Below are 72089 nucleotides of genomic sequence, written 5' to 3'. Positions count from 1 at the left end.
TGAGTTATTACAAACTTGATCATCATGAAATAAAATGTACTTTTTATTGTTTACTTTTAGATTTTTTTTTTTTTTATATATATTGTATAATCAGATCTGTGCTTTATCACAGTTATATCCCTCACTTGTTTTGAATGCTTTTCATTTTGGTTTGTTCAGTGGGAATTGAAGGTGAGGTATTCATGCACTACTTATGAAACGTGTGACTGCAAGCATTAAAATGAACCCTCTATGCAAAATTACATGTAATTTAACCTATTTTTGTTACAGAGAACGGATCAAACAGGTTTGTTTTCATCGATTTTCCCAGAACCTGGAAGGACGCTCAGATCTACTGCAGACGGTATTACACAGACCTGGTCATCATTCGGAATCGAACTGAGAATGAACAGCTGACTGCGATGCAACCAACTGCAAGTGCTTGGATTGGTCTGTTCAGAGACGGGTGGAAATGGTCAGATGCAACAAATGTCTCCACTTCCTCTATTAACTGGCAGACAGGACAGCTTGACATAATTGGGTTTGACAGACCTTGTGGTGTTTCAGATCCTTCTGGTCTGATCAGTGATCAGCTCTGCTCAAATGTCCTTCCTTTCCTCTGCATGGACCGCAGTAAGATTCATGTCTAATCTTTAACTAGCCATACATTAAAGTAAGAACATTAGAAATGCACTAGGTCAGAAAGTGTCTTTACTGTATATGTGAAAGGCCTTTTGTCATCACACTTCTTTTGGTCAGTCAGTCGCTTGTAACACATAAAGAACATTATACGTTCATGTATTCCAGTTCCTAATATTCTCACTGAACTGTGTAGCGAATCAGCTCAAATGAGGGGAATATATATATATTAATAATTAATCATGGTTATGATCAAGTATTGCAGACATATTTTAAATTGCCCAAAAGGGGAATACGTAGCCAACGTATTTGTATCTGTATGGATAATTAACCACAGATAGGCTAGAATAGATACATTTTCAGAATAACCCTTAACGGAATTAATTTTTCACCAACGTCACGTTCTGGGCGGTAACCCGGATGCGCGGCCATTATGGAGGTACTCGGATGTAAACAACATGGCTTGCACTGTGTATGTACTACTGAACACATTGTTGCATTAATAAACCACAGAAAAAAGCACGTGGAAGCTGCAAAATCATATAGAGAAGGACTTAGTAAGCAGGAAAGAGAGCGCGAAATTTTGGCAAACTAAAGTTAATATGTGGTAAAGATCCGAACGAGCTAGCTTCTCTAGCCCTTACTACAATTCTTCCTTCTATTTCTTATCCCGACATAGGCTACGTTCAGATTGTCAGTCCAAAAAAGCACATGAAATCCGTTTCAAGCTACATCCATATGTGGTTTGAAATCCTATTCAAATCCCATATCCGAGGGTTGTTCCATAAAACAAGATTAGAATACAAGCCAGGCTTATTTTGGTTAGTCAGACTTATTGTCGGTTGATTCTGTGTCATAAAGCAAACTTAAAATAGTTCAAACTCAGTTACCCTGGCAACTTATGCTGGGAAACTAGCCTGGTCCAGGGCAGGCTAACTGTCAGACTGAGCCTCTGTTGTTACACAGATCCTCTAACACTGACCAATAGGAACACAATGACTGACAATCTCTCATATCATTATTTGACTTTATTAACCACTATCAGTCCAAAAATAAATATACAGTAAAGAAAATCAACTTAAATAAGGCTACAATGATAAATTAGACAATATAGACTTACAAACATATGTCGGGGTCTATATACATATATCCTACAGGTTTTCTTTTCTTACTGGCTGAATGTTTTGTGATTTAATTAGATATTTTTAAAGATGTATGAATACATTTCTCTCTTGTTTTATTTGGAAATTTGTATGGTTATTAGAAGAACATTAGATCATTACAATCTAAAAAAAAAAAAAAGCTTAATAAATAATTACAAAAGCACAGTATACATTTAAACTGGTAAGATGAATCTGGGCTTAGTAATTGGCTATTAGCTTACATTTGATTTACCCCATTACAATAGTCCCTTTACAGTTATTATCATAAAAATGCACTAAATTGTAGGTTTCAAATTCTAAATAAGGCACATCTAAATAACACAATTATACAAATGGACAGTTCCTTTAAAGACATAATATTTTCCCCCAGTAAATCTTATTTTTCCTTCTACTTTTTTTCTTTTGTGATAATACCCACCAACATATAGCCTAAAAAACACATAATTAGAACAATAACCAATAAGTACATAGTTAGACACTTTTACATATAAAAAGGGGAAAAATTAATCATTCACATATTTATATCAAACTCTTATAATGACACATAATTCCTAATATTTGATATTTAAATATCAAATATTCAATAGCCTATTAAATAAGTAAATAAATAAAATAACAAATAACTAGAATTAAAAGGGAGAGAAGGTTATTTAGTTAATGTAGGCTAATATGTATTCCTTTATTTTATGGAATATTCTTTGATTTTAGAGTTGCACATATCTTTTCAAAATGTATACTTTTGCTCTTACATCCTTCCCTCACTCGTGAACAAGACCCCAAGATATTTGAACTCCTCCACTTGAGGCAGGGATTCTCCACCAACCTGAAGTGAGCAGGCCACTCTTTTCCGACTGAGGACCATGGCCTCGGATTTGGAGGTGCTGATTCTCATCCCAGCCGCTTCACACTCGGCTGCAAACCGTCCCAGTGCATGCTGAAGAAAACCGCTTTAGCCCCAACTTATTTGTTAGGTTTATTCAAGTCGGGTTTTTGAGTTTAATCTCCGCTTTTTTTAGTGTCTTTTATGGAACAACCCTCAGGACATCAGCTTCAGTCTGAACGCTCTGATCGGATTTCACGTGGTATGTGACTCACGCCACGTAAAATGTAAACGCCAGACGTTGTTATAGGAAACATGCTGAAAGTAGCTGCCGAAACAATGCTGTGTTGTTGCAAAGTGCCGGACGAGCAGAAAATGATTATTTTTGAAACCGAAAGCGCCGAATTTCGAGCGCCGAAAAAAGCTGTAACGTTACATAACAGCCTCCTACAGTTCTGCCGCTCAAGACGCAGTACTCCAGCGCGGCGGCTACACATTTCCATGTTGTAAAATTTAAATAAGACAACATCTTTATTGCAAATGCAAACCCCTCCATCAACGCAACATCATTGCCAAAGAGCTGCATGGACACACAAATCGGATCTGAACAGTTGCGATATACAGCGTGGACATAATTTTAGATCAGATTCCAATCGGATACAAAGATAATCGGATTTGGACTGACAGTGTGAATGTAGCCATAGTTAATTACTTCAACATTTTAGCCATAGTCAACGCTTCACTTACAATGATGCTGTACCTCTCTCAACCACAAACGCCTTCTTTCATAAGTTTGTTGCACTCTTCTCTTTAACTTTTGACAGTCTATAGAACTCAAAATGTTTTTTCCCGGTGAGACCGATTAGTACAGACCAAAACTCGACCATTTTTCAGCAGCAATAATCAGCCAAATTTGCGAGTCCGTTCAGTTCAGTGGCATTGTTTACATTCAGTGCCTCCAAAATGGCCGACTTCCGGATTGATGACGTGTAGTGAAAACCCTCTATTTAACATCGAATAATCTGTTCGTCCACCGAACTGACCGTACGATCTTCTTCAACTCTCAAGAAGGGTTATCGTTATAGACTCTCAAGAAAGGCTATTATTCTGGCCATGAAAAATAACTTTTCTGTTCTATAAGATTACTACCTAATGCAACAAATATAAAGCTTGTAGCTTCGGATCGAACATTAAAGGGACGTATGTATACGACGAATGTTATTTCTCGTGCCATTTATACGCCAAAAATAGTTTTTGCGTGCATATGATACGCAGTTTTCGCACTTTATAGCGTGTAATATGCACGCACCCCTAATCCTACCCAAGGGTTTTCAGTGCGTAGCATATGTACGCAAAAAAACAAAAACATTTTTGCCGTATAAATGGTACGAGAAATAACATTCGTGGTATGGATACGCACTTTCATGAGATCGTGTTGGACTTTGTTAGGTGAGCAGAAGACAGACACAACCAAGCGTATAATGGATTTTAATAAATGAAACTATAAAAACATACGATTACATTTAAACAAAGGATACATATAACAGAATAATGACAGTAAATAACGAAAGAGAATAAAGAGAGAGAATAAAGAAAGAGAGCAATACATTTCACCCGGAGGATAGGACTTATCAGAAACACGAAAAAGCAAAAGAGCTAGAACATAAAGAAAATAATAAGATTTGTCCAGAAGACAAAGACTAAGCTAAGAACTAAGATGTAAGAACAGAAAACGAAAGACTAAGCAAGAGACGAAAGACTAAGCACAAACGAAAAAGACTAAGCAAGAGACTAAGCACCGATGAGCCCTGGTCAAGGTAAACTGAGTCCACACCTATTTGGGGTGAACTGACCAATAAAACACAGAAACTTTGAGCGGGAAGAGATTTTCTTTGTCTTCTTCTGACAGCCTAATTTGCATGGTTTAGCCTATGCTGATGTCACAAGGTGACGGGACAACGGAACTATCATCCGGGGAATTGTTTCCGGGTGGGAGCGGTTATAGTGTGACACCAGACCGGTCCCCCAATGTTTTGGGTCCGGCGGAGCCGCTAAATGAAGAGACGAGCGTCAGCTGTGCGAGAGGAGGAGAATTAACAGTGATTGGGACACACATCCACATTGAGGATTATAAAAAGGGCATTCTGGCGTGAAGAGGCAGTGATATGGAGCGGTAAAGATTAACGCGGCGAAAAGGCGGAACTTTATTCTTGGCGTCCTGGGAGACTGGATGAAAGGATCTATGAAGTGAAAGTGACGAGGATTGGAGAGTGGCTGAGCATCCACATTGGTATACGGTACACACTAATTGCAGCGTTGGATATTCAGACCTATTAGTGTGAGAGGACGTCGGCTGGGATCGCGAGTGGGGGCCTTACTCACTGTGAGTTTGTTGTGGACTGCAGTGCTTAGTGTGAAGTGAACACGTGTGACTCTTTGAAGTGATTTCCTGCATGCACAAGTGTGGGTGTATAGTTCTGCTTCTACTCGTTGGTCCAGTGGGCAGAGCCGTGAGAAGATCCCTTACCATTGTCTGTTATGTGTTATATCATCTGCTGTCTATTCTGAAGAGCAGCCGCTGTGAGAAAAATCCCTTACTACCGCCTGTACCCTCGTCTGTTGCTGTCTGCCCGGGAGAGAAGTGGCTGTGAGTAAATCTATCGCCATTATTTGTTTCTGTGTGAAAGCCTCCTCACAATTGTCCCCTTATTATCTGCTGTTTGCTCTGGAGATGAGCCGCTGTATGAACACCTCTTACCACGGTCTGTCATCATCTGTTGCTGCCCGTCTTGGAGAGGAACCGCTAGGAGCCGCTGTGTGAAAGCCTCTTGTCACAGCCTGTTCCATCGTCTGCCGCTGTCTATTCTGGAGAGAAGCCGCTGTGTGGAAGCCTCCCATTACAGCCTGCCCCATTGCCTGCTGCCATCTATTCAGGAGAGAAGTTGCTGTGAGTAGATCCTACTGCCATTCTCTGCCTTATTATCTGCTGTCTGCTCCGCAGAGGAGCCGCTGTGTGAAAGCCTCTCATTACAGCCTGTTCCATTGTCTGTCGCTGGCTATTCTGGAGAGAAGTTGCTGTGAGTAGATCCTACTGCCATTCTCTGCCTTATTATCTGCTGTCTGCTCCGCGAAGAAGCCACTGCGTGAAAGCCTCTCATCACAGCCTGTTCCATTGTCTGTCGCTGGCTATTCTGGAGAGAAGTTGCTGTGAGTAGATCCTACTGCCATTCTCTGCCTCATTATCTGCTGTCTGCTCCGCAGAGGAGCCGCTGTGTGAAAGCCTCTCATTACAGCCTTTTCCATTGTCTGTCGCTGGCTATTCTGGAGAGAAGTTGCTGTGAGTAGATCCTACTGCCATTCTCTGCCTTATTATCTGCTGTCTGCTCCGCAGAGGAGCCGCTGTGTGAAAGCCTCTCATTACAGCATGTTCCATTGTCTATCGCTGGCTATTCTGGAGAGAAGTTGCTGTGAGTAGATCCTACTGCCATTCTCTGCCCTATTATCTGCTGTCTGTTCCGCGAAGAAGCCACTGCGTGAAAGCCTCTCATCACCGCCTGTCCCATTGCCTGCCGCTGTCTATTCTGGAGATAAACCGCTACCCAAGAGTTCCTCATCACAGTTGTTCCATTGTCTGCCGCTGTCGGCTCTGAAGAGGAGCCACTGGGCGAAGATCCGTCTGAAGACGCACCGTCGTGTGCTCGACCCTTATCGTTGTCTGCAATTGTCGCCCAAAACGGCTACTCACTGGTTCCGCCAAAGAGGAACGAACGAGTCGACCTTCTGCTGGACCGAGGAGAGCAGAGTTGGAACTCTTCTACTATGTGTTTTAACAAATAGGATTTTAATTCAATAAATTGACTTTTATTACTCCTCCTGTTGTCCGTCTGTGGTGTCGCTGGGTAACTCCTCAAGGTGGTATCAAAGGGGCTCGTCTCGGCCCGTGACACTAGTGTCAGGATTCCTCATTCCTACTCCAAAGGATGGTAAATGTATTATAATACATTTTATCATAACCTACTACCGGCATATATATTTAGCTAAGGCAAACCGAGAGGTTTAATTCGGTACCCAGAAAGATATGTTTGGAAGATATAAAAGTAGAGATACATTCTTAGGCTTGAATATAGGCGTTTAGAGTTCAACTAACACAACTAGAAAGTCATAACTAGGCTAATATGAGCTAGGAAACATACATGCATGGAAATAATGTTTGTGTGTGTGTGTATTGGGCGTCTCTGAGAGGTCCATCCATGCCACCTGGCCTTCTTGAGATCTTTTTGAAGCTCACGAGTTTGGGGGGTGTTTCTGCTTACACTCTCACATGCCCCTAAAGGTGTCAATGGAGCAATGTGATGCAGACTCTTTGGCGCTTGACCTGTGATTTACATGAAATAAGTCCATAGGTTAAAACCTTTCTGAATCTTAGAATGAATGAGTCATCCTGATTTCGTCCAGATGCTACACTGCATTACAATGTTGAGAAGAGCCATGCGTACGGTTTATCAAAAGAGCAAAGATAAGATTTACATCTGCAAAATATACAATAATTGGGGCTGCCAAGTTAATTTATTTATTTTATGCTAGCGTTCCTTGATAGTTAAAGCAGCATTGTCTCTTATTGGACTGGTCCAAAAGTTATTGGTTTGGTTTTGAAAAATAAAACCTAATCAAACTTGGTTATTAAATTTACGGTGGACAATAATAAATAATCCTTGTAATTTTCAAACAGGAACAAAACAGATTGTGAGAGTGAAGGTGAAATCTAGTCAAAATCCAAATGACCCTGAGGTGATGGAGGTCATCTTAGAGGGGGTGAGTATAAACTATTTGTGTTGAAACGGCTAATTGATTAACTATAGTTGGTACATTACACAAATACAGTACACTTTGTTGTCCCATTACATTTTTATATATATATATATATATATATATATATATATATATATATATATATATCAAAAATTCAATTCAACAACAAAAAATGTGGTCCTCACTGACAATTTTTAATAATAGATAAAAAAACACACTTTTTTTGAGAACACTATTAGATGTGTTTGATAAACTATTATCCATCATAAAATTAACCTTCCAGCATTAAATTATCCTATAATAAAAAAATCTAGTTTAAACATCAAAAGTCTGCATCTCCTCTTATAATCATAATGTATTGATGAACGTTGACAGATCATTCATTTCTTGACTGTGTCCAACAATCCGAGAACCTCAAGTATTATTTTTTCCACATAATTTATTTCATTGATGTTCATATTTTGTGGTCAATGCTGTTATTGCTTGAGTTTCCCCCCATTCCTTCTTATTATGACGCCCAAAAATAACACCATATTGGAGCCTTACAACTTGACTAATATATAATCTCATTCAAATTTCTACATTTTTAAACAAAATTGTAGTGTTATCGACAGAGCCCCACACATGACATGCAGACAAATAATAAATATAGTGGCCAAAAATGAAGAATTCATCCTCACAATTTGTATGGTTTTAGGCCACTGTGGCTATGTTGAACTCATTTGTTCCCTCGTTTTAATTTAACAAAAACAAGGGAATGAATTACCACAAAGTGGCCATAGTTTAGTATATCTAGGAAACAAATTATTTTATTGCGCATCCGGATCATTTCTATTATGACGAATGCATTCTACCAAGAGCAGCGCAAATTAGCGCCTGGTTTAAGACATACTTTTTTTGCAGGTGGTAAATAATGGTAAATACCAATAAATCTATTATTCTGATCTATTCTTCACACTGCTTATGAAGGGACATAGGGATGCTGGAGTCTACAAGTGTCTTGACATACTTTTGGTAAAGGACCAACACTCTCACCAACAATTTGTTGAAAAAGAAAAAATAATATGTAAATGTTTCCGGCTTTATTATGTGAAATATGCCAGTTACTCTTAACACAGGCTGAGAGAGTGTACATATCAGTAGAACTTGGTAATAACGGATTGCATCTATTCCTTAGATAAAGCAGAAGCTGAAGGAACAGGGGGTAGAAATGGACACAAGAGTGGCGTGGAACGTTCAACCGGATGGAAATGTTTTTCACAAGATTGAAAACCAACCATGAGTTATACTTTTGTGATGTGATTTATCAAATTGTCAAAACTTTGATCTTTTTCTTCTTTAATTAATTTAGTCAAATTATATTATTTCATACCATTCATACCATAGTGTGCACAGAGTTTTGAGGGGAACCAATGACATTCCAGTCTCCCTTTGAATGACAGAAGTATCTACAGTACAATGTTTCAGAGGATAAAAATGTAATTCTGTGATGGTTGTGAAATGTAAATTCGATAGTACATGTAAATGCCTTAGTATATATTATATACACAGTAGTCAACATTTGAAGTGGATCAAAAAAGTTAATAGAGACAAGAATGGGTATTGTTCAAAATTCATGTATAACTTTGATGAAAGGTTTTGATCCACTTCAAATGTTGACTACTGTATTCTATTTATATATATATTTTAATTTTTAGCAATATCTTACACTTTCAGCAATATCATAATACCAATTCAGAGATGAATTACTGTAACCATAAAATTAAATGTTCCAATAAAATGAGTAGTAATGTACTTGTAACATAGAAAACTGCTAATACATTCTTTTAGTTAGTATAAAACAAAGTGTGACACCCTAAAAAGCAGCATAGTTGTGCCAGATCCGGGCACAACATGGAACATGTGGATTCCATGTGTACCAGATGTGGGCGACACTATGTTGCTGTCTGGGATATAAGTGAGTTCATGAGTGTGAAAATGAAGTGCAGGGCATACTTGATGTAAAATACATTTTAAAAAAGCACAATAAGCCATGAAAATGTTGAATCTTGCACTCCTCCCCGCAGCCCTGTCCCATCTCCGCCTCAATATGCGGAGGATCAGGAGGCTTTCGCTAGGCACTGAAAGGTGGCAGCAATAGGTGGCGTGTTACTGAAAGGGAACGTCTCGATTATGTATGTAACCCTCGTTCCCTGAAGGGACCATACCGTCGCCACCATTGCTGCACCGCTGACCCCGGGCTTCCGCTCGGCTCCTCAGCGAAAAACAAATGGTGCTTGCTTCCGCTTCCGTATTTATACCCGCTCTGCGGGGCAGAGCACAAAATGCAAATCTTGCACGCCAATGTGCATTGGCTCGTTCTGTTAACACTTGAAGATGACAGGGTCCCTAAGCGTGATCCCAAACATTCGGCACGTCCGTAATCAAAGACTAGAGGTAAACAGTAACTAGATACAGACTGCAAACTAAAAGTCCACAAGGAACACATAACACAACAGGGAGATGCCTCGGGTGACTCTGGACAGTGTTATGTGTTTTAAGTTTAATGCCTCGACTTTCAGCGAACTCAGTTAAAATGCTTATGCGATTTGTGGGCCAGTGTAACCCCTCCACCCAGGTCCTTCTCACCCCGCTCCGTGCGGGTTTCGAACCCGGATTTCCGGCATGAGAGTCAGGCGCTCTAACAAGGAGGCTAAAGACTGCAGCTTCTAGCGTCTGTCGCTAGAGCGCCTATTGAGATCAGAGGAGTGAGGTTTACTCGCACAGCAACTACTAGCTGGCCTCCGTTACACTCACCCCCCTAAACCTCACTCCCATCCGGGTCACGGCACCAATGTAACCCCTCCACCCGGGTCCTTCTCACCCCGCTCCGTGCTTCGAACCCGGGTCTCCGGCATGAGAGTCAGGCGCTCTAACAAGGAGGCTAAAGACTGCAGCCCCTAGCGTCTGTCGCTAGAGCGCCTATTGAGATCAGAGGAGTGAGGTATACTCGCACAGCAACTACTAGCTGGCCTCCGTTACACCAGGCATAAGTCACATGTAGCACAAGAGCAGAGCTCTAGGTTCAGCTATTTCAACTTCTTTTACATGACAGCTCATAGGGAATACTGGCCCAGGGAGAACTACCACTGTAGCGTCTGGACCAATCAGACACGCACAAATTGTTCATTATATTGAATGAATAATCCAGCAAACAAAGGTCTATGAAACTTCCCCCAAAACTAACATCCCAAATGAAGCTAAAACACTGGCAGAACCCGGTGTCCTGTTACAGGACACAGTAAGACTGATAAGAAGACTTTTACGACCCCAAAAGGAATTTCCAGAGAGTTGTGACTCTCACTTAATTCTAGCTGAGGAGGAGAAATAAACCCTGTTATCCTATATATTCTATATATAACCACTTAAAATATATGAACATGTATCTAATTTTCCCATCTCATGATTTTCCTTTTATGTGGTTTGGCCTATGTATTCTTGCAAACTCTATTGGGTTAATGTTTCAGACTTTGCACACTATGTTAACCAAAATCATATGTGTGGGCATGTTTGGTCTCTATAAACTCCAATCTTCGTCCCACATTTGTTAATTTACAAATGCATTCACTTTGTGATGCATTAGTATTATAAGAATCTTGATGATTCTTTTCTTAAACACCCAATGAAATTACATATTCAAATGCCCTGCTAGGACACAATGGGTCATAAAAACTCCCTCCAAAGGGACAACTTTGTATTGGCTCACACACCTCTAGAGGGTGTGACATCTTCACGCTTTTAAAAATCACTGATCACAAGATCAGTCTCTCTCTTCTTCTGGACTCTACTGCTGCTGCTTCTGGTTGATGTCTGTGGGGACCCCAGCCTGTGACCACAGCCTGCTATGCCTTCACTCACCCAACAGAGTCAGACTGTATTTTCTTCAATCTAACTCAGAGGAAAACTGCAACTTTTCCATTACTGAATGGACTGCCATCTACTCTTCCGACTTCCTCACTCCTTGGATGCCTGCATGGCCTCTGCATGTGCACAATTTGCATGTGCTCATGGAGAGAGAGAAAACTTTCAGCCAGAACAAAGTCAAACCAACCACGCAAGTTCATCACCATTTCTTCAGTAAACACTGAAGGAATCGATTGAGACTCATGGAAACATCAAAAATCCATCTTCAGAAATTTCACGATATGTTTCCCTGCAAGTGCCATGCAAGTATACATTTAATGAGGTGCTCTGATAATGATAAGCTGATGGTACTTTTCATAGTTAAATGGATCTTTTCATAGTTTAATTTCCTGAGTCCGGTTCCATTCTGTCACTTTAACCATCTGTACCCATGTATGTGTAATTGTGTGTATGTTAGTTATGTGTTTGTGACTTGGTTAATAAAACTTGTGCACAATACAGTATGTATTTGGTTCTGATTCTCTGCTTGCAAACAAAGTCTATTTTACGATCTTGATTTTGACTACAGGCTTTTAGTAGTACTGTACAGTAAGAAAGACATTTCCCTTCCCCGGAAATTAATATTTATTAGAATTAATAAACAATTAACGCCGAGTGTTCACGGGACGAACAGGTGGGTTGATTGTAATATTACTTTTACTATATTAAGTTAATTCTATTAACTGATCCAAATGTTCACAATCAATTATAACAAGTTATTATTGATTATCAATATTTCATAGAGTTAATTTGTTACAGAGTATTCTATGCTGTCGATGTTCGAGAAAATTTCGAGGTAGATTTGTTTCAAAACGTGACGTGTCAATCAATCAATTTGTGGCCGGGTTATTTCATTTCGACCTTTCTTTTATAGAAACTGTTACAAACAGTGTTTGCCCTCTTTTTTCTGTGGCCATGGATTGCTATTTAAGTGTCCTAACTTCGGATGGCCTGACTCGTAAGAAATATGGGAACTGGTCTGTTGCACGTGCACCTCCTAATGGGTGTAACTCTGTATTACCACTTTGTATAATCTAAATAGTATTCTCGATGCCAGTCGGGTACAGGGACCTAAGTACTGTTCTTCTTGGTGTGCCTTGTCGTTTGGGGACCAGGCTTGGGGAGGGTGGGAGGGAAGATCTGAGTTTTTATTATGTTCTGGTTTGGGTATTAAAATGCAAAAATCTTTTTTTTTTGTCGATTTTACTTCTGTCTCAGACATGCTTCAGCTTTAAATTCACAGTTTTTTTGTTTTTATTTCACGGTATTTGATGACACCATATAATTTGGTCAGGTTTATCTCATGGCATGTTAAAGGGCTAGGACACGCGATTAAGAGTGAATTTTTTTTAACCTATCTTAAAAAGCAGAGGGCTACTATTGCTATGCTTCAAGAGACACCACTTATCTGATTCAGAACATTTGAAACTAAAACGAGATTGGGTAGGGCAAATATTTTTCTCATCCTGTAAAACAAATACAAGGTTAATGACCCAGACGGAAGATATGTTCTAATTACAGGTACAGTATATGGGCAATCTAGTACTATAATTAATATATATGCCACAAACAAGGACTCTCCTAAATTTATATCTAAAATCCTTCTTATGTTTAATCAATATTGTAAGGGCATGGGGGGGTTGTGCCGGAGATTTCAATTGTGTCATGGATCAAAAAATGTATAAATCTAGTTCGGAAACATTTACTAACCCTAGATCCTCCCTGGTTATGAAAGAACTTTGCAATGAGGCTGGAATTATCGATGTTTGGAGGGAGTTTAGTGACGGCAACAAAGAATATACTTTTTTATTCTAATCCTCACGGCTCTTCATCTAGAATAGATTACATCCTGATTTGTATTCGCTGTCTTCATGCTGTGTCCTCCTGCCAAATTGGTTCAATTGTTTTGTCTGATCATGTTCCAATTTATTTGGATATGATTTTAAGTGAGCACAGGACCAGCAGGACCTGGAGATTCAACTCTTCAATGCTGACTGACTCAACATTTTGTGAGTTAAGAATTATTGGACAGATAACAAAAAAATCACCTGTATCACCTGCAACCCTCTGGGATGCAGCTAAAGCTACGATTTGGGGACATATTATATCTTATACTTCCACACGCAAAAAGGCCTGGTTAAATAAAAGACAGAAGTTAGAACGAGAAGTAAAAAGAATGGAGTGTTTACATAGCACAGTCCCTAATCAAACAAACTAGGCCCAACTATGTCGAGTCAGAGCCAAACTTAATATGGATCACATCAAGAAACTTCTCTTTCTTTCCAAGCAAAATTACTATGAATATGCTAAGAATAAATCTAAGAGGTTATTAGCCCATCAAATAAAAACAAAACAAAATGAGAGAACAATTAAATCATTGAAGACACCAGACAGCACAGTCACGTATAATCCTGGTTTGATTAACAATTTATTTCGACATTTTTATGAAACATTATGTAAATCACAAATTACTGCTGAGCAGTCTAATATCACTGAATTCTTAGATATACTTCTCCTTACAGCCGTCTCTGAAAATGACAAGATGTTTTTAGACTCGGCTCTGTGACCAGAAGAAGTTTTTAGCGCAATTCAATCCATGTCCTCCAATAAATCTCCAGGTCCTGACAGTTTCCTTTGTGAATTTTATAAAGTGTTAGGCCAGAAATCGTCTCGGTTACCTATGGTAACCCACGTTCCCTGAAAGAGGGAACGGAGACGTTCGTCGGAGGGATCCGACTTGAATGGGATCTTCGCAGAGAGACCATTCTACTTCGAGAGAAACTAAACAAGCCAATGCACATTGGCATGCGATAATTGCACCAGCGGATTCTATCATGCAGCGGGGGTATATAATGAATTTATAATATAATAGATTTTCGCTGAGGAGCCGAGCCAGGGACCCGGCCATCTCCAGCGATGGTACAACAACATGGCGACGGGACGAACGTCTCCGTTCCCTCTTTCAGGGAACGTGGGTTAACAGGGGAAGGAGAAAGCTGCGGAAGCCACGACCTGCCCGGAGGGAGGTAACCAGTGGAGAGAGTACTCATGGACTAGCCAAGGAGGGTAGCCTGGGGTGGTTCCAGCCTAATCCTAGGGGGGTAGCGCACCGGCAGAGATGGCAGCGCGGGCTCTGCCAAGGGAAAGACACTGGCTAGCCGACGGGGTAGCCGTACCATGGAAAATACACATATGGGGGCGCTGCAGGGACCGCTACATATGGACACCCAGTCTAGCACAGGTTCCTCAATGCATATGAGTGTTAGGCCTGGCGTCAGACACTCCGCAACGTCTGACTGCCGTAGGGGTGACGGAGGAACTCAACAGGGTTAGCCGTCTCTGGGGAACACATTGGAGCAAATAGACGCAAGTATCTGGCCATAATGGCATAGCAAGCCAACACTTGAGCGGGTTTCCCCCGCGCTACTGGCCACTGGGGCCGAGTATACGGGAGGATACCGGCTCTATACGACGGCTATAGAATCTAGCAGACATGTTGGGCGTCGCCCACCCCGCAGCTCTACATATATCTGTCAGCGAAGCGCCTTGAGCCAATGCGGAGGAAGCAACACTTCTAGTTGAATGTGCTCGCAACCCAAACGGGCATGGCACGTTTTGGGATTTATATGGCATGACAATAGCATCCATTGTCCAGTGGGCTAACCTCTAATTGGAGACAGCCTTTCCCTTCTGTTGGTCTCCATAACAGATACAGAGCTGGTCTGAGGTCCTAAAGCTTTGCATTCTGTCCACGTATAGCCGCAAGGAGCGGACGGGACAGAGAAAAGCGAGGACTGGGTCTGCCTCCTCCGAGGGCAGTGCTTGCAGGTTCACTACCTGGTCTCTAAAGGGAGTGGTAGGAACCTTTGACACATATATGGGCCAGGGTCTCAGGACAACGGGAGAATCAGACAGTCTGAATTCTAGGCACGATTCGTCGACCGAAAACGCTTGCAGGTTCCCTACCCTCTTGATAGAAGCCAGTAGGGCTGCACGATATGAGGAAAAGCTGCGATGTGCGATAACATTGTTTAATATTGCGATGACGATATGACTTGCGATAAATGTGATTGTTAACTATACTGTTCCCATGTCTTAGTGCTTTAATAGGTTCTTTGCGTGATAGGTCAAACGTTTATTACCTGCCTGGTTCAGAATACACGATTTTAGCGCGATTTTGGCACGATCCGTTTGACGTATGGGTATCGTGGAGATTCGTAATAACGACAACGGGCGTCGGGACGCAAGATTCGATCGTAACATCTCGTACAGTGTGTCATAGTGGGCGACAACCTACGTTGCGGCTGCGAGGCTTTACGACAGAAAGACTATAGCATGTTTAATACTTTAACGGTCCTCCACGACGGGTTGAATATGTGAGCGAGGCGAGACGTGAGTGAGTGCAACAGTGAGTGTGTGTGTGCGCCAGTGAGCGTGTGTGTGCGCCAGTGAGCGTGTGTGTGTGCGTGCGTGAGCGAGCGAGTGAGTGAGCGAGCGAGTGAGTGAGCGAGCGAGGGACAGTGTGTGTGTCTGTGCGTGCGAGTGAATGTTTGCGAGTGAATGTGTGTGTGTGACGGCACGCGATGACTGGTCGGAAAGCAACGTGTAGTCTGACATGTTTCTTGTCCACGACAAGATTTTAGGAGTCAAAAACGTGTAAGTTAGTGCTAATCTGAACCAGGCATTATTCATCGTGTCAGGCTGTCTGTTGCGATGTGTTCATCGCGGGAGTTCATATCGCGATGACGATGAAAATTCGATGTATCGTTCAGCCCTAGAAGCCAGCGCTGTCAGGAGCACTGTCTTCAGTCACAGGATTTTTAGCTCTGCTGACTGCAGCAGTTTGAAGGTCTCTGCAGTGCGCTGAGCACCAGAGACACGTCTCAAGAGGGTTTAGAAGGGGGACGAGGTGGATTTAGTCTCCTAGCTCCCCTCAGGAACCTAACGATCAAGTCATGCTTTCCCAATTATTTACCTTCAACTGCATTATGATGCGAGGCAATAGCGGCGACATACACTTTGAGGGTGGAGGGAAACAGCCTTCGCTCCAACCCATCTTGCAGGAAGGAAAGCACAACACTGATCAGGCATCTGCGGGGGTCTTTCCGTCGGGAAGAACACCACTCAACGAATAGGTTCCACTTCAATGCATAGAGTCGCATCACTTCTCTAGCAGAAGTGATGGTGTCTACCACCACCTGGGGTAGGTCACCCGTCCAGGGACCAGACATGGAGTTTCCAGAGATCTGGACGCAGGTGCCATAGGGTGCCCTGTCTCTCCCGGAGACTCTCCCGGAAGCTTAAGCTGTCGTCTGCATGATTGAGCTCGCCAGTGATGTGAATGGCACGAAGCAACCTCAGATGCTTCTGATTCCATAGAAGGAGATGGCGGGCGAGTTGCCACATGCGACGTGAGCGCAGACCACCTTGTCGGTTGATGTACGCAACGGTTGCAGTGTTGTCCGTACGGACCAGTACATGCTTGTCTCGAAGCGGCATCTTGAAGCGGCTGAGAGCAAGACGTACTGCTAGCAACTCAAGGCAATTGATATGCCAATGCAACTGTCCACAGACGTGAAGAACACAGCATGCCTGGACACTTGTTCTAGGGGAACACCTGCCCGTAGAAACGAAGGGTCCGACCATGGGCTGAAGGTTTGGTGACAGTGCGGGGTAATGGAAACCCGGTACGTGCAGCTCTGCCACGCCCATCTCGGGACCTGGCGGTGAAGCCAGTGTTGAAGTGGCCTCATATGAAGCAACCCGAGTGGAGTTACTGCGGCTGCCATATGCCCCAGAAGCCTCTGAGAAAGTTTCAGTGTGGCCGCTGTCCAGCGTTTAGACGAATTCAAGCAGTTCAACACCGACTGGACGCGCTCCTCTGTGAGGCGCGCTGTCTGGTTGACCGAGTTCAGCTCCATAGATAAGAGATAAGAGATCCTTTGAGCAGGGGAGAGTTTGCTCTTGTCCCAGTTGACCCGAAGCCCCAACAGGCTGAGGTAACGGAGCACCATGTCCCTGTGTTTGCACAACTGCTTCCGTCGAGATAGTTGAGGATGCAAACCCCGTGTTCCCTGAGTGGAAGAATGGCTGCCTCCGCGACTTTCGCATTATGTAAACATTATGCTCAATACCTACATTATTGTCAAATCTTGAATACAATGTATTTAAATTATTTACAAAGCTATGGGGGTCATCATCAAACAGTTGTGCCCGTTTCTGTTGTTTTCCCATCATTGTGTTTGACATTACCAGTTTTAAATTAATTTTCAACTTTACCTTTATACTGTATTTGTGCCAACTTTATCTTAAATTTAATTTCTTTATTTAATTATTTTACCTTGTCTGTCTCATTCCTTTAAAAAAGCCATTATTTTCTTATTTAAAGATTGTTTAAGATCTTTGTTAATCCAGGGTTTATTGTTTGGGAATATTCTAACATTTTTAGTTTGAACCACTGCCTCTGTATAAAAGTTGATGTAACTGTTAATTGTGTCATTCGAGGACTCATGATCGTCATTGCAACAATTAAAATCATTAAAAAAACAGATTCCAATCTGTGCTCTCGAAGCAGTCTCTGAGGTTTTCAATTGAGTCTTTAGTCCATGACTGGACCTGCTGAATGACAGGTTCAGTACTTTTTAGTATCTGTCTGTATTTTGGAAGGAGGTGGATAACATTATGATCTGAACGTCCTAATGGTGGGTGTAACCTTGGTACATAAGCACTATCCACATTACCAAAACATTTGTCCAAAGTTTTGCTCCGTTTCTTATTTTATCACAACCTCGAATTTGGGTTATAATGCCAATTGGTTATTGGTCATTTATATAATAGTTTAGCAGCACATTTGATTATTCTTGTCAACTCTTTACTTATATTTTACCCGTTCATATTAGGAAGCTATGTCGCTTTGAGGTCCTCACGCCTTCTGTTTAACCTGGGTCTCATCTCACAAACTCGCCAGCTTCGGTCACTAAACGGAGGTAATTGGCTATATATCTGAGATGGTCGCATTCACGCTTACACTTTTGTATAGCCCCCCGTGGTTTGTATACACTTGAATTAATTTAAAGTAACATTTACTTCAGACAGAGGTATGGCCACTACTACAGATATAAGTCGACCAACTCTTGGACCTTCTCTTATAATAGCTTTGGATTGGCCATGCCGTGGTTTACCACGTACACTTATCTAAAGTAACATTAAATTAAAACCGAGGTAGACACACCCAAATTTAGGTTGGTCAAGCAGCATTTTACTGTCCAAAACAGAAATTCCTTCTGTCTTTACAGTGGTAGTACATTCCTTCTGTCTCCCCTGGTAAGTACACTTGAATTAGTGCCAAATATTAGTCAGATAATATTAGGCAGATTTTGCAGTAACAAACCAATTTGTTTAATCTACTTGGGAAAACAATTTCAGAGTAAGTCAGAATAAAATAAAATGTTTACAATTTTATTATGTCAGGTAAATGTATCATGCCAATTTCAAAATCAGTTCAAAGATAATCAATACAATAACATCCAATGCTAAGAGATAAAGAGTAAAAGATGTAAACCCGACATTTAGAAAAAGACATAATACCTCAAGTCTTTGAGGACCTTCAACATTATGGGCTGATCTGAGTTACAGAAGCCTGTAGCACCGAGCCTCTTGTGCTCTTTCTTTAAATACACAGACCGAGACAGAAACATCCTGGAAGACACACCCTCCTCTGTAAGCAAGATATTTCTAAACTCTTAAAAACTGTATTACCTTTTGGTTTACTTATTTGGAATATGCGACCTTTGTACCAGTCGCACTGAGACGTTTCAAATGATACCAGACATGTATAATGATGTATGATAATTGTTCACATTAAACCATGTAGATTTTTGGGTAAATTTTGGTGACCTCAGCATGAGAGAGAGAAGGAATGGGGGAAGAGGGAAAAAAGATGTCCTTTGTTTTCTCAGAGAGTTGCCCTCTCTTCCAGTTCTTACAGTCTTACAGCTTAAACACATGTTTTTAATTTTGGTTTATCTGGCAAAGAAATGTATATTGTTACTGTGGTCATCCCCTCAGGTGTCTTCTTTCCAAATGTGGATGTCTCAAACCAGATGTCTATCTGGCATTACTACCACTCGAGCAACTCAGTCTAATGACTTTTGGGCAGATATAGACACCTCTTTGGCACTGTCAATAACCTCTCCTGACTCCCTACTCTATGTATATTTACTGATATTTTTTATGCATTTCTTTTTCTCCCTTTTTTGGAGTTTACATTGGAGTAACCGACGAATAAAAATAAATAAAAGCAATTAGGTACAAGAGGCTATTCTGTATTGTGAATAAGTCACGGCTAACTCAGCCTTGACGTGTTCAGCCAACTCAACTCTAAACAACTCTTTCTTTGTTTTTATACCTTATTACACAAATTTTGAGTCAAAGGCCAGGACACAAATAATAATAGGCATTTTGTGATTATTGACACATGCCAATAACCATCTTTGGTTTGGTGATAAAAATTTGCTTCTCCTTAATGAAATTAAATTGTATTTTTTTGTGTGTACAAGAAAAGCTCTTGAACGACAGAAAAATAACAATTAAGAAACCAAATGGTAACACTTTATCTTAAGGTGTAGTTACACGTTACATGTACTTACTATAATAATAACAGTAAATTGTGCATAGTTACAAGTAACTAACCCTATCCTTAACCCTGTATAAGTTCACAGTAACATCACCTTAAAATAGTGTAATCAAATAGACCAAAAAAAAAAAAAAAAAAATTGAGAGAACTATAATGCATCTTTCATTTCACTTTTCTTACTGCACATCAACAAAATGAAAATTTGATGGGCCATATTTCAGATATTTATTGTGTCTATATTACACACTGCATTGTTATAATACATTTTTAGAATGTTTTTTCGCTTGTTTTCCAAATGCTTAAAACAATTAAAATATACAGTATAATTATTGCAATTGAACCAGAGATTTCACGCTCTAGAAAAGTGCACCATCCAGTCTTTAGAGGAAAAACAAGGAAGATTCTTTCAGGAAGTTGCTTCTTTAGTCGCATTACTGTCCGTTTCAGCATTTACAGGACTGGGTCCTGCAGGAGAGCTCAAGTTCTCTGGCTTCTCTTCAATGTCCTTGGTGTGCGGCTCCTCCTGAGGGAGGTCTTCACCGGAGGGTCTCGCAGCCTCCTCTACTGGGGAAGGGTCTTGTGGAGGCGTCTTAGATAAGGGACTTGATTCGTCAGGACACAAAGAAGCAATGCTCTCCTCCTTCACGCCAGGAAACGTCCGGTCTGGATACAAGAGCTTCAACAGTTCCTCAAAGAAACTCTCCAGATTAGCACCCACACTGGCCATTTCAGTGTCTTCCTACAAACAGCGTGAATACACAACATTAGATGTCACGTGCGTGTTCTTCAATTAGAGGCACTTTTGATGATTTTTTATCTTAAAAACGTTAACTATGTTAAAGCATTCATCACTTATTTGATCATAGCCGAGATTAACATTAAAGCGGTTTTTGGTTAACAACAGCTCAACACTCATAACTTATCTATTAACAATGACTTTCACTCCTTACATATATATAAAATCAAATGATATTCATATTTATCTGTAGATTTTAGATCCCCCAGTCATATTAAGCCATTGAAGAATTCTTAAACATGGTGTTTCTTACACAATATCGGGTTCACGAGAACAAGACAAGAAGATATTGTGCATCTTCTGGTGTCATGAGCTAAGAATATCACCAGACCGCTAGTTTTCACCAAGCACAATCCAGTTTCAAGGGGACATATCTTGAAGATAGTATGTTAACTTGCGAGTCATCATACCTTGTGGAAAGTTGCACAGTTTTTGAAAATCAACCTGACGTCCACAACAAAGTCCTCAATGCTCTTATAACTGCTGTCCCCGAGTTTGCTTCTGATCACAGACAGGTCCATTGGCATCTTTATTATCTCACTGTATTCTGGCATCGACTGCAAACGTGAAGAGTGACCCAGGGTCAGAACAGAAAACAGTCCTTATTAAAATGGAAGCTTTGGTTCACACCCGAGTGAGCCTGTCTGTACCATTTCACCACAAAATCTGAAGAAAAACCTAAGAAACTTCCATTTGATGGAACTTCATTTTATATTTTGGTATTGTGATTATTTGTACTTTTTTATGACAATCAAATCTGATTCCAAACACAATGATTTATTTATTTAATAATTCAATGAAATCAGCATAAATTGAAGGCAGTGGAAAAACACCACCACAATGTAAAACAATTTTAACACAATGAAAATCATTCAATTGTACATTAAATAATTATTTTCTGTATTACAATAGGCTACTGAGATTTCTGACAGTAAAATGTGCTTTATCATCATGTAAATGGTCACAATGCAAAAAAACAAAACACACTAGTTTTCATAAAATAGGCTTAATTTTCATTGTGCTAAATATTTTCTTCTTTGAATTTGTGGTGATCCAGACATGCATTTAAACTCTTCTTCTTTTTTTTGCAGTTTCCTCAATGAAAATCAATCAAATGCATGTAGAATGCTATGTGAGATGGATGATCTTACCGATGGAGTTACAGGCTCCTGAAAATCTGTGCTGAGCTCATTGCAATAAAGGCGAAGCAGCAGTCGCTCACATTTCTGCATGGACACAAATAAATGCAGCCATTATAAAAGTTAAATGTAAAATCATTAAAAAAAATAAAGCAGAACTGAATTGAAAGTAGTCCATACTCTTCTATCCACAGGAGTGAAAGCCTCAGAATCCGGATCCTGCTTCACACTGTTCGATTCTCCGCTAGCATTGACGTTATACTCCATTTCCGGTGAGGTAAGGTCACGGCAGAATGTACAATACCACTCACCACTAAAGATACACATATACATATTTCAATCATGACGACTCTCTGAATGGTTTTAGCATGTTAAAGGATAAGACAATGTTAATGTATTTGGTCTTGGTTGAATAGATCTGCTGCGCTACTGCTGTTACTTCAGAGCAAGTATGGACTTATTACTGCCGACAGACACACAGACACGCTGCTGTGAGCTAGAGGATGGATACCCGACCCGAGCCCGACGGGACCCGACGGGCCGGGCCGGGTTCGGACAGATATTTAGAAATGATGTTCGGGTTCGGGTCGGGCTCGGTCACATCAGCACGATAAGGCATTGAACATTTTAAATTTAAAACAGGTTATTATGTAGGTAGCCAATGTGCCTGATGCTTTCACTTGATGCAAACGATCGTTTTTGTGATTAAAATACATGTAAAATAATAACATAACATCCGTCTTCCTGTGTGCGGACATTTGTTTATGTAGCCGTGACAACGAAACACGTGCATAATGTGCGCGCGCCTGTGTCAAGAACGCTTGTTGCTCCACGCGCTGATGCGCTTGTCCTGTTGACATTTCCGATTGACTTCCTACAGTTGCTTAATAAAAGCGGCTTTCCACACAAACAAACGTACAATTGTCATTAGTATGAGAAAAAAATGGGATTTTAACTGCTGGTCTCGGGTCGGGCTCGGACATAAATGTCTTTGTGCCTGTCGGGCTCGGGTCGGGTTCGGTTACTGCTCTGTCGGACGCGGGCCGGGCTCGGACAGAAAAATTCGGCCCGATCCGCACTCTACTGTGAGCATGGAAGATATATGTTGCATAAATAGGCGTACATAAATCCCATAGCAGATTCTGACAGGTGGAGCTGGGGGTGGTGGAGGGTTTCAGAGGAATTTTGATAGCGCAATACAAGATCTTGACCAAAAAAATGTATACACGTCTTGATGGAAATAAATGTTGTGATGTTATTTCCATCAAGAGGTGCGTACATTTTTGGTCAAGATCTTGTATTTGCAATGCAAGAGTCATGCACTCTGTAAAGTCTTAAATGAATTTAAGGTCTGGACTCTGGTGTCGATTCGCGTGTGAAAACGATTCTTCATCCTCCCAACCATTCTTTCACAATTTGAGCCTGATAAATCTTGACATTGACATCCTGGAATATGGCCATGAAGCGTCTTCCTACAAGTTTTTAAAGAAATTAAAAGCTACACTCTCCATCAATTAGAGTTAGAAGAACTGTTGCCAAACATAAAACGTGATTAAAAACACAATAATCACTGCAATAATGATCCAACCAGACACTTAAGCATTTGCCTTTTTAAATTAATTTAAAGGACAAGTTCGGTATTTTACACTTAAAGCCCTGTTTACAGACCGTATCTGATGAAATAGAACGGTTAAGATTAAAATTTGGACACATGCTCCTGTCCCGAGAATTTTAGGTTTATTTAGCTTTTGTGGACCTATTTTGCCAAACGCGTCACACCCAGATTCTTCCGTTGAGAGCTTGAATAATAGACACCAGTTGGTGGCGATAATGCACCTTTGCCAATTGCAAGCAAACCGCTGGCATTTCATTGAATACACAGAAGAAGCAGAAGAAGAAGCGGCGGAGGAATATCGTACCTCACACAGCACATTCAATACAATCAATGGAGGTGGACAAACACTACGATAAAACCTGTTGGAAAGCATCTTTTTCAGCGATTTTTTTTGGGATCATATCAGTGAACACCCCTGACTACTCGGTGAGTTTCACGTCTTTGTAAACGAAAGTTTAATGTGTTTTAGGAAGGAATCTGCCAGTGCACATAGACAACCATTGTGGGGGTGGGGAAGCTAAATAAACCTAAAATTCTCGGGACAGGAGCATGTGTCCAAAGTTTAATCTTAACCGTTCTATTTCATCAGATACGATCTGTAAACAGGGCTTTAAGTGTAAAATACCGAACTTGTCCTTTAAATCCAAACCGCAACTTTTTTCTTTGGCTGGGCAGTATATGGTAATGCCTTTTTTGAGACGATACAACAAATAAATGACTTTTCAAATGACAATCCTAGGTCTCATTTGATTATTTTTGATGGTCACAAATCAAAAACACATTCACATGCTTATGACATAAAAGACTCAATTATATTCTTTAAAATCTGATTAGATAATCAGATGTACATACACTCACCTAAAGGATTATAAGGAACACCTGTTCAATTTCTCATTAATGCAATTATCTAATCAACCAATCACATGGCAGTTTCTTCAATGCATTTAGGAGTGTGGTCCTGGTCAAGACAATCTCCTGAACTCCAAACTGAAGGTCAGAATGGGAAAGAAAGGTGATTTAAGCTATTTTGAGCGTGACATGGTTGTTGGTGCCAGTCGAGTATTTCACAATCTGCTCAGTTACTGGGATTTTCCCGCACAACCATTTCTAGGGTTCACAAAGAATGGTGTGAAAAGGGAAAAACATCCAGGATGCGGTAGTCCTGTGGGCGAAAATGCCTTGTTGATGCTAGAGGTCAGAGGAGAATGGGCCGACTGATTCAAGCTGATGGAAGAGCAACTTTGACTGAAATAACCACTCGTTACAACCGAGGTACGCAGCAAAGCATTGGTGAAGCCACAACACACACAACCTTGAGGCGGATGGGCTGCAACAGCAGAAGACCCCACCGGGTACCACTCATCTCCACTACAAATAGGAAAAAGAGGCTACAATTTGCACGAGCTCACCAAAATTGGACAGTTGAAGACTGGAAAAATGTTGCCTGGTCTGATGAGTCTCGATTTCTGTTGAGACATTCAGATGGTAGAGTCAGAATTTGGCGTAAACAGAATGAGAACATGGATCCATCATGCCTTGTTACCACTGTGCAGGCTGGTGGTGGTGGTGGTGTAATGGTGTGGGGGATGTTTTCTTGGCACACTTTAGGCCCCTTAGTGCCAATTGGGCATCGTTTAAATGCCACGGCGTACCTGAGCATTGTTTCTGACCATGTCCATCCCTTTATGACCACCATGTACCCATCCTCTGATGGCTACTTCCAGCAGGATAATGCACAAAGCTTGAATAATTTCAAATTGGTTTCTTGAACATGACGATGAGTTCACTGTACTAAAATGGCCCCCACAGTCACCAGATCTCAACCCAATAGAGCATCTTTGGGATGTGGTGGAACGGGAGCTTCGTGCCCTGGATGTGCATCCCACAAATCTCCAACAACTGCAAGATGCTATCCTATCAATATGGGCCAACATTTCTAAAGAATGCTTTCAGCACCTTGTTGAATCAATGCCACGTAGAATTAAGGCAGTTCTGAAGGCGAAACGGGGTCAAACACAGTATTAGTATGGTGTTCCTAATAATCCTTTAGGTGACTGTATATTGGCTAGTTGTTTAATTATACTTCCCGGCTTAAGCCTATAGTCCCAGACTAAAATGCACGTTTGAGCCGTTTTAACTGAAAGCAACTTGCACTGGCATATCTTAAAATATGTCAGGGCCATTGTTTTGTCTGAAGATGCACACCAGTAATGTTTTTTTTTCTAAGGCACGTTTGTAAAAGCTACTTAAATGTCCTAATTGAACCAAGGTCTAATCCTGGCTTAATCTAAGCCCTGTCTGTGAAACCAGACCATTACATATGAAATCTCTACAGATCGAATTATCTAATCAGTTTAATGTAATAATTTCTTATATTCAGTGGGGGTTGTTTTAGCCGCTTTCGATGTTTCCGTTACCTTGGGGAAGCAGTCAGAGTGGGGATATGGCAGGTGAGATGGAAGACTTTGGGACATTTGTCACAGCAGAGCAGTTCTCCTCCGTTCTGGCACACTGCGCACCAGTCCTCATTGGGGTCTTCGTCTGCTTCTGGGGTCTTCTCTGTTTGCTGCTCACCCTGCAGCGGCGTTTGAGACTGAACCCCTGTGCTGTCTGGAAGACTGGCTTTAGCACTTGTGTTTACCTACAGTAGCACAAAAAAATAAATAAAAAATAAATAAATAATATATATATATTTATAAGTCTGACGTTCAGATCTATTTCTTCTCTGATCTGGTGCAGGATGAGTAAAAGCTTACAAAATGAACATCATCATCCTCTGGTTCATCTTTGATGACGATGACTGGTCCTGGAGACAACCTGCGTCTTCTTTTGGTAGAGGGGTTTGATGGGCCACTCTGGGGGGCTTCTGCACGTTTCCAGGAGACAGAACTTAAAGAAAAAAAAAGGACAAAAAAAAAATATGACTAGAAGCACATTTCGTGAGGGAAATAGCAAGGTAGTACATGTATTAAAATAATGGACCTTTTTACAAACTGAGAGAACGCATTTCTGATATTACTATCTAGCCAAGTTTTTTTTTTTTTTTTTTACACATACACACATATACTTACATATATACACACACAAAGAGATTTGACTATGGTTTCATAACCAAATATATTTGGTTCTTCCAAATATCTTCCTTTATATTTCTTTACATGCCCTAAAAGTAAACTTCACATCACTCCCATTATATAATGAATGAAGCTACACATGCTTACAGTGTTAACAGATTTAATAATTGTAATAGGAATGATTAAATTTTCCTCGCTGATAATAAATAACCATCTACACCATGAGACACTTTCATCGCCTCCCGATTACTTCCTTGAAATGGTTTATCTGCATACTAAATTATTATAACCGTCTTTAAACGCAGATCAATCAATATGCAATTATCACAAAGATATCCATATTGATATCATAACATTTGATACATGACATTTTGTACGAAGCATTTTAGGATGAATTGATTACAGAATAGAACAAGAACATGATTACTCAAAACCTGCAATTAACAGAAAAATATTGATCAAATATGTACCTGGTCTTTGGTTCTGATGAGGTGATGGACATCTGAGAAAACTGCCTTCCTTGTGCTAAAAGTCAGATAAAATCAAGGTATAATGAACTAGACAGCAAGCCTTTATTTCTCCAATTAACAAGACAAGACAAGGTGGTTACCAATGCCAGGCATTTGTATGTTTTTTTGCTGATTAATCATACCAGTTCGCTCTGTTGGCGTGGAGGGGTGACTGAGTGGATAACTGGGCCGTTGAGCCGACAGCATCGGGCTGGGGTCATATCTCCTGTTCAGGTATGATGTTGCCTGCATGTTTTGCTTAAAAAGCCCAAACAGAATTTAGCATGTTATATATATATATATATATATATATATATATATATATATATATAAAATTGGCCAGCGCCAATATGACTGTATACGGTGGAATAAGATGGCCTCACCTGATGGAGCGTGTGTGGAGAGGGAAGTGAAGCTCCGCTGGAAAGAGCAGCACTGTGCGGATAGCGGCTTCTAGGCAGCACATCCATCGGTTTAGGAGGGAAGGTGGGATTGTTGATGAGACCCCTCAGAGTCTTAAAGACAGAAAAAAAACAGCAAGTTCAGAGTTACACAACTGGTTTTCCATTCATAAATGAACATTATATTAACATTCGCTACCGTTCAAATGTTCAGAATAAAAAACAAAAAAGAAAGAAGTCTCTTCTGCTCACCAGGGCTGCATGTATGTGATCAAAAATACAGTAGAAACAGTAATATTGTGAAATATTACTACAATTTAAATAAGTATTTTCTATTTTTATATATTTTAAAATGCAATTTATTCTTGTGATGTAAAGCTGAATTTTCAGCATCATTAACCCAGTCTTCAATGTCACACACGATCCTTCAGAAATCATTATAATGCTGATTTATGCTCAATTGTTATTATTAATGGTTCTTACTATTATTAATGTTGAAAACGTTTTTTTTTTTTTTTTTTGCTGCTGCTGCTTTATATTTTTATGGAAACTGTAATAGTAGTAGAATAGCTTTTTAATGCCATGTCGGCATCTCAGGCTATCTTCAAGGCAATAACAGTTACAACTATACATGAGTTGCAGAAATACAATAAAAATAAAACCAAACAAATAAGTAATTAATATTATACAAGATGTTTTACATTATCATACAAATTATACAACTTTTTTTGGTTGGAAACCAAACCAGTATAATTGGACAAGAACCTTGGATGAATTTTGAGAAAGTTCAATAAACAGCATTTATTTTAAATAGAAATCCTTTTAAACATATAAGTCACTTTTGATCAGTCTGATGCATCCTTGCTGAATAAAATAATATATATATATATATATATATATATATATATATATATATATATATATATATATATATATATATATATATATATATATATAGAGCAGCACATCAGACTGATTTCTAAAGGGTCGTGTGACACTGAAGACTGGAGTAAAGATGCTGAAAATTCAGCTTTGATCACAGGAATAATTATATTATACAAATATATATTACATTTTTAAATATATTCAAATACAAATCAGTTCTTTTAAACTGCAATAATATTTCACAACTGTACTGTTTTTGATCAAATGAAAAGCAGCTTTGGTGAGCATTTAGCGACAAAAATATTTAATCATTCCAAAGTTTTGACCGGTAGCATATACGTGTCCTATGATTTACTTTCTTGTAATATTAGGTCACACTTCACCTGTGTAGGTAAGCTAGAGGGCTGAAGCATAGGTGGAGGGCTTCGTGCGCCATATCTGCGCCCGTGCTGAGGCATGCTGGGTAACGTCTGAGATGGCGAGCCACCCTGTAGGGGTCTATGTGGAGGCGGCCCTGGTAAGCGCATACCGTGGTACCATGACCATTGATTGGGTGGTTGGTGGCGGTTGGATTGCTGGGAGAGTTTCTCCACTTGCATCTGCAGCTGGGCCAGTGTGCTCTGCCGCTGCTGTTGTTGCTGTTGCTGCTGCTGCTGTTGTTGCTGGTGCTGCTGCTGGGACGGTGAGCTGCGGAACCCTGCCTGAAGACCATCGGGTCTGGGGCCTGGGTTCATCTGCTGGAGAAGGAATTGCTGTGAAGCGCTGGGATGACGGACGGGAGTTTTCTCTACGACTAAAGAACCTGGGAAAAGATACAGAAACATTTCCATTTGAGAAACAGTAGATTTGCAAGAATTTCACGCAAGCCACTCAAAGTACACTCCAATGACAATGAGCGCAGATCAAGGTTATAATCGTTCACGAAAACGAACGAAAAAACGAAAACTAGGTGGGAAAAAACAGTCGTTAACTGAAATAAAAATAAAAACGAGTCATTACAAAAAAACTATTTGGCATTAGTTTTGGCAAAACTAACTAAAATAAAATAGAGTAAATGTCCTTAGTTTTTGTCTTTGTCAACGTCTTTCATTTTTGAACGCTATTTAAAACACGCAGCGTATTCGTTTAGCTGCATTTTCTTTCCTTGCTCTCTGGTCTCTCTGTCACTCATGCGTCTCTCACATGCACACACTCTCGCACACACCGCGTCTCCATGAAAACAAGTGGTCGACGTTGAAAGAAAGGTTGGAATCTCGTGAACACCTTTACACAATCACACATTAAACAGTGGTAAAAAATATTTTAAATTCTGAATATAATTTTGTCAGTGTGTTAATGTCAACCCGAGAAGCGATTGAGCCTTCTTTAGAAAGTTAACTAGTCGCAAGTTTGAGGTAAAATGCACTTGGGTTGTTGATGTCAAAACACTAATATTAATTCAAATATTAAATAATGTTATGTCATTTTTTTTACTTTTACACTGAATGTTTGCCGCTTCAATCATGATGAGTATTGTATGGAGTGTGAAAATTATACAGCTGTGGTATTTGTATAGGGAGTGAATTCTGTATAAAAGATGTGTAGATGTTTGGTATGGCGTTTGGATTTTGTAAGAGGTAAAGGAATTTCAATGGGGTGTGAATTTTGTATTGGGTGTTAAATGCAGAGCTGCCAACTCTCACGCATTGGCCGCCTCTCTCCTCGCCCCAAACCAGAAATTTCGACATTCCATGGCATTATTGCGGTACCGAAAGTTGGAAGAAAGCGGCAAAGTCCTATTTGGGATTGCTTTGAGTAGCAAAGTGCCTTGCAGTGGAAGGTGGTAAAATATGTGGACGATTTATGAAAGGGAAAAATCCTACGAATTTTAAAGTACATTTGAGAAGCACGCACAAGGAGGCTAACCTAGCTTACCTCAACAAGGTAAAGGAGAACACCGAGAAAAGCGAATGTGTTAGTCGATTGCCTTCAAAAATTCGCCAATGTACTCGAACCAAAGTTCAAAACACCTGGAGCTGCAAGAGTCAACAGCCTTATTGGGGCTAAGACGGATACGGCAAAGCAGAAATGAGAAGAGATCATTAAGGATGCGAGGAAGCTGACCCTATGTGTAGATGGTTGGAGCAAGAGAGGACTAACATGGGTTTTCATGAGGATTCATGGGTGTGTCAGCTTGTTTTTACCATCCGCCCGGAGGCCAGGATCACCATGCCCTGCTTAACCTGCACCACCCTCACACAGGGTGCTGCATTGTGACAGATAACGGCTCCAACATCGTCAAGGCTGTGCGGCTTCTCAGGGATAAAAAGCGAGAGCAGAGCCGTGAGTCAGGTGGTGCTGTCTCTCAGGCGCAGCCAAGAGGTGTAGGAGACGAGCAGAATGAACTGTGGAATGGAGTCGGAGGGGTCAGACGAGGAGGATACTGAGACTGGAGGTCGTTGGGGAGTGTGGTTAGTTATAGTGACAAATATATTTTTGAATGTTAAATGCAGTGTGTTTAGGGCGGTAAATTGGCAGTTTTTCTCAGTCACTTTGGTGCATTTCTCAATCTGAATTGAAATTCTCAAAACTACTTGTTCAACTTCCACACCATGTAGTCACTTGAGCACATAATAAAAGCAATGTTCTTATTCTTTTGAACACATCAAATGCTTTGACAATTAATCATTGTACATGATCATAGCAACTGATAATTCAGGAATCAGAAATACAAATGATTATGTTGATCATAATGTATTCTACTGGTTCTCTGTTGAATAATCTTACTAAATCACTATATGCAAAATGGTTGAACGTCATTTTTCTACACATGTCTGAAATGGATTATATCTTAATCCATTGTGTTTTTCTTTTCTGCATCACAATGGCATGCTCTGTCAACAAATTACAGTACAAACAGTAAAAGTGTAACTGTGGGATTGTAGCACACGCAGCACTTTTGATATGCTGAGAAGACTGCTGGAGACCCGAACAGAACTAAACCAACTACTTGAGAATGTTGGCATGGACACTCTTCTCACAAGCGATTGGGCTAAGCTGGAGAACATGTCAAGCTGCTTGAGCCCTTTGCTGTTAACACAGACCAGCTTCAGTCACAGTCAGTGCCATGCCTGCTCAACCTCGAGGCACACTTGCTGATCACTGCTGTTGGAAAGCAATTAGCTCAAGTACTGCTGAAGGGCCTGCAAGGGCCCCTCAAACTCCAACAGGAGCCCCTCTTGCCGTCCTTCAGAAATACCGCTTCCTCGCATCCCGTATAGAGGTCAACGCGTCCTCCACGAATCAGCCTAATCTGACCGATAGTCTGTTGATGGAAATGGAGAAGTATTTCTGCGAGGTCAAACAGGGAGTGTTTAATGAGACACCATTGCAGTTCTGGAGATCTAGAGAAGCGGTGTATCCAAAACTTGCCCCTGTGGCATTGGATCTCTTAGTGCCCCGGCCTCACAAGCCTTTGTGGAGCGCATCTTCTCTTTGTGTGGACTGCGTTCATCTGACCTGAGAAACAGAACAACTACATCTCTGGAGCAACGAGTTTTTCTCAAGACCAATAAGAGATTATTGCTTGACTGAAGTAAAGCCATCTCTCTCATCTTTCTCACCCACGCACACTCACTCACGCACACACACAAAAAAATGGAAAAGCTGTATTTTAAACAGCTGATTCACTAATGCAAGGGACTTACATTCTTTTGTTTACCATGCTGGAACTTGGGACACAAGTTTATTTTTTATTTTTCATGTTCTTTTCTCAGATTGAGCTCCTGACACTCTGACAGAAATGTGGCTGGAAAATGGGTTGAACTCATGCTGTTCATGTGCGTCTTCTTTAGTCTGTTGGCTTTTTCTTGGCACACGTCACTTACACATTTAGCATTTACTGCGGAGTCTTGTCTAAACTGTTTACATATTTGTGCCCATATGACAATTTATGTACTGGTTTCATTGTTGAATACATATTTTCTAAAATTGTATGATGTTTTTGTTGAGTTATTATTACACAATACTTTTTCTGACCTTTTTGAATATTGCCCCTGACAAATAACCCAAATTACAACAAAAAAAGTAATTTTAAAAAGTAAAAAAGTAAAACTAATAAAGACTACACTAAAACTAAGCATTTTCAAAACTAAACTGAATTTGAAAACAAAAAGTCAAAACGAAATAAAAATAAAACCTAATGAAAAATGCAAAACTATAATAACCTTGGCGCAATTGGACACATTCAGCATGAGCACTACTTAGTGGACCGTTGTTTTTGAGAGCTCAAATCACTTGCACATGCGCGGGTGTCAGTGCGAACCAGTGGACGCATTAACCGAATATTTCCCGTCACTGACTGAACGCGTGTCCTCTTTCTTTTGTGAAATAACTGTAAATACCACTTTATTTCCGTGACTAATGTGCAATCTTGACAAATTAATTCATTATGATCAATGCATCACATTTTATTGTAAACCTGTGGTAAAACATTGATGCTTTAAATCTTTAAGTAAACAACAAAAATGCCAGCAAACGATAATATTCGTTTAGCGATCTTGCTCATTTCCAGTGATTTCTTTATGGTTATTTTTCTGATAAAACTTCCATTTGTTGGTGAAATGATGGGTTTGCGTGACGTTGTTCCAGAGAGGCGTGTTACGGGCGGGTTTTAGTGAAGCGCTGCAGAGCTTCATGGCCGACGGTGGAAACGCAGCGTGATTTTGGGCTCAGTACCACAGGTCCGAGGCTTTTAGCCCAGAGGACACACCAGGGCCAAGTTCAGCAGTGGATGACCAAGATGAGGAGGAGGAGCGCCAGCACCAGCCAAGAGAAAAAGAGATGGACAGGATGAGCTGATCAAGCTATTAGGGAGGACATGAAGTTTCAGAGAGAGATCGGACAGACTGGTCGCTCATTATTTTGACAGATTACTCTATGGCCCTGTTTACACCTGGTATTAAAGGCATACTTCACTGCTGGAAAGATTAATGTGTATTTAAACTGGGTCATGCATGTAGTAGAAATTGGTGCCTTTTAGACTGAGAAAAGCCAGAAAATGTATTTTTGCCTCATGTGGATGAAAGACAACAACTCCCAATATGCACTTGCTTCGCTGCCCTACGAGGCCACGCCTACCGGTTACAGAGGCCAGTGTTGGAAGAATTAATACAAATAGGTTACTAGTTGACTTGAAACTGAAAAGACGCCGTTTGTACATTCTGTGAGTGAGATCCCACCCACTATGGGCGAGTTGAAAACATGCGGCACTAGCTCCATTTTTAGCCTCTGGCCAGGAAATACTCTGATAATGCACAATGACGATTTTTGCGTCATAGGATATTTTTTTCTAGACAAAAAAAATACATAAATCTCTCGTCTCAGGGGGACATGAGGCAGGGAAGCATGGTAATTCGAAAACACTACAGGTTTTCTACTGATACAAAGCTTAATGCTAATCAGTGAAGTATCTCTCTAAGATGTGTTTTGGTCGATCGTATCAAGTGGACGATACGCTTTTTTTTGCTACGATAAATCACTCTTGGATTGCGTGTGTAACGGAGTTGTGCAGGCTGACGACTGCTAGAGAATGCGGTGTTTACTGTTTAGCGTCCTTGTTGGTGCACTGAGCCCCGCATGCCAGCAATCAGGGTTCGAGACCGACTCAGAGCAGGGCGGTTAGAATTGGAGGGTGAGATTTGGAGACGGAGCGATTAAGAGAGGGTTGTGTTTGCTTGCGTTGGTTTCAAATATCAGCAACGACTTTAAGAAATAACTTACTGCACCTTTAACACATTTTTTGAGATGTTAACATACAAGTTGCACATCAATGAAAAAAAAAAAACCTCATGTATATTATTAAGGGTAAAGTGGCTATATTTTCGTGTTTTTATTTGCAGCCATTTAATTTCTTTTGGTTTAAAAAACAAAGTTGAACCAACGTCATTTTCTGAGCTCTTCTCTGCATTATTCATGAGAATGAACTCTTTTATTCCGATCACTGTGCTGTATTATGCATGAGATCACATTACCAGTGCTATCATCTCTCCTTTGGCTGCCAGTTCAGTATAGGATCGATTTTAAGATTGTATTATTGGTTTTTAAAGCTCTTCACAACATGTCTCCAATTTATATTACTATCCATTTAGGATTTTACACATCGGCTAGGACGCGGAGATCGACGGATCAAATGTTGCTGCCATTCCCTTGTTCCAAGAAGTCAAGGGTGACCCGGCTTTAGTTGCAGTCGTTGCTCCTAAATTGTGGAACGGTCTTCCGCTCTATATTTGGCAGGCTCAATCTATAGAGGTTTTTAGGTCTCAGTTGAAAACGTATCTTTTTAACTTGGCTTTTGAAGGAAGTGCGTGTGTGGCTATTTGTGTGTAGGCATGTTCATTGTTATTTGGTATTTTTTATTATATGCTTATTATCTTTTTATTATTTACTCTTTATATACACTTCTAAAACAATTGTGAAGCATAAATGTACTATATCAATAAGTTGAACTATGTTACAATCATGTAGACTGAAAATTCAAAGAAAAGGGGACAAAAATGCCTTTACTGTGTTAAACTGATGCGTGTCAGTTGTTCAGAGATTGTAGTGCTGGGAAACAATGAAAATATTATTAGACCTTTAAAATGTTCTTCCACTTTTTTTTATAGGCCTTGCTGATATTTCTAAGAATTTTCATCAAAACGTTCATGAGTCTCTAATGATAAGAGTTTGTTGTCATAGGTTTATATTTGTAAAATACATCAAGGTGCCCTCAACTCTGTTGTTTGTTTTTCTTTCTCCGTTCATATATTAATATTCATTTGTCAGTATAATGTGTGTTCAGGCAAACAGAGGGATTTCATGACACTTTAAATGAATGACATGATACATTTCAGTAAGTTGTACTGTATCTTTCAACATGATGCCCATTCATGTTTATTTCGTGCTGTAACTAGTAGTTAAGAGGAAGAGATGACTACAGCGATCTGTCACGCCACATTAAAAGGTGTCAAAATTAAATGTATTTGAATTTGTTTTAAAATTGACCAAATTTGTTCAAAAATAAAATAGTTTGGCTGGTCCTGCGACTTATAGTCAGGTGCGACATTAATTCAACATTATAAATCAACATTATATATCAACATTAATTCATACTGACTGAGATGAACCAAGAGAAAACATTACCGTCTACAGCCGCGAGAGGGCGCTCTAGTTAGCGGAGTTGTTCAGAAGCGACACAGAGGAAGAACTCAATGTATTCAGTGTTGTGGAATGAGATCGCGGGAGCTTGGTGAACTTGCTTACCGGTAACTTGTTGGACTTGCTGGCTTATGTTAATTTAGCCTATTCAGCCTCCCAGGTATATGTTCTTTATGCTATTGTGTAGCTGAATAACTGTTAATGTGTTACGCTAACACACCGGACACCCATTCAGTCTGTTGTTCTTGTGTGCTGTTGTGGAGCTGAATAACTGTTAATGTGTTACGTTAACATGCCGAACACCTCAGCCTGTTGTTCTTTATGCTATTGTGTAGCTGAATAACTGTTAATGTGTTACGCTAACACACCGGACTCCTATTTAGCCTGTTGTTCTGTGTGCTGTTGTGCAGCTGAATAACTTGCCTTTCCAGATTAAATGTCTGTTCTTGGTCTTGGATTTTGTGAAAATCATTTCTAAATTTAATTGCGACTACTAGTCCAGTGCGACTTATATATGTTTTTTTTTTCTTCATGACGCATTTTATGACTGATGCGACTTATACTCCGGAGCGACTTATAGTCCGGAAAATACGGTACTTACTTACTTACTAGACTAGAAGATCTCCACTCATCAAAATGGAGATCGATTAAAATGGAGAAATCAATATTGTCAACCCAACCTTAGTTTCCACACTGCTGACTAGGGCTGGGCATTGTTCAAAAATGTTCGATATCTATACCTTAGATACCACCTCCTGAACGATACTTTTTATATGCCTCGTGCAATTGAGGCTTATTGGCTCATTGATGTTGACGAGATTAACCCCTCAGCTATCGAAATTTGGTACCAAACAACAAGACATTTTTTGATACTCGATGGGTCAATTCGGTCAGTGCCTAAAAAGCATTAAACTCATTACCAAGCCCTACTTCTGACATGTTTACCTGTGGATTTACGTTGTGGACAAGCTACAAAAACATGTGAAACGTGCGAAACACTATGAAATGTGACATCGGAGAAGCACTAATTAAACGTCACAGTTTTGGTCAATAATTCCGGCCCTCAAAAACTCTTTTGGCCGAAACAAAAACAAAAATTCAACTGAATAATTTTGGTTGCTGAAATTTTGGTGCATCGCTATGTAAAATTATAATCTTGGAAGCCAAATCTGAATATTGTGAGGAGGGATTTTCAGTGAATAATAACTTAAAATAAGCGATGTTCTTCGCAAAGCGACAATATCACAAAACTTCAGAAGACTTTAGCACTCTATTTTTATTTTGCTGTGAATGGTTACTAAATACCTATTGCACTGACATGGATTTACTTTTCTTGTAGCCCAACGAATATTAATTTCAAACATGCCAAAAGTGGGTGAAACAAACAAACAAACAAACACATCTCTGCTTGAAAACCATTGCCATGAATGTCTGAGAACTGATTTTGTAAGCGTCTTACCAAGATCCACATTTGAGGCCCAAAAAGCAGATCGACACTGGAACCGAACCAAGCTCTGGGGAACATACGAGATGTTGCACTTTGCTCGCATGAGGTACTGGATTTGACATGTTATCTAAGAGGGGAAAAGAAATGCGAGAGACCATCAGCCAAACAGCAGGATGACCAGACCTGTCATAATAATTACACCACGTGATTATTTGAGATAACTGAGATTATCACTTGACATTCAGCTAAATTTAGATTAATAATAAAATAAAATAAACACAGAAGACATGCCATAAGAGAAAGACACTTACCAACCGCTTACAGTACAGGAGGGCCGTTCCACTGTTACTGGCTGTGGCCCACTTTGTGAAGTTAATCACATGTTCGAGATGTGTGGAGAGTGACATCACATCCTGTTGCTGCTTTTTCAGGAGGGTTTCATGGTCCTTCGTGATGGCCTAAATAAACATGTATTTTACGCTTTATTAGCTTATGTAACACCACACTAGTATGTTATATTCAAAGTTGCGAATTTAACTTGTGGGCAAAATTGGACTATCGTCTACAAAAAATTTGTGAATAAAGCAGTTTCCATCCCTTGTTTTTAAGGCGAGACACGGCAGGCAAAAACATCTGGCTATTTGTCTTCAATAATAACATGTCTTCTTTCAGACTTGTGGTGAAAAAAAGTCCAAAATACACATTTAGGTCTTTATTTTACTACACTTTGTCTATTTGCGTCTGTAGATTTCTCAGAAATTCAACAAAAGTTGGCGCTCTGAAATCAACGCGCTGCTCCGCGATCTCTGTGTTCTTCCTTTAATCTCACACACGTCTGTGAAGCTCTCTCTCTTCTGTACAATGCTGTCGGATCCAAATATGGTCATTTCCTTTTAATCAGCAACCAATCGTGAAAGTATAATGGGCATTTAACCCTAAAAGCGAAATCTCATTGGCTGATGTCAATTTCTGACAACGTGATTGGTTCAGATGCATCACGTGACGCGCTCTGACATTTAGATGTGTGTTTTTGACGTTTTTTTCTGTTCAGTTGAAGGCCATAAATGCTGTGTTTATAAGTTTTTATGTGATTTAGCTGGTTTGTATTGTTGTTGCTAATGATTTGATAAGATATTGTGTCAGTAAATAGTTGTTTCCACTAAAAAAAAAGTATGATTTTTTACATTACAAATCTCTAAATGCCTTTTTCTCAAAATTAGGTTTTTGTTATTCTCCAGTGACACATCTCAGCCTATGAAGCACCGATGTACACCAAACTATCCAGTTATACACTTAGCAGTATTCTGAAGATATGTTCAGAGGGATTTGTTAATAAATCATTCCTGACCTGATTTATGTGACATTTTAATAAAAAAAATATGGCGAAAATTTGATTTCTTAGGTAATGAAAGCATATATCCTGAAATCCCTCTGAACATCTTTTTGCATCTTGTGTGTAATCAAAATGAAAAAAGAATTTTACACCTGGCTTTATCATATGTTCAGATCTATCTCCTGAAAATATATGCAAAATTGCGCATATTTCATGAGATAATGCCTAATTTGCATAATTAAACATACACAAGTTCATTAAATAAATGTATTACAAGTTTTTGAAATTTGTAAGTAATCAACTGAGGAAGTTTCATGGTGATATCTATTATTTTAACATTGTACCCTATTCACCTGTAGTGTCTCGCCTTAAGAGAACATGATTGTCACTTCCTGGGAAATTCACACAAAATATCTGTAATAAAAATGGAAGTTGCTGCAATCGGGGAAGAAACTTTTCTCCTACATCATATAAATGACTTCGCAATAAATGCTTTCATGTTGTCTAGCGCCTCAACTAATTAAATTGTCTGTGCATTTTTATAACTTATCCATATCCTGCCGTTTCCATTGTGTGTGTTTTTTATACGATATCCCAAAATGCGCATAGGTGAAAAATAGGTGAAAATAGGTGAATGGAAACATAGCTATTGTACTCTACACCAATCAAATGTGACAGCGATGCTTCTCAACTGGTTTTGCTACAGCACATAGGCTTGACATTGGACATCAAATGGCAACCCCCCCCCCAAAAAAAATCCCAAAATTGTCTATCATATTGATAGCATAGGGAAGTAAAATAATGCCAATTGTTTCTGAAATAAAAAAGCCTGTTGAATTGCACTACTTGAAAAAAATATGCATTGCATTAACCATGCTTGCATTTGACCAGCTTCTACTAAGTGATTTAAAGGGATAGTTCACCCAAAAATTGTAATTCTGTCATCTATTACTCGCCCTCATGTCGTGTTCATCTTCAAAACAAATGAAGATATTTTTGATGAAATCTGAGAGCTTTCTGTCCTTTCACTGACAGCTACGCAACTACCACTTTGATTTGGCTCACGATTTTTTTGATTTTAAAAGAAAAAAAAGTTTATAAAGAGATCGTAAAACTAATCCATATGAATCGATTGGTTTAGTCAAAATCTTCTGAAGAGATTTAATTGAGGCTTTTATTCACATATAAACATTCATCAACTCACACATCCGTTGAGATAAGCAGAAGCTAAAGCATATTCGCACATCAACGAACGAAAGTCAGCTATTGTACTCTACACCAATCAAATGTGACAGCGATGCTTCTCAACTGGTTTTGCTACAGCACATAGGCTTGACATTGGACATCAAATGGCAACCCCCCCCCAAAAAAAAATCCCAAAATTGTCTATCATATTGATAGCATAGGGAAGTAAAATAATGCCAATTGTTTCTGAAATAAAAAAGCCTGTTGAATTGCACTACTTGAAAAAAATATGCATTGCATTAACCATGCTTGCATTTGACCAGCTTCTACTAAGTGATTTAAAGGGATAGTTCACCCAAAAATTGTAATTCTGTCATCTATTACTCGCCCTCATGTCGTGTTCATCTTCAAAACAAATGAAGATATTTTTGATGAAATCTGAGAGCTTTCTGTCCTTTCACTGACAGCTACGCAACTACCACTTTGATTTGGCTCACGATTTTTTTGATTTTAAAAGAAAAAAAAGTTTATAAAGAGATCGTAAAACTAATCCATATGAATCGATTGGTTTAGTCAAAATCTTCTGAAGAGATTTAATTGAGGCTTTTATTCACATATAAACATTCATCAACTCACACATCCGTTGAGATAAGCAGAAGCTAAAGCATATTCGCACATCAACGAACGAAAGTCTTACGGGTTTGGAACAACATGAGGGTGAGTAAAAGATGACAGTATAAACATTTTTGGGTGAACTGTCCCTTTAAGGTTGATAAGCCTATCAATATTATGTTGTCTAATTTGATTTCTAGCATTTGTTTGTCCCTGCTGTTCGTAACCCATACTAGCACACCTGAGACCAACCAGTTGGAAGCACTGCTCTTGATGATGATGAAATATTGGACACTAGTACCTCAAGTTGATTGACTAATAACTTCCCCTTCCTGTTGATCTCCATTATGAGATTGCAGATGGACTTTTTAATCTCATTGGCCACAGTCTTGCGATTTTCATCCACTTGCTGAAGACTGACGAAAACAAGAAAAAAAAATACACCATTAAAATAAATAAAAATGAACAGTTTTCACATATCTTAACAGTGTACAGGGTTCCCAGTTTTTGACAAATTTGTTTTGCATGATTTATTTTCTACTGCATGTAATTGACGGATTTTTAAAAGTCATCAAACAATGTTTAATTTCAAAGTTTAAAACAAACCGTAAAAACATTTAGAATGAAATATATCTAGCAACTAGAAGAACTGCATATCCACTATAGCAAGGCTTCCCAAACTTTTTTGCCAGCCGAACATTTTAGAAGTAAAATATTTACTCTAAGTACACCCTAAGATTTTATGTTAATATTTAAAAAAAAAGAAAAAAAAAGCCATTTATTCATTTTGACGAACACGAACCCACTGCAGTTCCCTCACAAACAAACCCCTGTATCTGTACCCCAATCTTTTCAAATTGTATTCACTTCCATGACATTTTCAGGTATTCCATTGTGGAAATCACAATTTTAAAGTTACTATAAATCTAGGTTTCCCATGAGAGTAGGGAACCCTGGCTTTCATTTTTTTTAAATAAATATAAAAGATCACATATATAACATAAAACATACCCATTGTGTATGGTATTAGATACGTCCTCTATAGCTTTCTTCTTTTCTTGAAGTTGGCAGGTCATATTTTCCAGATGTTCCTTGTGGTTCTTATACGCATCTTCTAGAAACTGGTAACTGTATGGGAAAATCCGGTGTTAGCCGCTGTGTTCAGTCATTACAGAGACTGATGATGTCAGTGATATTTGCATTTATGTTAAAGCAATAAACATCTATAGGGCAAAACACTGAGCGGGGACGGACATTAAAATGCACGGTACTCCAGAGGTACAGCCTAAACACTTTCAGCTGACCCAAAAGTGAAAATTCTGTCATGATTTACTCGCCCTCATTTCTAACCTGTATGACTTTCTTCTGAGGAACACAGAGGAAGATATACTGAAGAATGTTTGTAACCAAACAATGTTGGGGACCACTGACTTCCAGTGACAAAAGAATCAAAATATTGTCTTTTATGTTCGACAGAAGGAAGGAAGTCACCGTTATGGAACGAGTTAATGAACAGAATTTTCCATTTTTGGTGAGCCATCCCTTTAAACAGAGGTCTTCAACCCTAGTGTGTGGAGTAAATATATAGACTATAATGTGTCTGTTTACATTGGCTTTTTCAAAAATAGCAGGTGCTGGTGTTTGGCGTTAACTAACGTCACGGATAGTTCCTATAGAGCCGTTTTAGACCCGACTCTGAAGTAGGAGCTAAATTAGTTCCTCTAAAAGGAGTTCCTAGAACTAATACCGTTCCTAGTTCCTGCGGTGCGAACACGCCAAACACTTCCTCCAATAGTTCTAGGAACTATGAAAAGCTTCCTCCGGTGCGAAAGCCCCTAAACAGGTCTTCAGGATTGCTTGAAAATCACAGGCACGTGTGCCGAAACCACTTTTCAGGACAGTGGGTCCTCAGGAACAGGGTTGAAGACATTACGCATGTTAATATGAGACTAGTGTGATAAGCGTTCCATGAATGATTTCTCACTACAGCTATAAAGTCACTACACATGACGTGAATGCGGGCCGTACTTATGGTCCTTGTGCTTGAGCAGCTGACAGTCTCTGCAGGTGAGGCGGTCGCAGGTTTCACAGAACAGCTTCAACGGCTCTTGTCTGTGGATGTCGCAGAAGACGGGCTTCTGTGTGGAAGCGCCCATCGCCTCTGTGAACAAACGGGAAGATAAATTAATTTGTGTACCTTCAGAAATGCACTCCTGAAAGTTTATATATACATGATGAGCCAAAACTTTATGACCAGTCACGGGCGAAGAGTGGATTGCAGATGAGAATTTACCAACAGTGTGTTTTACTAACCGTGGTTGCCAGAACTTTACAGTGAAAACATACGGAAGCAACATTTTAGGATTTACACATTTCGTTTACAGGAAATAAAAAAGTTATTTAATTTCATTAACGGATATATTAATGTTAATCTAGCCTGCCAACCAACTGAAATCGGTTTTGTATCTTTATAATATACTGAGAAACAGTTAATGAAGTGAAATCCACATGTAGAAGCGCATCACAAGTTGCTTTTCCACAAGCTGAGGTAAATGCTAATATACGAGCTCACAACACTGTATGTGTGTATATTATTGCTGCCAAATCACTTAATCACATCTAACAAAAGTTGTTTATATGTATGTGTGTGTGTACATATATACATAAGTCATGCACTCAAATATAAAACACCATCATGGTTACACACAACACTAAAAAACTAAGAAGCATCATAGTGAAGTATCACACAAGAAATCCTCGGAATGCCAACTTACGTTTTTTCACTGTGAATTATTTGTTTTTCGCTTCCAAAGACTCTAAAGTTAACAGTATTATTACATTGAATGCCCTGTAAGATTTATTAGTTTACAGGTTTAGGCCCTAGTTCACTTCAGAATTAACATTTCCAGATAATTTACTCACCCCCACGTCATCCAAGATATTCATGTCTTTCTGTCTTCAGTCGAAAATAAATTAAGGTTTTTGAGGAAAACATTCCAGGATTTTCTCCATATAGTGAACTTCCAATGGGAACCAACAGTTTGAAAGTCCAGATTGCAGTTTCACTGCAGCTTCAAAGTCTCTACACGATCCCAGCCGAGGAATAAAGGTCTCATCTAACCAAACCATTCATCAATTTTCTAAAAAAATAAACATTTATATAGCTACTTTTTGGTTTGGCTAAATAAGACCCTTATTCCTCGACTGGGATCGTGTAGAGTCTTTGAAGCTGCATTGAAACTGCAATCTGGACCTTCAAACCGTTGAAATCCACTATATGGAGAAAAATCCTGGAATGTTTTCCCCAAAAACCTTAAATTCTTTTCGCCTGAAGAAAGAAAGACATGAACATCTTGAATGACGTGCGGGTAAGTAAATTATCAGGAAATTTTAATGAACAAATCCTTTAAGAACGTATATAATAAGCATCTTTAGTTATATTAACAGGTTTTTACCGTGGCATTTTTTACAGACTTCTACCTGTAAAATTACCATAAAAATTGTTAATTTTTTACAGTGCACTTTAAATGTCTAAATGTTCCTAACGCTAACTCAGGTCTCACAGACTGATATCAATTACTCAAAAACATCTATAGAGGATGCATTACATATGTATTACCTTATTCAATTGGAAATGAGTGATCATTTTAGAGGGTTCACACACACAGGCCTCTGTTCGGGCTAATGCAGAGTTGTTTATGACCAAAGTTATACAACTCCAATTTAAGTTACTTTTGGGTGCAATAACTTTTACATTGAATGTCAAGTCTGTGTTTTAGCAAAAAAAAAAGGTATGTGTCCAAAAAACACGTACTGAGTAGGAGTTAGGCTACATGACAGGCTAAATCGTTTCTGGTTCACCCCAAACAAAGATAAAACCTCACAGTTATCTCACAAAATCATGTATTCCATAAGTATGTAATCATGTCAGTGCAATTTAGACAAGTCCAATGGATTCGTAGACCCAGAAAACATGGGGTTAGACACCAAGATTACTTGGCTAGGTAAAATAATGAAGGAGTTAGGATATTTTAAGGGCTTACTGCCCATTCTTGGACACCATCTTGAAAATGACACCTTTTTAGTGCCCAAACTTTGGTAAACTTTTAGTATGTTATTAAGGACACCTAATACCACAAAAAACAGCTGAGAAACCTTTTGTTATTTATTTAGGCGTTTTTTTATCTCTATATATGCACCTATCTAATATTTCGGGTCAAACCTGAGGACATTTCCGTTATTTGCCGGACCGTGTGATCTCTGGTGAACTTCACACGCTGGTGAGCGTCGATGCAGGTGACGCACAGAAACTCCACACACTCCACGCAGAAACCGCTGGCCTCGGTGTTATCGTCGCAACTCACGCAGAGCTGAGAGCAAAAGAGCCAATGTCAACTAATGCATGAGACATCAAAACATACATTCATTTCTTCACGACACAAGCCTTGAATGCTTTAAAAACCAGTATGTGGCTTTAAGGAGCATTATGGCACTGGTGTAGCATAGACGTTGACAGGCGTAAACACACACCTGACAGCTCTTTTCCATCGTGCTGCTCGGCACTTCCACAGAGTCCTTGACGAAGAAGTTATCCAAGACCTCAACTTCCATACACTCCTGCTGACAGACTGGACAGCGGATCATGTTCACTGATGGAACGAGAGAGAAGAGCAGGAAAACAGTCACCAGCATGTCACAAGATACAAAAGAGGAGATATTATTAAATATTCAAATAAAGTCCATTTATTAGAGCCGTCATTATCAATATTGGTATCACTGGCCTTAATCCATAGTAGGCTACTAAAATATGCCATTAAAAAAAATATTTAAATTATCGGTTAATCACGATTAATTATAGAAATTTGTGTGATTATTTGGATCAATTAAAGAAATAACTATTATCTACTCTGCTCTGATTGGTCAGATGGCCCAGTCTGTTGTGATTGATCTACTCTGCTCTGATTGGTCAGATGGCCCAGTCTGTTGTGATCAAGGGGGTAATCCATCAGCCGGAAACTGAAGCCTACCCGGGGGCCGCCATTGTAGCAGACCCTCACCTGCTGTTAGCATTCCATTGACTCCCATTCATTATGGCGTCACTTTGACAGCGAATAACTTTACATCTGAGGCGTTTGAAGACTCCATTTGTCCATTATTTATTTCTAAAGAAACACGACAATGTATAAAAGGCTCCATTACCTTGTACCTTACGTTATGGCCCCATAGAAGCAGTTTTTGTAAAAATAGGCTGACGATTGCGTCATAATCACGCGACTGTCGCACAGTCTAGAAATTACCGTATAGACCGGCGGAGAAGCTCGCATGCAATCGGAGAGACGTGGAGACATAAAGTCAAGGGAGAAGCCCATAGAGAGTCATAAAGTTGCTCTCTAATAGACAGCTAATACTCACGCTCTCCATCTCTGTGAGATTCGGAAGGGAATGATTCAGATTTCTCTCGGCACAGCTACTAGAAGACTGACAGCTGTCAGACAGGCTCACGTCACATCTACGTCATCAAGCTCAGTTTGAGTCTGCGCAGTACACCCAGCCATCAGGAAGTGTGTGCTTCTTGACTTCACTTTTCTCCGTTGAAGTCTATGTGGTCGCTGTGTCCATTTCTTTGTCTATGGTTGTGATTGGTCTACTCTGCTCGGTCAGATGGCCCAGTCTGTTGTGATTGGTCTACTCAGCTCTGACTGGACAGATGGCCCAGTGTGTTGTGATTGGTCTACTCTGCTCTGACTGGCCAGATGGCCCAGTGTGTTGTGATTGGTCTACTCAGCTCTGACTGGACAGATGGCCCAGTGTGTTGTGATTGGTCTACTCTGCTCTGACTGGCCAGATGGCCCAGTGTGTTGTGATTGGTCTACTCTGCTCTGACTGGCCAGATGGCCCAGTGTGTTGTGATTGGTCTACTCTGCTCTGATTGGCCAGATGGCCCAGTCTGTTGTGATTGGTCTACTCTGCTCTGACTGGACAGATGCCACAGTGTGTTGTGATTGGTCTACGACGATTGGTCTACTCTGCTCTGATTGGTCAGGTGGCCCAGTCTGTTGTGATTGGTCTACTCAGCTCTGACTGGACAGATGGCTCAGTGTGTTGTGATTGGTCTACTCTGCTCTGATTGGCCAGATGGCCCAGTGTGTTGTGATTGGTCTACTCTGCTCTGACTGGACAGATGGCCCAGTGTGTTGTGATTGGTCTACTCTGCTCTGACTGGACAGATGGCCCAGTGTGTTGTGATTGGTCTACTCTGCTCTGACTGGACAGATGCCACAGTGTGTTGTGATTGGTCTACGACAATTGGTCTACTCTGCTCTGATTGGTCAGGTGGCCCCGTCTGTAGTGATTGGTCTACTCTGCTCTGATTGGTCAGATGGCCCAGTCTGTTGTGATTGGTCTACTCTACTCTGATTGGTCAGGTGGCCCAGTGTGTTGTGATTGGTCTACTCTGCTCTGACTGGACAGATGCCACAGTGTGTTGTGATTGGTCTACGACGATTGGTCTACTCTGCTCTGATTGGTCAGGTGGCCCCGTCTGTAGTGATTGGTCTACTCTGCTCTGATTGGTCAGATGGCCCAGTCTGTTGTGATTGGTCTACTCTACTCTGATTGGTCAGGTGGCCCAGTGTGTTGTGATTGGTCTACTCTGCTCTGACTGGACAGATGCCACAGTGTGTTGTGATTGGTCTACGACGATTGGTCTACTCTGCTCTGATTGGTCAGGTGGCCCCGTCTGTAGTGATTGGTCTACTCTGCTCTGATTGGTCAGATGGCCCAGTCTGTTGTGATTGGTCTACTCTACTCTGATTGAGGGCGGGTCAGTAGATGTCGTTTGGGGGAAGCCAATGGAGACCATAGGCTAGCATTATGCAAAAAATGTTTACGTAGGTATGTAACAGGAACGGAAACTGGAATTGCTGGTGACTTGTTTCAGCAGTTCAGAATAGATTATTTTACGAGACAAATAACTTCATTTGTTGTGCACTTTGATCTTTAAAACTTTGCAGACCTTTGACATTCACATACAGTTAACACTACTTGAAAAGTAATATGCAAAAGACTATAATAGGAGTCGGAACACTTTAAGTGCTAAACTACTACTCATAAATGTCTTTATTTGTCGAAACAGTAACGCAGGGCTGTTTTTATGTGGTTAAACCATTTTGATTGTGTAGAATGTTTATACAGAATTTCATATACTAAATTCCAAATAATTTATTATATTTATATTTTTTGTTTTGACAATTTAGTTAAATAATAATCGATGACAAAGCAGAATCCTAGTAAAAGAGATTACTATCAGTACCTAAAAATCTTAAAACCTTTGATCGTATGTTTGTTCAGTTGTATTTATTTGTGCGATTGCTAATTTGTATGCGTTTTAATTATGGAGTGTTTACTTGTCATTAATAATGCTTGAAATGTATATTAGTTAGACTAGTTGTTTTTAAACCATAGGCAAAAGTTCCTTGTGTAAGTGTTCTGTAGTTTGATTTTTTTTCATGGTATTCAGCTACACTGAAATGTTTTGCAATAAGACTTAGAATTAATATGAATGATATCTAAGTTTTATTTGAATTGAAATTAGGAATCGATAAGCAGAATTGGAATTGTTAAAGATTAACAGCATGCCACTCGGGGGTCGGGGCCTTCTTATTCCCATGGGTCTCATTTCACCTTTTCACTTCAAAATAAAAACAATATTTTGTTTTACTCCACAAATCTAAAAACATATGAATGTCCACAAACCCCTCATTACACACACACACACAAAAAAAAATCAACATAACCCAATGACACAGAAGTTCACTATATCCAGAGACCCAAAATGAGGTCACTTAACCTCAAAACTGTTTTGACTGACTACATCTTCCAAATGTTGACATTCTAATGAAATGACACAATTTTAAGCAAAAAAAAAAGTTGGGGTGGGTCATTTTACCCTATATATTTTACTCAATTTTGTATATTTACATCACCTTTATGCATTTGACAGACAACCTTATTCGAAGAGCTTTACAGTGCATTCAAAGCACACATTAGATCACTCTTGCATTCCCTGGGAACCGAGCCCATGGTGTTTAGTGCCATGCTTCTACCATTTTGTAAACATCGAATCGTCTTTGTTCTAGCCTGAACTTTTACAGCAGCTTCGGTTCTTTGCATCAGCTCTTCTGTTGTGTTACAGCCACCTTGAGATACATTTTGTGAACGAGTAAAAGTGAAAGCAAACTCTTACACTGGTTGGCGTTGCCGGCTGTGCTGGCAGGTGTGTTGTGAGCAGGTAAACATCTCTTACAGAAGGAGTGCAAGCAGGGCAGCAGCTTCGGTTCTCTGCTGCTGAAGCTGAGCTTACACACGAAACACACGTCCATCAGAGCCATCATCATCGTCACTCTCACACCGCCCTGGTCTTCATCCTCGCGCTTGCTCTCCGCCTCGTTCTCCACGACGATCACCACATCATCAGATTCAATCTTCTCACTTCCATCCATCCTCTTATTCCAGGAAGACCATCTCAGATTCGCATCGTTAACCGCTGCTGTGCTGCAGTCCGCGCTGTGATCTTCATAAACATCTGAATAAATCCACACAGCGCTGAAGATACGCAGAACATAAAGGATCCCGTTCACTTATTAGCGCGGTTTCAATAGTGAATCAAGTTTAGAAATGTAACACAGTTCTGTGTTGTTACCAGACGCATATGATGATGACGACCAGAGGCCACAATTATGACGTCCCATGGCCTCCATTGTGACGTGTACCACGGGCCACGGCAGCCGGGAGAGGACAAATGTCTCAGGGGAAAAAATAAATCGCATGGTAAAGGTTATAATGAGAACGAGCCGTCTTATATTCGTAAACGCAGACATACATTTTTATTCTTAATAGAATAAATAAAAATAAGCAATGAAATACTTTGAAAAGCTAGTGAATTCTACCACGTTTATATGTGATTTGTAAACAATTAACTTTTTCTTGTATTTTATTCTTTTTTAAATTGCATTATTTTAATATTTTAATTATTTAATTGTAATATAAATGTGTTTATATATAAATAAATCTAAATAATGATTTCCCCTGCAGGTACCCTTTTTTATTTCAATGTCTATTTAAACTTCCTGTTTAAATCATTCGGGTGTAGAGCGTGTAATCTTACACGCCCCATGTCATGTACTTCATGTTACTTTTCTCGGCGATGGAAATGATTCACCAATCACAGTTGATTTGATTACTGAGGATTTAGCAATGGGGAAAACATTTTAATAAAATTATAATTAATGCGGATGAATGGAGGAATCAGTTAAATCTTCCCAAGCTAAAATAACGATTTTAAAATTTAATGAACTATGGAAAAACTATATAATGGGTTCATCTTTTGCGATTATTTTATGAAATGCACCTAGTGCTTTTGGAGGGCACGACAGATCTTTTGTGAGGCCATTTCTAATATATTGCGTATCCAGGATGTTAACACCACATGATACGAGTTTTTCTTAAAACATAGTTTTGTTCTTGGATAGTGAAAATAGGGGGAAATGTGTGAAAAGGGCTATTTACTTCCTAGGCACATGCTTTCTTGTGAAAATTAGTTAGTTAACGGGAAGTTTACAGAGGAAAGCAAAAATGAGCATTTTTCAAAAATCAAATTGTGTATATAAAACCACATAAGTAATTTTTTTAGCTAAATAATGCTTTATACAGTTCATTTTAAATACATTATTGATTTAGGGAGAGTGGGACACAACCTAACACTTTCTCACTTTGTGTAAATCTAATTGGGTTCAGAGTATAATTTTTTTTTTAACAATAATTTCACATCTGGTGCAAAAATGTGGTCTTGTTTCTATATTACAGTGTATACTTCTTTTCTTTATTTATCCTGAAAGAAAGGGAGTGAAATGTGACATCCTGCCACAGTGGGGCACATTGATTCATGTCCATATGGCAGCTTAAAATGTGATCTAATAAAAACAATATCTATTAATCAACTAAAACATTTTGTCACAAAAATAAAATTATTAACTTTTTCATATGAAATAATCGCATATTTTATATTTAAAATGAGTTTGACAACAAACACACTGCAAAACAGAGCTATACAGCATAGTTCAAAACAATGTAAACAGCATTGACTCTCAGTCTTTATTACCCTGTTTCTCAATACAATTCATAAAAGTTATTCATATGAATTACATATCTAATGTCATAGAATAGCAGAATTCTAATAGCAAAGCACATTGTATCTCAGTGTGATAATGTGCCCCATCCGCACAACTGATTTAAAACTGGCTAGTGTCTTCTGCTAGTTAGCTAAGCATTTAAGAAGTATCGGTTAACACTTTACAATAAGGTCTCATTGTTAACATTAACATTTAAACCACCTGTGCGTCCCAAATCACATACTGTCTAAGTAGGTACTACATTTGAATTTGAACTTACTACGTGACTGTGTGAATATGAGTAGTATGAATGAAATTCGGACGTACTACATTCGCAATGTTGTTACAATCACATGACCTACCAGCGTCAGTTGCGTTGCTTCACTGCCATTCACAACTCCTCTCCCAGACTTCTTCCCGACAGTCAAAGCGAATTTACGTCACGAAAGTGTGGACTCGTAGGAAGACCACGTGTGTTTAGGGTGCCATTTGGGACAGAGCAAATAAGTGTCTATTGAATGTGCACTTCAGAATCTCGCTGTTAGAAGCTGCTCATCTGGGTATTTTTCGCCTTTTCCCCCCAGAAATCTATATATTCGGACATACTACTCTTGGTGTACTGTTTTTCACATACTGTATGTACTATAGTAGGGAAGTGTTCGATTTCAATGTCTGTTACAACTAGCCCAGCACTAGGTTGTTCCCTGCTAACCCCTAATATATATCAGTAATATATTATTGTTACTTTATATACTATATTATTACTATATATCAGTAATAATATAAGTATAATTTCACTCCTGCTCTGATTAATAGAAAGACCTGAGGCATCTCAGAATAGATTTAGCATTGCCAGAATGTGTGATTGAGATAACTTCTTCTAAACAAGGTTTGTCGCCAATGGAGGAACTGGGACCAATAAGCTTGGGACTAATGTCCCTACTTGAGCCAGCAATGGTATCTTTAATTGTGGCCTCTATAATGTATAATGTATATAATTCAATGGACTGTCTGGGTCCACAAGACTGTTAATACACTTGCCCATATTATTGCCGACTAATGCCAAACATCAGACTCTGCAGCTGATCTGGTTAATGTAGCTTTGCAATCGTGGGTTCAATAGCGGGTCAAAGCCATGGGGTGGTTGGTTCAGGCGCGGCACAAAGTTTGTATAGTGCAACCTTGCAGGGATACTCATTCTGATTCCTGGTCAGGTATTTGGACCAGCTGTTCAGAGACAATTTGGAGAGCAGGCGTGTTGCTTCGGAAGTCAGTTAGAGAAATTATTTCATTTAGTTTCATTTAAGGCTTCGAGTTATTTGTCCTGGTGACGCAATAGAGGAGATAAAACCACCTAGTGACGTCAGTGATCATGTTATGCCTACATGTTGTACGATTTTGGCCTGTCCCAGACGAAAGATGGCCAATCGTGGCAACTTCTGTGGTCATGGCTCTTAAAAAACGGTGATCCTACGTCGCACAGTGAGAGTGGTTCAAAGACGGCAGTTCATGGTCTTGCGACCAAAGTTAAAAGGCCAATAAAAAAGCAACACGAAATGGCCTATTGATCAACGTGACATGGTGCTAAAACTTAAACTACTTACCTCAAGCTCCATTTGCACTTGGCATGCCAAGTTGTCTTCTTTTCCCTAGCCATGACCTCAAGTCTGGTCAAAGTCAGAAGTATGCGCTAGTGAGGGAGCATTTAATCATTGGCGCCTCCGTCCACTTCCGGCAATTGTGACCACAGATGCCAGCCTTCACAAGGGGGTCAGACAGGCATGATGGGAACAAGGGGAAGAAAGCTTCGGTCCCAGCAATTACCTGGAACCGAAAGTTGTTCTCAACAGTAAATCACTTTTTAAATCAGAACACAAAAGTGCTAATTCAGCCATTTTCAACATCTATCACCAGGGTGGCAGTAGATCCTTGAAGCTCCTTCAGGCTCTGCACAAACTAAGCCTTTAGGGCAGATGTCCACCTACTTTCTCTAAGAGCAATGCACACATGTTGTCAGGAGAGTGAGAACTCCATCCGGAGTCATTTCACATATGAGATAGTGGACATGAAATGGTTCTAGCTGAGCAAGGAAACGGGTTCACTAGGACAGGATGTGATGGCTCACTTACTGGCAGACAATGTCTGGTCTACTTTACACGTTTCCTCCATTTCCAATCATTTGGTTAGTTCTAAGTCACATTCAAATATTGAACCAGCCGCTGTTTTTGCTGGCCAAGTAGGCCGTGGTTTCCAATGGAGTCCAGAGGACTCAAAGGCTTTTTTTTTACTAAAGTTATTGAGTCAGTGTGTTAATGCGCCAGTGTTGTTACCGATGTTTCACACAGCAGACCTCAGGATGCGTTGTGGTCTTTTCCCTGGACCAATTATTTATACAGTAATCCTAAAGACTTTGGTTGGAATTTTCCAGGTGTTTGTGATTAGGGTTGGAGCTAAACTCTTCAGGAAAACGGGCCAGGGTTGCCGACCACTGCTCTTCGCTCATGTCTCCGTCTTCACATACGATAGGCTTAAGTGTTTTACAAGGGTAGATCATGTAATTTTGCAACAGGACGTCTGTAATAATAATGGTCAATTCGCCCAGGATAAGAGATATCAGCAAAACTAGCAGAAGTGGGAGACCTTCTTGTCGTCGTGTGCGTATTACGTTGCTTTCTCATATCATGTGCGCAAACACATATAGCCTTAACACATAACCACGTATAACTTAACAGTTACTGTAAGTCCGGTCGAACGATATATTAATTAAATTCAGATTGGATTATGTTGGTAATAGGCACTTACCTAACGGTAAAAGAAGTTTCGTGCCTCTGACAAGAGCTTTCGACCTTCTTTTTGATCTGAATGGTATGCAGAAAACACTTGACTTTTGCCAGACTTGTCCCACCGCCTAGAACGCAACTGAATGCTTTTTCAATTGCCTCCATACTTGAAAAAACACGGAAAACTACTTATATACGGAAATTAGGGAATATTTATGTACATATTTACAGCGGGTCTATTTGCACGGGATTAGTATTACCCGAGGTAATTTTTCAGGACCTTTTTACTGAAGGTAAAAATCGCCGTAATCTTTACCGACTTTAATGATTACTGAGATGGAACATTCGGACGGGACTAAAATCAATGAGAAGCTCTGGTAATAATTACTTTACCCCACCTCTCCATGTTAAACTAGTCCCGTCCGAACAAGACTTTAATGTGACTTCCACACCAAACACCTCCACAACCACAACTGGGCAACCAAACACACTTCAACCAATACCATTCAAGAGCTTTGTACTAAGATTTTTCTAAAGAGAGTTCAATAACCTCTAGTATACTTTTGTTCAATAAATTGCATATGCATGTCTTGAATGATTGGTGGGATACTACTTCTGTGCAGGTTCAGAATGGTGAATAGTGATACATATACGTGTAATGCACATTGCAGACCCTCATGAAAGATAGATTTGTTATTCGTCTTCCACTCAGTCATGCCCTCTGGCGGTCAGAAGCCAAGGAAACCGAATATATTGGTTACGCATATAACCGTGGCTCTCTGACTGGCTGAAGACCGCCAGTCTCCAGTCACTCAGGTCAATGAAAAGACTTCTAAGAAAGTTGATTGTTGATTTGTAGGCAGGCATTTATTGAGACACATCTTAACAAGCAGAAGGACATGAAGGTATTCCACTCATCTATGCCCTCTAGTGGTCTTCCACCAGTCATAGAAACAGTCACAACGCTTAACCAACGTTTCATCATGCAACTGTACAACTAAACAAATCATTTGCAGACCTCCTCAAACTTAAGTAAACAAGTTTTTACTAATAATATATGCTAGGAGACAATAGGTGGGTCAATCTAGACACTTTTATTTAAAGGCACAGAAGGCTCACAGCTGCACCTCAGTGTTTACAGGTGATGTGATTGTAGAAACTATTAGTAGTTCCAAAAACTGTCCAAATGTTCAAAAAAATAAAATAATGAACATAGTAAAAGCAACAATTAAAAACAAATTTAAAAAAAAGTTACCACAGCCGTTATTCATTTTACATTCATACAATAATATTGAATATCTGTACACTTTTCTGACTGCATTTGATAGCTTGAAAAAGTAAAGTACACAGTATTGGATATTTTTCTCTATAAAGAATTTAGCAAGCAAACTGCATTTCCCCCCCCCGCATTTTCAAATTTAGTAAATAGGCAAGTTGAAGAGAAAAGACAAAATCTACAAGGAGTTTAAATGTTCTAGATGGACTTTAATGTTGCAATTTTAAGAAAGATACAGAAGATATGAAAGACAGGAGGATGAGACCGCATGAGAATGACAAGTAGTACAAAGGTCTTTGGACATGTAGATGTTTGATGAAATTGTAAATAAGTTATTAAATAATAAAGAATTTATTTTCTTTCTTTTTTTTCTTAGACGTAAAATATAACGAGGATTTTAAAGATTCTACATGCACAACACCTTGCCGAAAGAAAAAGAAAAAAAGAAGAGCCAACATCAGATTGTTAGGGAAATGTCTCAGTGCACGTGTTTCATAAGATTGGGCGTTATAGTTTGCTACCTATTTGTAATAACTTGCCTAAGTGAATCATCAGAACAGGTCAGTCTGGCATCTTCTCACCCCTTGAGTCTGCCAGCAAAAGGGTGGAGTTAGAAATCAACCGTTTCAATAAGGAATAAACTGTTAAAGCAATGACTTGACAGAGCTGTAGAGCGGTCGCAGATAAGTGTAGCTGTGGGAAGTGGCAGGTCTTACACCGAGGAGGGCGGAAGAGGCCGTTATCAGTCCCAGGTATGGTAAAAGTGTGTAAGTGTGTTTAGGCGGATGTACAACAGCCTGCGGCGGGTATGGCAGTCTGCGGCTCGTCGTCGACGATCTGTACGCCTCTCCGGCCTGTGCTTGTGTTACTCGCGCCGTTCCCCCTAGACCTCTCCTCCACCTGAGCCGTCTCCATCATCCCTGCAGATGCCGGCACACATTAAACACAGATAAGTGATCATCTATAAAACAGACAACTAAATATATTGCAAGTGGATGACTCAATGTCTTCATGTTTTGAAGAGCGACTTAAAGTTTGCGTGAAAAGTAACATGGAAGCACAGAGGACCGTCACTTATCGTGTTGTGAAAGTGATTGTTTAATAGTAAAAAAAAAGTTAGTCAAAAAACACCAATCGTTTTGCTTCAGAAGACCTTGATTCATCCACTGAGGTCGTATGGGTTGCCGCCATAACATACATCTATACATTTATTCTAAGTCTTGTCATATACATCTGGGAAAGCATAAAGTTGAGTTAATTTTTGAGTGGATTATCCATTTTTCTAACAAAAACTGCAATTGCAATATATATATAAAAAATATTTTAAAATGTGCTGTGCTTGTTTGAGGGACTGTACAATTTGGCACAAAAATAAATAAATAATAATATTAATCTGAGACCATAGCTGCGTTTCGATTACAGATTTGCGCAAAACTTTAGTGATATTTTATGAATGTCGATAAAAAAAACTACTGCGAAATGACTGAAAAACCACCCCATGCGAGCGTAAAACTTTTTGTGCAGTATATGGGAGTTATTTATTAGTATATGGGCGAAATTTACGTGTTTCCATTGGGCGTATTTTCAATTCGTAATTTGCGCAATTTGAAGGGTAATGAAAACCGCGGCTAATGAAAACGCTGGAGCTGCTTGAGTGTAAAAGAACACCGTGCCAAGCTTCACAATAATTCCTGTATCTATAGTGTAATCAAGAACCAAAGAGAACGAGTAATAAAAGTGTCGTCTAATGAAGAGTTGAGCGCCAGAGTTCACGAAGGATCATTTACACAGGACGTGCACTGACGGAAGATGATATAATTTGACAGACGATCACCTGCTTGCACAACATGCGTCTGAAGTGTGTAAAACATTAACACCGTGAACCAAAAAGCATGGTCCACTTTCTAGGTATGAATCTAGCTGCATTTAGCAGCCATGACCATAATCAGAATTATTTAAGGAATATCACACAAGTTTTCATATACGGTTTAATTTAAAACGTAAACTTCATTTTAAGTAAACTTTCCAAAAATTCAAGGAATTATTACATTTTCATTTGATTCGATTTTAAAAGGGTCAAATAAATTATTTGTTTTATCAATTTGATTACCTCTCATTTATGAAAGTAAATTTGTATTTGACACTAAAATGTTAAAATAAGCCACTATAAACTTATATAAAGGTCTAGTCATGAAAAGAAAAGAAAAATACTGTGATATACAGCGAAATCGCCAAAATCCTAATAAATACCGTGATAAAGATTTTTGGTCATTCCACCAAAGCTCTATGTTTGGTGAACATTACAAAGTCTAAACTGACCGCACTTGATTTGGTTTAATTTTTAGTTAAAGGGGTCCTATTGTGCTTTTTTACATTTTCCACTTTAGTGTTTAATGTTGCCATTTTAGCATGAAAAAGGTTTATGGACTTGCTCTCTTTATTAATAAGAACTGTTCCCTGAAACGCCTCGATTGTAGTCTTCCAGGAACAAACACATCTCAATATTACTCATTTAAATATTTTCCGCTCAAGGCATAAGCAAAAAAAAGGGACACAGTCTGGCAGAGTTGTGTTAATAGTGTGTTGAAACTCGCGGTTATGGAAAGGAGTGTGTGACATTTCCAAAACACACTTGAAGTGTTTGAACAATCACCACACACTGATCCAGCAGACCAATCAGAGCCCATTGTGCTTTTTCAGAAGGAGGGGCTTCATAGAGATCAGAACTAAACAGAGCGTTACTGACAGACTGGGAAGAATAATGTGTGTTTTTTTCCATTACAAGCAAGAAAACCTATCCTAGTAGACCCAAAAAAACTAAATCAAGACTTCGAAAAAGGTCATCTTGGTCATAAGGTCATATTGAAAACAAACTTCCTTTCACATTTCTGCAAGTATCTTCCTAACAATATGATTCAGCATATAATTGCATCAATTGTAAACACACAAAAACAAACATTAAACATTTAAGTGAGATGATAATTCTACTTCACCTCAAATTAAACTCAAACACCCCCTCCTCCTGAAATCAAATGCCCTGTTATGGGAAACAGACAGAGAATACACAGCATCTAAAAGTAACGTACGTTTACACAGGTCCAGAAACAGCTCCTCAATGCCTTTGTTTAATTTGGCTGATGTGTGATAGTGTTTTGCACCCACTGACTCTGCATATCTGGAAAAGGACAAACAAACAAAAAATTAACAAAATAATTATTTCTCAGAAAGCACTTAAAGGCGCTGGAAGTAGGCCTGCATGGTTAATCGTATTTTAATCATGAAAATTATAATGTAAAAAGAAAAAAATCACTAAGCACTAGTAATACACCTCCGCTATCTTGCTTAGGGGTTTCCAGATGCCAAAAGCAGCTTTTATCTTTAAAGGATACATTTTCCACCCAGTGTTTTACTTAAAGGGCATATTGCAGTTTTTTTTCTTCACAATTAATAAATAACCTTGTATGAAAATACCATATGAAAAGTTAATGCAAGATTTAAAATTGTTTTGCAAGACATTCGGGCACAAATTTAGTAGAAATCTTGAAAGTTTCCTTGACCGTGTTGAAAAAACACTTTTTTTCCACCATCGCGTGTGTGTTTTCGGTTATTGTATTTCAATTATCATCGTCGTGGTAAATGATTGTGAATTATGGCCTGTCAGGACATCGAGTCCACGGGTTTCCGAACAAGAAAAAGGACGGTGCTATCTTCCGTGCCTGTGTGCGTTTTGTGCAGGGTAAGAGACGAGACTTCACTTCTGCGTCTGCTTTGAAAAACTCTGTAGTGTGCAGCGTTCACTATAGACCGGATGATTATAATCCCAGCGATATGATGGAGTTATATGATGAGGGCGATATGTGCACACTGTCCCGGCTCCTTCATCGGGTCGCCCGGTCCACTGTCAGAATGTGGTTCGGCCACCGGCGAGGAAACATGACGGTCACAGATCACTTATTGTAACGTTACATCGGTTTTACAAAATATACATAGGCTATCTCGGCTACATCTATAAGCTATACAGTCTGAAGCTAACACTGTTCTCTCACCGAGACCCCTGCCCTGTTCTCCTCACACCACAGCTCAATGCGTCTCCTCTGACCGTTGTTCTGTCTAATCCTGGCCTGTCTACTCTCTTGGCTTCATATCAGGCTCATAATTATATGCCTGAGGTCCGTCATACGAGTAAACATTTAGGCGACAATTTCCTCAGCGTCCGAACGTCATTGCAATCCATTGCTTTCCTATTGTTTACTTTGACCGCTCTCCCTTCCGTTACATCACTTCCGGTTTGGCGGTTTTAAAATGCGGAAGTAAAATTCACAAGAACGACTCCAGAAGCCAAAATAACATTTTATAAGTATATGTTTATATTTAAATCTAGTTCCTACATTATTGTTCTATACATCGGCTCACTGGGTACTCTAACCTGCAATATGCCCTTTAATCTGGTCAATTTGGCAACCATGCGCACTCAGAAGCTCTCTCTGGGATGCAAAAAAGCGCTGATGATCTGACAACACTGACAAATATGCATGTTGGAGTTTACTGATGTCCATTGTCGAATCAAGGCGTCATACAGCCATTATAGTGTTCCTCGGAGAGGCGGCGGCGCATGCTGTTTGCTGCTACTAAATCTGCAAGCGAACCTTCTCTGTGACCAACTCTAATAAATCCAAACATGATTCTTCATCAAATTGTTCGTGATTATGGTTGCTGAATAAACAATTATACAACCCGTCTACAATAAAAACATTTAAATGTAACATTATTGGAATTAATTAGGGGTAGGAGAAAAATAAAATAAAAATCAATGCATCGCAATTCTCTCTTCAACGATTCTGGAATCGATTCTGAACTTAGATTTTAACCGCAGATGCGCGATGACGCTGCATGTGCTTTAGAAACACCCGTATTCTGCTTGCTTCCAATTCCTCACACACACACACACACACACACCACTCAAACCTTCCATATAGCAATCTTTCATAAAGTGAACGCAGCTTATTAGATCTCCCGCTGTCTATGTCATCAGTAAATCAAACAGTAAACCTGAGAAAGACAAAAATCACTCACTGCTCTTGAATGGAAAACACTTAGATACTCTTAAATACTGAAAGCACTCTTTGTTTATTGATTGTAATGTTTGTTTGTTTTTGTTCCTCTTTATTACTGGCTTTTGTGTTTTGAAGCTTTTTTTTTTTTTTTTTTTTTTAATATGTTATTATTTAAAAAATACTAATACTAATAATTACATATGTAATTAAATTTTAAAAAGTAGATCAAGAATCGTTTTGGAATTGGATCATGACTCCCAGAGCCTTTATTACATTATACAATAAGTGCATTATATATATATATATATATATATATAAACTTCTCTGGAATTTCTCAAATGAGATTTATTAGTAATTGCGATTATAATTTTTTTGCAAAATAATCCCGTATAACCATTATCGTGCAGCCCTAGCTGTAAGCATTTTATTTTGTGATATTATGAATAAAATGTCCCTAATAATACTGACAGATATCAGTGAATTTTGCTTCTCAAATACATGCATCTTGTTTTAAGAACGTTTAGATCTTTTAACTTGAAAACAGGACAAAAACACTGATTGAGAAAATGATATTTGGAATGAAGGTTCAGCATAAGAGCGGTTTAAGAAAATATGTCCCCACGTTTGTAAGGTAAACTTTGTTCCGCTGAATAAAACCTATTTTGAAAGTAGCACAGAAGAGCTCCATTCCCTTCACATACAGTATATCGTGTGGACTCATCTTCTCATGTGACCCTCTTAATCATGTGACCAGTCTTTCAGTGCATGTGAACGTCATACATCCGCACTCATATAGTGTAATATACAATGCTAATCTAAGAGATATTAATATAGACTATGACTATATAAAACTGTACTTTTGTAGCATATACAAAACCAAAATATATGAATATATCTTATAAGCATAAAGACTTTCATAACTTACTAACCAACACTGCTGATAGCTGAAATATAGAGCCCAATTGAAGTTTAGATTGAAATAAAAATAAAGCTATAGAACATTTTTCAAAGTTGATAAAACAGACCGTCTTCTGTCCCTCGCATCCAAGGTTTCCTTCACATAATCTAATATCCACAAGGCGTACTAAAAACATCCCGATTTAATAAAACGCACATTATCTGCAGTAAAAACACATTACAGACATGAGAGATGTACATACCCCTCTGCTTCCTCCACTGAAACATGTCGCTCTTTGTCCAGGTCAATTTTATTGCCTAAAAAAAGGATACAATTCAAGTAAAACTCAATACGTTACAGTACATGTTCACAGCAAATAACCTAAATATTACATCAAAATTGTAGAATGCATATACAGTCGTGATTATGGAAAGTTTCAGACGTAAACATCCATTGCATCTTTATTAAATATTCAGTCTAATAAGATAATGCTTTTCTGCTATCAATAAGTAACACATTTACCAATATCGTTCCCACTCTTTAAGACCAAAGAATTCGCATGACTTCTCCAGTTTAAGGATTTGGAGTAAATCATTGTGGAGTTTGTGCTCACAGAGAGATAAAAATAGCTGATGGTATGTTTTAGAGCTGAGCACAACTGGAAAAATGAGATATTCCCATGATCTTAAGATTGGATTCATTTCTAGTTTCCCAGGCAATCACCATTTCTAAAATTCTCTCATATCTTCCATGACTAGCGAAACCCTGTAACATCTTTAAACCCGTTTGCCAGATTTCCCACCAAAATCACCCCAATGTTACTCACCTACTATACATAAACAGATCTCATTCCCCAACATTTTCCTCAACTCTTTTACCCAATTCTTCACCTATCAAGAAAACAAGAGTTAGGTTACAGCAAGAACAAATCATTAAAAAACCCATTTGCCATATTAATCTATAAACTAAACCAAATAATATAATATCACCCAAAAAAACACTGTGTCTTGGAGAATAGTACAAATCTTAAGGAATTGATTTAATACATTAACCGTTGGCTTTCATAGTCATTGTATTCTAGGGGTGTGACGAGAGTGCTACGAGATTTTGCAATATTAAAACGTGATATTTATTTTCACGTGAGGTGAAAGCAGTCTCGCTATTTCAGCATGAAGGCGTTGAGTTTGTGGCAAAACATTTTTACAGTGCTTGCATAATGTTGTTCTGTCTCATACTCAGAAAGTAGACACGGAGTTACATTCGTTACAAGATATTTAATCAAATAAATAAATGCATGCGCTGCAGGTTTCGGAGTGATTTGTCGTTCATCGTGATTTTAAAATAATCGCTTTAACCCTCGATTTGAGCCTTTAAGCCGTGAAGGCAGTTGTTTTTTTCTGAATGGCATACACAAAAGTAAAGACTCATAACTCCAAACCTATAGCAAGGAGAGTCAAAAAAGTAGGTATCGTTTGATAGAAAACTTTTTACATTTTGAGAAAAAAATAAGTCCATTACATTTGGGCATTCTCATGCTGAGAAACTGCTGAGAAAAGACAAAAAAACATTTACAATTGATGAAAATTTTACATATCAGTCTTATTTGACATGCAATAACTTAGGAAGGAAATATGGTAGGAGGAAAATCTTTTTTGGTGAAGTCCATGTGAGCTGCATCTGGATCAAATTTTGTGGTGATAGCATAAACTAATCAAAAGTTACCTTTGTTTAGCCCTCGACACCCCGTTTTGGGGCAATTGTTGTTCCTCCATGAGAAATATATTGTGATCGACGCAAAGGATCATTTTGATTTTGACGTTTCATGAAGTTACGAGCGAAAACGTGACAAATGCCACATTGTATATTATTTGCATATGGGTCTTACGGGGCTTCACGTACAAAAACTTGTTTTAGTCAAACCCCAAAACAATTATGCTTGTTGTATTTAACAGTGTATTTTAAAGGCTATTGTTCACTTAGGTCCATTTTTATTACCACAAAAAATATTATCCAATTACTCAATCAAAATAATCGACCGTTTATTCAACTGACAAAATAATCGCGACAGCCCTAGATTAGTGAAAACATTTCACAACGCACCTGCATTCTTTTGCATTTTGTGACTTTCAGTCACATACTTTGACATTGAAGATTTCTTAAAATAGTGTTAAAATATCGTCACACCTCATTAGATTGTGATCATTTAATGCAAGCGTTCACCTTCTGAAACGAGTCCTCATCCGTGACATCGTACACCAATATGGCGCCGTTGGAATCTCTGTAGTAGATTGGTCCAAGGGCATGAAAACGCTCCTGACCAGCCGTATCCTGAGACAAACGTAAACATATTCAAGAACAGAAACCGACTGGCTGTCCGCTTAGAAGAACCAATCAGCTACTCTGAAGAGTTTCAGGACTGAATTACGCATTGAAACTACTTTTGCAATGCTCAAGCAGGCATCTTGTGTTCGATATACGCAACTGACTGGAAAATTCTTGTCAGAAACTTGGAAGTAAAGCGGATACCTGACTCTGATAGAAAATAAACAAGATGAGGGTTATTGTGTTTCGCTCATGATGTCTAGAAACAATTCAAGGTCAAACTCCATTTACATTTTGAACACGTTGCTGGTGTTATTGCGAAGAAAGTCATCTTTCCTTTACAGCTGTCATCCTCTAGAACTCCATTCTGGTAACGCCCACTTTTATCAGCACAAAATAATATCTAGAAAGAAAACTCAATTTTCCTCACTGGATAAATAATGGTTTGTGAACGCTACTTTAAGAGTGCATCTCACCAACTATTGAGTATGAGCTGTTCCTTCTCACAGATCACTACCTTCTTTCCAAAACTAGACTTTGCTCAATCCTTTTATTCAAGATCAACTGCTAAACAAATGCAACAACCGCAGTGAGGAATGTGTGCGACTCACCCATATAGCCAGATTGACTCTCTTTCCTGTGATGTTGAGCTTCTTTGTAAGGAACGATGCCTGCAAACAAAGGCATGAATGCATAAATTTGTATTAATTCAGAAGATTCAAGTCCATTTACATTTCAACATGCCAGCAGCCGTATCACCCAGTAGCCCAGGACTGGTTTCCCACTGAAGCTAAGCATGGATGAGCCTGGTCAGTACCTGGATGAGAGACCTCCTGGGAAAAATCTGTGATAGTGAGGTCAGCAGGGGGCGCTCACCCTGTGGTCTGTGTGGGTCCTAACACCCCCCGGTACACTATACTGTCAAAAAGCACCGTCCTTCGGATGAGGCGTTAAACCGAGGTCCTGACTCGCTGTGGTCATTGAAAATCCCATGGCACTTCTCGTAAAGAGTAGGGTTGTCCTGGGCACATTCCACCCATTGGCCTTCATCAATCATGGCCACCTAAAAATAATCCACAAGCTTTGAATGGCTCTATCACTCGCTCTCGCTCTCTCTCCTCTCAACCTATAGCTGGCTCTGTTGTACCGTGTCTGCCTTCGCATCGTCCAAGTAGATGCACAGTGGTGGTGGTTGAGGAGTTAGGGTTAGCGCTTTGGGTGTACAGTCGTATAGGAAAGCCCTGTATAAATGCCTCATTTTATTTTATTTCATTTCAAACTTATGAATTTCACTTGACGTGCCACTAACTTCTACAGAAAACTTTGAAACACAGTAGTTCAGACACCTAATGTTCAGGAATGCCTGATTAAGGGCGTGTTCACACTTGGCATGTTTGGTTCGATGTAGGGATGCCCATATTGACCGCTTAACCGTTAACCGAAAGTTTTTGTATTTTTAACGGGTCACAGACACTCGGTAATTTTATTTTTATTTAATGCCAATTCAATATTATAATCTTATCAGTTAACGGTTAATAATCGGATAACGAGCGGCGGTTGTCGGTCGGGAAAATTAACCGAAATGAGCATCCCTAGTTTGATTAAAACGAGTCCTGGTGCGATTGCTCTGTTAGTGCGGTTCATTTGAACATGTGTGAACGCTGCTATCTGAACCCTGGTGCGCACCAAACAAGCGGACAGAGGCCTCTAACTGTGCGTTCACACCGCCGGCGGCGAGAGCGTCAAAGTGGCCGTAAGCCATTCATTTTCAATGAGAGCCGGCGGCGAGCGGCGCGTCTTGGATGGCGAGAAGAGTTGAAATCAAGTCAACTTTATGGTAATAAGCTATGACGCGGTTCGGCGGCAACCAATCGGAATGTAGAAGTCCTCCGCCTGAGAGGATACCAGAGAACACAATCCAGTAAACTTTGGTTCCGACCACATTAGTTCCTAAGCAAAATGGAGGAAAAGTTCATTATTTATGTTGCAGGTTTCCCGTTATTGTACGACGTGTCCCTGTTTACATACAGGGACATTAATAAAAAAGAACGACAAATGGAAAAAGGTGTCTGAAATTGTTGGTGTTTTGTTACTTTCACATTTAAAAGATTTTAATAGGTTAACTTATACCCTACGTGTGGCCCGTCTGCACAAAATATGATACTGATTTATGTTCAGTTCTTATTTGCTTTGCGGCTCCTTTAAATAAAGTTTAAAAAAAATCATGCATTCTAAAATCTACGTCAGAGCGCCGAAGAGTCCCCGAATCTCACGCCGTCGATGGCAGGGCGGCGGTGTGAACGTACAGTAAGGGTGTTCACACTTGTAGTTCGGTTTGCTTGATTAGTTTGGTCCGGAACAAAAAAAAAAAAAAAAAGTTTAGTCCAGGGGCCGTATTCATAAAAAATCTTAATGCAAAGAGTAGCTCCTAGTGACAAAATTCTAAGAAATGTGGGCGTTTACTCTTAAAATTTAAGAAAAAATCCTAGTAAAGAATTTAATTCAGAAAGCTTCTTAACCCTTAAAAGAGGTCAAACGTGTTAGGAGTACGGACGAGGACTTTTAAGAGGCGTAAGAGTTTCTTTAGCAGAGGAGAAAATGACAGAAAGACGAAGAGGGAGAAGAAATGAGTTGCAGACAATGGATGACAGCGAGTTAATAAGACGCTATGGATTAGATCGTGCAGGGATCATGTTTGTGGACAGATCTTATTAGAGACGTGCTAACATCTCAGACACAGCGCAGGAATGCCATAGCGCCAGAAATTAATCACTACATTAAGATATTTGGCAACTGGGAAAATGCAACAATGCAGCAGTGATGATTTGGGTCTGTCACAACCTTCTGTATGCAGAGTGATCACGCGAACATTACAGACTTTCAGAACCTCCTATTGTGTCGCAGTTCATTTCCTTTCCACTGGACGTTCCCACCTTGAAGGCTCAAAAAACTGCATTTATGAATATAGCAGGTTTCCCTGGTGCGCACAAGCAGGGGAATGAACCGTTAATCATTTATTATTAACCGCTATAAGCTCCACTTCACTTGTCTGCTTCTTGCCCTGTGCTTTGACACCCGGCCCACATTTACCTTTAAGGATGGCCTTGTGTTCATCCACTAACTGGGCTAACAGTAAACGCTGTTCCTCTGTCCAGTTGGGCTTTCTCATCCTTCTTGTTTTTTATTCAATGTTTGCTACATGAATACCAACATTCAAACCATCACTTAAATAGACGGCAATCAGTGTAACTGGAAAGAGTGGAACAATTTTTATCATTCTAAGGCAATCAAATACCTTTTAGGAAATTAACAGCATGGTTAAAAAAATTAAATTAAAAAAAAGGATTTATATATATATATATATAAAACGTGGTGTGTAGACCCTATAGCCTACTTAAAATCGCTTCCCCCCCCCCCCCCTCCCCTCCCCCTTCTTGGACAAACAACCAATCACAGTCATCAAAAGATTGTCACATCAGCCAAAAATGGTCTTTTCCTTTCTCAGAGTTGCTCTCAGATTGGTCCCGAATCGCTCTTAAGGTAAGACTCCTACGTAAAAGTTTTTTTTAATTTGTGTGTGTGTGTGTGTGTGTGTGTGTGTAGCCTGCATATGATGGTATTTTGACGAGCTGAGAACTCGTGAAGATCTTATAAAATGTAAAGGAGTCAAAACAGCGGCAGGAATCCCTCACACAGACAAACACACACACACACACACACACACACACACACACAGATCTGCTGTGGGGAGACGCATGCCTGCACCAACTGTGAGGAGCAACACTTATGAAATTAAACAATTAAGTTAATAAAATATTAACTTCAATTCTCACTCAGGGCTAGTAAGAAATTATCTAAGGGGTCCGGCAAAAAAAAAAAAAGCATGGACTCAAAGAGTCATGATTATAATCCATACAATCATTATAATAGATCATTGACAACTCCATGTAACCGGTTTCACAGTGTTACATAAAGGCCACAGCTGCCGTTCCTGTATGCTTTACAGTTTGTTACACAGTAACATGGATGAACTATTACAAACATCCTCATTCTAAACTAAGCCACAGTGATACAAATCTTTGATGGTCTTTCATTATATTTAATGTTGAGTTGAGTTTTAAAGGATTGTGGTAGGCTAACCAAGCAGTTTCAGGAACCATTGGAAAATAAAACAAAACTAACATCATAATTTTTTTTCCCACAGAAAAAGAGAAAGTCTACAGGTTTGGAACAACATAAGAGCGGTTATATGATGAACATGTTTTTGAGTGAACTAACCCTGGAAATATACATAGATTTATAGTTCCATAAGGCATACACACCTTTAATAACTGATAACACACGTGTTCATTGTTATTAGGACAAAGGGTGACACAATATTGAAAAATCTAATATAATCAAATCAATACATCATGTACATCCTTCCCTTTATGTGATTTCATAGCTTTGGTGATTTTATTATTCATTTATTTTATATCCTAAAATGTGGAAAATATTAATCTTGTATAATAATAAAAGTATAATAATTATTTAGGCTCTTGACTGGTGTATGGACTGGTTTTAATGTACAATTATTATTTTTAAACTACATTCAAAAGTTTGGGGTCATTACGATTTATTATTTGTTTGCTTTGGCAAAATATACAGTGGTCAACATTTGAAGTGGATCAAAACATTTCATCAAAGTTATAGGCTACATGAATTTTGAACATTACCAGTTATTGTCTTAGGACAACTTAGATTCACTTTTTTGATCCACTTCAAATGTTGACTACTGCATACTTTTATATATACACACACACACACACACACACATATACATTATATATCACATAAACACATTCATCAAAAAATCGGGGGGGAAAAGTATCAGGGTTTCCACAAAAATATTAAAACGGGTTTCAACATTGATAATAAGTTGAGTATCAAATCAGCATATTAGAATGATTTCTGAAAGATCATGTGACACCGAAGACTGGAGTAATGATGCTGAAATTTCAGCTTTGATCATAAGAATAAAATACAGTTTAAAATATTTAGAAATAGAAAGCAGTTATTTTAAACTGCAATAATATTTCACAACTGTTTTTGAAAATACAGAACATGTTCTGATCTGTCCTAATCTTTATGTCATCATTCTGTCACTAACATATCCATCATAACCAAATATGTGTACACAAAAATCACAAATGAACTGAATTTTTTTTTATTCTTATGAGGAAAAAGAAAGAAAAAGAACAGGAAGAGCAGAAGTTTCCTCTAATTGAATATAGCTACAGGTAGGCTTGTTGATGAAAAACTTGGACATAAGTGACCACATAAAGATTTAGGGTTAAGTTAAATATCCAAAGAATTTTTAAAAGAACAATAATTTCATGTGGTAGCGTGAAAAACTGTAAAAAATAATTATACAAGAACTAGTCAAACGGTGTTTGGATTAAAATGAAAGCTTATCGCGTGGCACACTACAGGCCACTGCTTGACATCTCATGCTAAATATAGTTATTATACACAGTATATGATTATATATACACCATTTTTATTCGAATTGCATATTTAATCTTATTATAATCTATCACAATCTAGGCCCATAATCTACTACTATAGGGAAAACAACAAAAAGACGAGCAAAACAACTTAACGTTAAGCTAACAAATCGTTTATTAACTTACAACAAGTGCCTTTAAACACACACTATATTCGATATTACAGTTGAAACCCCAATAAACGAGTCAGGGCTGGCTCACACACATAATAACGTCGAGTAACGTTAGTTCGGCAGACTCGCTCACCTGAAGGGTGGTGATGTGTTTGTCGTTGAATTTGTTCTCGCAGTATCGCAGCACCAGAGATGTTTTGCCGACGCAACCCTCCCCCAGAAGCACCACCTTGAACGAGTACGTCTTCCCTCCAGCCGCCGCCATGCCCAAACTCTCTCTCTCTCTCTCTCTCCCGGACGCAAAAACAAAGCCTGATTCGAGCCCCACTAGCCGATCACAGCAGCCATATAGATCCACAGATGACAGTAACGCACACAAAGAGCCACCGATCTGCGCTTCACATGAAGTCTTCGCACTGATTCCACTGGTAAACACTGATTCACTCCTGTTGAAGATCTGCCATCAGTCTAATGGCGCTCTCCGCTCCGTGACGCGGCTGAGAGGTGGTCAGGTGATCCACGGGGCCGCGCTCGGTTTCCCTGTGAGACTCACGTGGGTTCCTGCAGGGGGCGCGCGGTGGCTCAGACTGAGAGACAACCATGCGTTAAGCCGCTTCAGACGTTTTATTTCTTATTGGTGCATACATTTAGCTTGTTAAAATGTGTAATCATTTTAAATAGGTTGTTTAAACAAATGTTAAGATCATGAATTCACACGCTTCAACTATCCCCATAAAATGTTTTTGTCTAAAGGCAATCGGTAATCCAAAACGCCTGTGATTCGTCAATCCTGGGTCAGCGCAAAGAAAAGTAACACGAATCACGCGAAAGCAACCTGAATAATAACGACGATGAACTTAAATTGAAAGTTCCCAAAAATGAAAATTATGTTGATTACTAAACCTCATGTCGTAAAACAGTATTTTCTGAAGAGACACGATTGCTTTATATGATGGTCAGGCTTTTATTCACATGTAGCCTAAACATTCATAAACTCACACATCAGTTGTGGTAAAACGGGAGCTCAAGCATGTTTGCTTGACAAGTGAGAACCAATGGGCTTTACGCACAGCTGCACTACTTCCTGAACTTTAGCCAGCTCCTTTGTGTCCTGTCTGCCATTATTGAACAAACTGATTAATCCAGGTGTGCCTGACCAACAACAATAACCAGACACACCTGGATTAATCAGTTTGTCCAATAATGGCAGACAGGAAACAAAGGAGCTGGCTAAAGTTCAGGAAGTAGTGCAGAAGTGCGTAAAGTCGTTTGAGCTTCTTCAAGAACCAATGAGGTTTGTCAAGCGTCAAGTATGTTCGGTTGAGCTTCTGTTTATGTTCGCTGATCATTATTTGTATGTGAATAAAAGCCTAAATTAAATCTGTTCATCATATAAAGAATATGTGTACAAAAACACTCAATTCATATGAATTCATTTTCCGATCTCTTTGTGAACTTTTTTGAAGCGTCAAAGTGGTAGTTGCGTAGCTGTCAATGGAGGGACAGAAAGCTCTCGGATTTCCTCAAAAAGATCTTCATTTGAGTTCTGAAGATGAACGAAAGTCTTACGGGTTTGGAACGACATGAGGATGAGTAAATTATGACAGAATTTTCATTTTTTGGGTGAACTATCCCTTTAAATAAAATAAAAAAACAAGGCCTGTTTCACAGACAGGGCTTATTAAACCAGGATTAGGCCTTAGTTTAATTAGGGCATTTAATTCGCTTTTATAAATGTGCCTAAGAAAAGAAAAAAAAACATTACTGGTGTGCATCTTGAGACAAAACGATGGCACTGACATATTTTAAGATCATATTTTAAGAGTTAAAACATCTCAAACATGTAATTTAGTCTGGGACTATATAGGCTTAAACCTTGAACTGGGGGAAAGATAAGAGAAATAACATGATGATAGTTATAAATATCTGACCAATCAGAGAAAACATCTGGGCCATTAATCCCCTCCCATTTTGTGCGAGTTTTCTTTCCATTCTACCAACTGATTATTTTTGTATAGAACTGACAGTTGCTAGAAAGTCATATGACTTTTAAAAGCAGCCGATGACATATTACGTGTAAAAAAATTTTTTTGTCAAATAATAAAAAGGAATAGAAATACTTATAGTATGGTATATAAATGGCTTGTATTCTTATAAATCGATCTACTGTCAAAAAAGTAAACTATCATAGGCTATTGGTTGTGTTTTATTGTTAGGTGAAATGTATCAAAATATTAATCAAAATGAAAGATCTTTAGGAATCGAAATGTGTCAGGAAACTATTTAAACAGATTAGTTTAGGCTAACCTTTTAAAATACAATTTTTTGCATACGTTTTTTTTTTTTTTTTTCATTAGCCTACTTTTTTAAAAATCTAATTAAAATTGATTTTAAATAATTTGTCAAATATCTTTACAGAGAAGCTGCTTCTTAAGGTCTTTGTATTAGGTTTGCTTGGTCTTAGAAATTACAGATCCAAGATGGATCCAACTCCAGGAGCGCAGTTACCCTCCAACTAATCGCATAAAATACATCAGATCTATTTTGGGCGATGCATTTTGGCAGGGATGCGTTTTGCTGCATGGTGAATGTCAGACATCAGATTGCCATGGCAACAGCAGCGAGCTACAGTACATGTTTGCCACAAGACGACACAGCAGACTGACTTTGGCAGATCTGAATTGTTTAATAAGAAAAACATCCAACATGATCTCCTCTTACGAGCTCATGAGTAAGAAATGGAGGATGCGTGGGGTGTTTATGAGGTGTTGAAGATGACGACGAGTTGTGCTTGAGGACGAGCATCATCGTTGTAGAAGGAGCATACTAGAAAATGCATGTTCACTAAGCAAAAACATGGCATTGCTGTCAATGTCCTGGTTTTTATGAATGCCAGCCTGAGTTCTGAATGAAGAAGGCCATCATGTGACTTTGTCTAACAGCCCTTTCTTGATCAAGCCTGGTCTATAAAAGAAGCTTTCGCACAAAGAACCAAGTGATGCTGACTGAGAATCAAAGACTACATTTCATGCAAGACTGCTTTAATAACCTTGCTTTTAAGTCTCTCTCTCTCTCTCTCTCTCTCTCTCTCTCTCTCTCTCTCTCTCTCTCTCTCTCTCTCTCTCTCTCTCTCTCTCTCTCTCCTGTGCCTTGGGATTAAACATCTGATAGATTTAAGTCTTTTTGACTTGACTGAGTAAACAACATTCGAGTTGGCTTGACAAAACCTTGTCCGAAAGTCGCCTGGTCTTCTTAATGGCTGCAATGATCAAATCAATTATTATTATGATATAAGATAGCACATGTATACGTCTGCAAGATGTCTGTTAAAGATCACTTAATCCGTAAAGCATCTGCTGTCTACTAACATCTGATAGACGTCAAGATGTCAGTCTTACAAATCATAAACCTCTTTAAAGACATTCTAACATCTATTTGACAGCTGACATAAAAAGTCCTATACGTTTTGCAGATGAGCAAACACTCTAAAAAATACGTCTTCCAGATGTAAAAATCAAGATGTCTTCGTGGTACGTGTGCTATCAGTTTTGAGATGTGCAGAACCTGCAGATGTAGGCTATTTATTCATTAGTAGAAGATGTATGTTGGCAAATAAAGCTGGTTAATTTATCATCTTATGTTTATCTCCTACTCATTTTCTCTTCTGAGAAATAACGATTCACAAATTAATCAATTCCCTTGAACGGATTCTTAAGATTCTTTAGAACCGAATCGCAGAGCGTTTTTGAATCATTGGACTACAACAACCTAG

General features: G+C 39.2%; 2 protein-coding genes across 5 annotated transcripts; both read right to left on the bottom strand.

The window, feature by feature from the left end:
- Nucleotides 1–18790: 18790 nt before the first annotated feature.
- trim24 (tripartite motif containing 24) lies at nucleotides 18791–48990 on the bottom strand. Of its 4 annotated transcripts, XM_079623677.1 has the most exons (20): nucleotides 48861–48972; nucleotides 48405–48763; nucleotides 44690–44808; nucleotides 44382–44529; nucleotides 42188–42320; nucleotides 41171–41287; nucleotides 40461–40575; nucleotides 37341–37487; nucleotides 37042–37156; nucleotides 28790–29208; nucleotides 27504–27635; nucleotides 27264–27378; nucleotides 27082–27136; nucleotides 26294–26426; nucleotides 25955–26178; nucleotides 24947–25003; nucleotides 22103–22235; nucleotides 21935–22009; nucleotides 21194–21340; nucleotides 18798–20726 (listed from the first exon to the last, which is right to left on the bottom strand). In XM_079623677.1, exons 2-20 carry the CDS (start codon nucleotides 48658–48660, stop codon nucleotides 20394–20396), a joined length of 2973 nt encoding a protein of 990 aa, XP_079479803.1. In that variant the 5' UTR covers nucleotides 48661–48763; nucleotides 48861–48972; the 3' UTR covers nucleotides 18798–20393. The 4 variants fall into 4 exon arrangements, with proteins under 4 accessions (XP_079479805.1, XP_079479804.1, XP_079479803.1 ...); XM_079623679.1 differs by lacking the exon at nucleotides 24947–25003 and having other exon boundaries at nucleotides 18791–20726; nucleotides 48861–48990; XM_079623676.1 differs by having other exon boundaries at nucleotides 48405–48972.
- Nucleotides 48991–54572: 5582 nt separating this feature from the next.
- Nucleotides 54573–69298, bottom strand: rab21 (RAB21, member RAS oncogene family). Its single transcript, XM_079623471.1, has 7 exons — nucleotides 68451–69298; nucleotides 63270–63329; nucleotides 62557–62664; nucleotides 61163–61226; nucleotides 60599–60653; nucleotides 57471–57559; nucleotides 54573–55304 (listed from the first exon to the last, which is right to left on the bottom strand). The coding sequence occupies exons 1-7, from the start codon at nucleotides 68580–68582 to the stop codon at nucleotides 55162–55164; spliced, it is 651 nt and encodes a 216-aa protein (XP_079479597.1). The 5' UTR covers nucleotides 68583–69298; the 3' UTR covers nucleotides 54573–55161.
- Nucleotides 69299–72089: the final 2791 nt, after the last annotated feature.

This window comes from Phoxinus phoxinus, assembly GCF_949152265.1.
Source record: "Phoxinus phoxinus genome assembly, chromosome: 9".
In the NCBI taxonomy this organism is placed as follows: domain Eukaryota; kingdom Metazoa; phylum Chordata; class Actinopteri; order Cypriniformes; family Leuciscidae; genus Phoxinus; species Phoxinus phoxinus.
This window is presented reverse-complemented; position numbering and strand designations above follow the sequence as displayed.

Coding starts and splice junctions, on each gene's coding strand:
- trim24 (XM_079623676.1), bottom strand. CDS start 48,660: ATGGATGGAAGTGAGAAGATTGAATCTGATGATGTGGTGATCGTCGTG. Junction 27,636..28,789: donor CCTCTAGCTTACCTACACAG/GTGAAGTGTGAC, acceptor TCTGTCTTTAAG/ACTCTGAGGGGTCTCATCAA. Junction 20,727..21,193: donor ACTGTGCAACTTTCCACAAG/GTATGATGACTC, acceptor CGCTGTTTGTAG/GAAGACACTGAAATGGCCAG.
- rab21 (XM_079623471.1), bottom strand. CDS start 68,582: ATGGCGGCGGCTGGAGGGAAGACGTACTCGTTCAAGGTGGTGCTTCTG. Junction 63,330..68,450: donor AACACATCACCACCCTTCAG/GTGAGCGAGTCT, acceptor CTTTGTTTGCAG/GCATCGTTCCTTACAAAGAA. Junction 55,305..57,470: donor GTTTCTGGACCTGTGTAAAC/GTACGTTACTTT, acceptor CGGCATCTGCAG/GGATGATGGAGACGGCTCAG.